The sequence below is a fragment of the Adiantum capillus-veneris genome, chromosome 15 (genome assembly GCF_014529385.1).
Source record: "Adiantum capillus-veneris isolate H3 chromosome 15, ASM1452938v2, whole genome shotgun sequence".
Classification (NCBI taxonomy): domain Eukaryota; kingdom Viridiplantae; phylum Streptophyta; class Polypodiopsida; order Polypodiales; family Pteridaceae; genus Adiantum; species Adiantum capillus-veneris.
Window position 1 is genome coordinate 91,401,429 of NC_140945.1, and position 72,089 is coordinate 91,473,517.

Consider the following 72,089-nt stretch of genomic DNA (forward strand, 5'->3'; position numbering starts at 1 on the left):
CTTTAAGAATGACCCCCATCACTTTGATGCTATTGTCACTTCCGTCTGTGGTGGTTGTCTCTTCTCCTGAGGTAGATGAATAGTCGCTGGTGGACTCATCTTCTGAAGCCTCCAAGATCATGTTGTGCTGCTTCCCAGTCTTCATGTCGTAGAATATGGACTTCCCCTTAGCGTCCTTCATCTGAATCATTCCGGTGCTCCAATCTTGTTTAGCCTCCATAGCCATAAGCGAAGGCCTCCCAAGAATGATGGGGTAGCCCTCCCCTTTGTGTGGAATGACGAAGATGGCTACCTCCACTTCTGTATTGAATGCTTTTACTTTGACCGCATTCACAATGCCTACGCATTTTACTCTTACATTGTTTGCCATTTTGGCTCGGCAGGGTGCCGGCCTACTTACCTCTAGACCTAGATGGTGCATTATCTTTTCACTCATGACGCATATTTGCGTGCCACCATCTATGTAGACGTTTAAGATTCGTTGCCCCTTGATGTGAGCATCCATGGTCGGTAGGATGTCGTCGAGATCCCTCCCAAAGATAGCCCCAACTATCCTGGGCCTTGATTTCCTGGTACTTACCATTTTTGTCCAATGCCTCCTTATTCTTGGTGCAAGGTGGAGTAGTTGGGGCCAAGTTATCTTCGGGCCCTGCATTAACACATCCTGAACTAAGTCATAGGTTTTTGCATACTCACCTAGTGAGAAGTCCACGATGTCCATTTTCCATTGTGGTTTAGTTGCTTGCTTTTGCTAGACTCAGCCTTCCCTTTCATCTTCTCTTCTCTTTGAGAGGCTTCCCATAGCATCCACTTCTTCTACCTTTGCTTTCCCTTTGTGCTTCTCTCGAACTGATTCTTCTACCTTTACCTTCCCTTTAGCCTCCAAGCTAATAACACTCACTGCTTGGTTCACAGCAGGTGGTGGGGGTAGTGGTGGAATGAGAGGTTGGGGTGGTGGTTGCTTTTGTACAGGTGATCGAAGGATTTGGACCAGTGGGATTCGGCCCGGGTTGCCTAGGTGGTGGTGGTCTTGCTCTTGGCGAAGAGATCTAATTCTGTCTCCCCCCTATATTGAAACTCTGCCTCCTTGGATGTGGGTGGTAGTACATACCATGGCCATCTTCCCCGCAGTTATGACAGTGATACTCCTGGTTCTGCCTTTGTTGTCCTCTTCCTTGTTCTGGATTCCTGACAGGTGCATGCCCTTGCTACACCAGATGCACAAATAAACTCTCTAGTTGGGTGATGATGCGACTCAGCAAGTCTTGCTGCTCTTCTGATGCCTCTTGCGGTTGGGTTCTATCACTGGTTGTTGCAGTCACTGGGGTTGGTCGGGCCAAGCTTGTTTCCTCTGACTCGTTTACTCTTGCTTGCATGCGCATCTTCTTGTCTTTAAGGTGGGCTACTTTGACTGCCAACTCATATGTTGCAGGAAACCTTCCCTTCACCTTCTCTCTAACCGGCGACCATAGACCAGCAATGAAACAGTCCTTCTTTAGGAAATTAGGTGCTCCTTCGCCTTCCTCCAGTGAAGCAACCCATCTCTCCCATAAGTCCACAAATTTGGACTTGTAGGTGGCATACTCTAGCAGACCTCCCGGCTTCAATTCCATCAATAGCTCCCATAGCTTCTCCGAGGTTGTGCCTCCACCAAACCTCTTTACAAAAGCAGCCCTTAACACTTCCCATGCATTCTTGGTAGCGTGGGGCAATGCATTATACCAGGACTTGGCCTCTACTTTCATCAAGTAGAGGAAAAATTCGAAGTCGTGAAGCGTCGTCATCTTTGTTGGAGACGACAGAAGCAATGTCGAAATCATCCAAAAAGTCGATGGTGGTGAGATCTTCTCCCTTCTTTCCATTGAACGTGGGGAAAGAAACACTTGCCATGGTAGTGACTCAGGAAATTACAAACCTTTCTTTTTCCTTTTTTTTTAAGATTAATACATTAACAACAGTAGCGGATTGTAGCGGCTTTTTACAGGGTTGGGTGGGTAGATTAAAACAGGATAAAGATAGAAACATTAAAGGAATGATGGTAATCCAATATGGGGAGAATGATAGGGTTTGGGGAATTAAGGATTTCTCCTAGAACCGCCGCACCGTATAGGTACACAATCTTCTGTTGGTAGAAGACTTTCCTATCTACATAGATGTTCACATGCATATGCTGCAGGAATCTGAATAGGAATGTTGTCGGCCCATTTTTCATCATGCACAGAGAGTGGAATACTTACTTATACTCTTACCGTGCTAGTGTTGATGAGTCGGCACATCCACAGGAGGTTGTCGCCTTTCATGGGCTCTACCTTTCCTTCGTCGCTCAGCACGTACGGGGTGATGGCAACGCGTCTGACCACTCCCAGCCTCTTGGCTAGTAGCAATTACAGGTAATTTCCGTAGTCGAAGTGTTGCATGAATTCTACTCCATTCAGTTGCAACTCGTCCCCAACCCACTCGGTTTCATCCGTGGTAGGGAGCTTCTTCAAGATAAGTTGTACAGGGAGACGAAGAAGATTCTATACCCGTCTTCCAAAACAGTGAGACCAGTAGTCGAACCACTCTTCCCTAGGACATGGGAATCTTCTTACCACTTCTTCTTCAGGATTGTCGAAGTGGATTGGTAGCACTCACATGCGTCGTGCAAATCGGTAGGCGACCTTCCGCCGCTTAGCTTCGGATGACTTCCTCTTTGGCAAGCTGGATACAACCCGGCTTTCTGAGCTTGAAGCACTTGCTTGGCTAGATGCTTCTCCCTTCAGGGTCATGTGTTTCCAGACTGGCTTAGCTTCTCCTTACCTTTGGCTCGAGCAACCCCCTTGTCCATTTTGGAGTAAAGGTTATAACTTTGACTGCCGTTTATTTTAGGGAAGAGAGGCCTCACGGTTGTCTTTCCTTCTTTGATGTGAATGACCTCCTCGCGATGAATGTCGATGTAGACGATTTCAGTCCTTTCGTTGCCTTCGTTGTTGGCACTCATTGACAGTGTGTCTTGGTTGACAACAGTGATGGCACTTCAATGACCTCCTACCTGGTGCTCTCAATTTGTGGTTAGAACGAGCAACATGAGATGGAGAATTTACCTCTTGAATACTGACGGCACTGCAGCCTGGCAGTAGAACTTCAATGAAGGCGGCTACTGCCTCCTTCGTCTCCTCTTCTTTCGTCCTTCAGTTAGAAAATTCCTTCAGCCATTCATCCATGATTGATGGCACGCGTCACTTCCAGCATTGTAAACTGAAGGGTCTTAGAAGCCTTCCTCTGTGGGGGCACCAAATGACGGGAGCAAAGCAAACCCCGAACCCCGACGGCCTCTAAAACGTCGGGGGCCGAATGGCGCGCCTCGAGCCTGTCACTCACGATAAAGCGAACAGGGGGCACCACCTAGCTTTGAGCGGCTAGGACGCAGACCACAATGATATGAACACCGCAAACTTTCACACACACACACACACAGAGATATATATATATAGAGAGAGAGAGAGAGATAAACAAATGAAGAAAACCCTTGGGGGTGTGAGGGAGAATTATTTTTGCAGTATTTACAATGACCTTCCTTCCAACGAGGCGGCACACCGTGGTGATAGAGAGGTAGGGAGAAAAGATGGTGCAACAACTTGGTGCGTTCTTAAGACGACTCAATGATTGTGAAGCTTGCTACCAAGAGCATGTATACGTGTGTGCATCGACCATTGGAGTCGAAAGGTGGACATGGCTCCCTTCACATGGTGTAATTCCCAAGGCAAGCCAACACACAAGCCCCCTTCCCCGTGATGCCAATAGTGTCAACTCTTCCCACTACACTCTACCAAGTATTGACCTCTCATGAATCGCCCCCCCCCTCCCCCCCCGATAGTGACCTCTCAGTGCCAATTTATAGGTGTTGGCTGCTTGGATTATGGTAATTCCGGTGTGATTAGAGTAAGCTAATCGGGGAGACAAAGCAAGTGGTGGGCCCAGTGTGGTTGACCCTTGCTTTGTTTTGGGAGGTTATTAAAAGATGAGAATCTCTAGGTGGGCCTTTGTGACCAACACCTAGAGAGAGGGAATTTACAAATTGGGGAATTTTACAATGGCTTGGGTGAAAACTGAAGAAATGATGAACATAACCTACAAATTACTAAAAAATGGCGTCGTGGTTGTGTGATGTCGGCGAATGGTGTGTTGTCGGTGCGTCGGTGTAGTGCGTACTTCTTTTCAAGGTCGACCGGGGCATGCCTTTGGTGCATTTCTCCTTTTTGTTGTTGGCGGCGCGTGCTTTCGATGTTCTCCTTCTTTTGTTGATGACGATGGCATGGAATCCTCTTTTTTTGTATTTTTTTTTAGTGCGTGCGTATACACGTGTCGTGTGTATATATTGGATGCATGAGTATGTATATGGAAGCGACTGTGTGTGCGAGCGTGCGTGGGAATGGGGGTGTGGTGTGTATATAATGTGTATATATATATACATATATATTTTTTAGCTTTTTGTTTTGTGGTTTTCGGCAACGCAGTGGGTGACGCAGAGATGGGGTGAGGATGGTGGGTGGGTGTGTGTGTGTGTGTGTGTGTGTGTGTGTGTGTGTGTGTGTGTGTGTGTGTGTGTGTGTGTGTGTGTGTGTGTGTGTGTGTGTTAAGAGAGCAGTACGGGCTGTGTGCGCAGAGAGCGTGTGCGGTGGGTAGTGGATCCGGGCCGCCTGCTGGCAAGACAGAGCGAGGGAGAGAGAGTGAGAGTGTGGGGGGGGGGGGGGGGGGGGGGGGGAAGATGGTGAGGGAGGGTAGAGGAGATAGGGGGGTGTGGATGGCAATGGGCGCGCGGGCGTACTGGATGAGCGCGAGGCCTAGGAGGGCGAGGGGTAGCGATAGCGAGCGCGACAAGAGACGGGGGGGAGCTTGGTCAACGAGGGAGAGAGAGGGGTTAATGCCAAGGGTGGTTCCCACCAAGGGAGGAGAGGGAGAGGGGGAATAGGGGGGGTGTGGAGATAGGGTAGAGAGGGAAGAGAGGGTGAGAGAGATAGAGGAAGGGTGAGGTGATACTTGCCCTAAGGCCCGCCGTGGCTATTTCCAAGAGAGGGGGGGGAGCTAGGTGTAGATAAGGGGGGGGGAGGTGTTTAGGCTAATGGTCCACCAAAAAGGGGGGGAGGGGGTGCTTAAGGCCGAAGGGAGTGTAGACAAGAGGAGGTGGGGGTGCGGCCCGCTATGGCTCAAGTGTGGACAAGCAGACAGGAGAGAGAGAGAATATTTGGAAGAGAGAGAGAGAGGTTATTATCTATGGCGGCCCACCGTGGCTAAAGTGTGACAGAGATACCAAAGGCACCTACCCGGCCAAATGATACAGCAACAAAGTAGGAGAGAGAGAATATGGGAGGGGCCGTGCAGTAAGAGAGAGAGAGAGAGATCGTCTTGTGGTGATAATGGAGGGGTGTGGCCAAACTGGCGGCGCCCCACTGGTGGTTAACCTTGGGGGGGGTATGGTGAATGGTAAAGGCACTTTTTTGTTTTTTTTTTTCCTTTTTGGTAGCAAACCCTCCCTTCCTTAGGGTATGGTTCTCATGGGCATGGTTTTTGAAAGGCGACCATCACTGGGTTGTCCATGAACCTACTCACAACTCCCATTGCATGTGCAATATCTGGCCTTATCCATACCATAGCATACATTAGAGAACCTACCGCTACATCATATGGAACTTTAGACATATAGGCTATCTCCTCTTGTGTCTTTGGACACATATCCTTCGTTAGTTTAAAGTGACCAGCCAAAGGTGTAGAAACTGGTTTTGCATTTTGCATTGCAAACCTTTCTAGTAACTTCTTGATGTAATCCTCTTGAGATGAGCTTTATTGTCTTGTTCGTCCTATCCCTTGATATTTTCATACCAAGTATCCTCGTTGCAGCACCTAAATCTTTCATTGAAAAAGATTTAGACAGCTCCTCTTTTAGGTCTTTGATGTCCTGCATGTTAGGTCTTTCAACATACAACATTAGGATGATGAACTTCCCATCTCCCAAATTCTTCATGTAGATGCAATGATCTGAGTTGCATCTTCTGAATCCATGATCCAACATCCATCGATCAAACTTCAAGTACCATTGTCTTGATGCTTTCTTTAAACCATACAAGCTCTTCTTTAATCTGCAAACCATTTTCTCCTTACCTTTTACTTCATACCCCTTTGGTTGAAGCATGTAGATTTCCTCCTCTAAGTCACCGTGAGGGAATGCCGTATTTACATCCATTTGCTCGAGGGTTAAATCATGAACAGCCACAAGGAAAAGCTTAATTGAGTTTATTTTTACAACAGGAGAAAATATTTCATTGAAGTCAATACCTTTCTTTTGAGAAAACCCTTTTACCACAAGCCTAGACTTGTACCTTTTCTTCCCACCTTCTTCTTCCTTCAGCTTGTACACCCATTTGTTTTGAAGTGCCTGCTTACCTTTAGGCAAATCAACCAACTCACATGTTTGGTTGCGATGTAGTGAGTTTATCTCCACTTGCATGCTCTCCGTCCATTATTCTTAGGATTCGTGTTGCATAGCTTCTTCGTATGATTCCGGCTCTCCAGATCGGAGATCAAGAGATGGTTGAAGGAAGGAAAAAACCTTTCTGGAGGTCTACTTGCTCTTGTAGATCTTTGTGGAATAGGTTGAGGCTCCTCATTTGGTTGACGTTGTTGCACATTGTCACCATTTGCAATCCTTGAGTCTTCACCGTCCTCAAGCTACATGTACTCATCACCTGTTTCTTTTGTTTGTTTTCTTTCCAAGTAATCTTTGCACATATTTTGTACGTTAAAAATTACGTCCCTACTCCTTAAGATTTTACCATCTTCAAGATTCCACAGGCGATACCCAAATTCACCTTCTCCATAGCAAATGAAGAAACACTTTTTGGACTTTTCATCTAGCTTTGATCTTAGGCTTCTACCTATGTGCATGAAAGCCTCACACCCAAACACTTTGAGAAATGCATAATTCACCGGTTTACCTGTCCATGCCTCTTCTGGAACTCCCCCATCCAATGCCATTGAGGGTGACCGGTTGATTAAGTACACAAACGTACTTACAGCTTCTACCCAAATCTCAAGCGGTAGGCCTGTGTGTAGCCGCATACTTCGTGCTCGCTCCATGATTGTCATGTTCATTCTTTCTGAAATCCCATTTTGTTGAGGTGTATGTGCGTGTTTTTTATGACCCCTCTTAAAATCACAATTTTGGCATTGCCAGCAACCTAAAGACCAATAAGGCTCTAGTGCATGTATAACAATGTTGGGTGTTGCCACAAAGTCATCTTGGTAATGATCATAATTAGCAAGGTAAAAGTGTTTCCCAGATGCGACCACCTAAGCTTGCACCCTAAGGATTACAACAGTGAGTAGAATGATCACAGCAAGAAGTGTGAAGCAATGGAGCAACAAGAGTGAACCTTGCTCACTATAAGGGTTTTTTGGCACTCAAGGTTTGGCTAAACCTTGTACAAACTCAAGAAATAAAAATAAAATAAGTTTTGGCAGTGGATCTATGACTAGGAAAATGTGCATTTTTGGCAAGGGATTTCGGCATGGTTTTGGCACACGGATGAGCTTCATATGGGAAGGAGCCCTAAACAAAGTTGAAACCCATGAAAAAGGAAACTTGGAGTTGGTTTCAGCTATGGTATAAGTGAAACTTGAAGGGCCAAGTGGTGGGATACACTACCTAGGTATTTCCTATTATGTAATTGTCATGTGTAGATAATATCTACTAGTCTTACAAATAAGATGCCTTAGTGACATCATGGGCCCATGGGGCCTCTTGAGGTGTCATCACACATGTGATGCATAATGAAGAAGTCCAAAAGGAGCATCATGCATGGTGGGTCACCTCACTTTTGGATCATAAGGAAAAGAGGAAAACGCCAAGCGAATTTTCTTCATTTTTCTCCATTTTCTTAAAGGAAGTGATTCCCCCACCCCCCAGAGGTCACCCTAGACCCCCCTCCATGCCCTCCCCTTGTCCTCTATCAACAAAATTTGGGCAAAGCAAGTGGGGCCCCATATTGGAGCCATTTGTGGTGGAAAAAGTCTTTTTTTTTGTCATATTTATCACCTAATCCTTCCCCCTTTCACCCTAGCACCTTCTTGCTCACACACACACTTAACATTATTCAAAATCCTATCATTTTCCACTCCTAATTAGCACTCTCAAGCTTCCATGGCTACACTTCATCTTCCTCCTCTTACTAGTGTGTGTATACACTAGTTAATTACACACACTATCACTAAAATCCTACACATATTGAGGATCCATAATGGATTTCTATTCTCTATTATAACCTCTATCTAATTCCATCAAAATCAGCCACAAAAGATCGTAAAACAACTCCATAGCTTCACCCCTCTCTACCAAATTCTCATGCATCCTAGTCCTTCCCCCTTTCACCCTAGCACCTTCTTGCTCACACACACACTTAACATTATTCAACATCCTATCATTTTTCACTCCTAATCAGCACTCTCAAGCTTCCATGGCTGCACTTCATCTTCCTCTTCTTACTACTGTGTGTATGCACTAGTTAATTACACACACTATCACTAAAATCCTACACATATTGAGGATCCATAATGGATTTCTATTCTCTATTATAACCTCTATCTAATTCCATCAAAATCAGCCACAAAAAACCGTAAAACAACTCCATAGCTTCACCCCTCTCTACCAAATTCTCATTCATCCTCACACACATGTATCTATCCCTCTTAGGATGGCCCATTCCTCTCTCCTTTTCACCACCATTTGTGAGATAGGTGCTAGTCATTCCACAACCTCCAAAGAAGAAGGTAAATTTTTGCAAATAATGACCAAAAATCACCCTCTCAAGTGGCAAGGTGAAGGCATCAAGAAGGTCAAGGTGGCGGCTCCCAGGGCATCCCAATTTGTGCCCCAATTCAAGCCCTTAATTGTAATTGTCACTAATTGTAATGGGGTGGGAGAGGCTATATAAAGATCTCTCCATCTCAACCCCAAGGGACTTGAGCTGCTACAGCCGGAAGTCTGGCTGCCCTGCAAAATACTCGAAAATAGCACATAGCAAGACATACTGACTAATCAACATACCTGGCAACCACATAGACGCATAATCGCGAGATACACGAACAGAGGGAGACAGAGTGCGAGAGAGAGCAATAGGGTGCGTGCAGACGCACCTCCTAGAATGGAGTGCTACACCGGCATGACAAGAGAAAAGAGGGAAGAGGAGAGAAGAACAACGCAAGCACTGGGTGCAATCTCCCCCCGTGCAAGAGTGACCATTTCCCTCTTGCACGTATTTAATTTATAGATTCTTGAATGGTCAAAGTGAGTACAAACTGGCCGGCCGGCCATAAATGGCCAATGCTCATAAAGAGCACTTGAATAATAAAATGTACATAAAATATGATATCCTTTTGCAATAGCTTAGCTCGGTCAAGCCTTTTCCACCTGTCACAGCTGCAATAAATAGTAAGATATCAATTCCATAGCATACCTCTCCATTGGAAAGCAATTGTCCTCAGTTGCGAAGATAAAAAATCTGCAAACAATACTTGTCAAAAACAATGATTAGAAATTTGTATCAAATATTAAAAGAAAAAATCCATAAAATTAAACAACATTGCTTATGCCTGCCGTCATCCACATACTACATATTCTAGTGTCCCATACCACTAGAATAAGCAGTATATGTCATACCCTGATGAATCAGGATATCATTGGTCACACTCATCATCAATCTCATAATGTCAAGTCTCATCACATAAACACTGCCATATTAATCACCAGATACCAAATCCCAATCCAATTCCAATTCCACAGTATAAGTCCAAATCCAAATCACTTTTATTATGTACCCGGGTAACAAAATCATACCAGTTACAGTGGTGGCCAGCCACTGCAGCGTGATTTCGTGATTGGTGTTGCCTAAATCGGCGAATCTACACCAATAAAACGTGCTGCCTAAATCGGCGAATCTGCACTAATTCTGCCTAAATCGACAAATCTGCATTTTGTATAAGTTTTTTAAAAAATCATGAATCTGCAATTTATCAATGTGCTGCCTAAATCGGCAGATCTGCACCAAGATGAGTATCTACACACTGCCTAAATCAGCGAATCTGTGTGTCCGTGAACTATGGACTAGGCTAGGCATAAAAGACGAAACATCTACTTCTGTTTGACACAAAATTGGAGTATGCTTATGTTACGAAGTACTTACAAACAATTTTTCTAGTATCCCAAAGCACCATAGCTCACATGAGTAGCTGCATAGCTTATGGACAAGTTAGTTCAGTAAAAATTCCCTTTCAATACCATTAGGAGTCATGACCTTAGTAGTGTTTGAGTATTCAGCTAAGAACACAATGCAGAGAAATGCAATAAGAAAAGAGGAATGACATATTTGATGTATATACCATTGTGTGTGGGGGGGGGATAGGCACAGGTAAGAAAAAGCTACAACTGTCAAACTTAACCAAAGTATAGTTGACAAATTCAAAATGTGTTTATTTTGTGCTAAGAATTGGCCATGAAATAAAAGAAGGTGCCATCCTGATTAATGTTGGGTAATGAACAGTGACTTAACATCTAAACTGGTACGAACATATATACAAAAACTCAAAACTATTACACATGGGGGGGAAGTATCTATATCAAAATTAGAGAGGATCGTAGGCACATGCAAACATACCCTTTGAAGGTAGGGGTGAGTTTAAAATCACTAGAATGAAAATATGAATCGTGTTAATACAAAAAAACACATGATAATGAGGGTTGTGAAAGTTAGTCATCACACAAAGTAATATTTCTCAACAGTAAGTGCTTGCAAGGTCGTGCTTATTAGTGCGTCAACGAATGAACTCCTTGGATACCCATGTCCTTTAAATGTAGACACAATACAGTGGAAGGGAAAATTTCAAACAACTGGTTTGGTTTTAACAGCCCCAAAATGATACGAAAGTTGAAGTATTGCAAGATAATTGATACCAAAGAGATAGTTCAACCTCACTTAAAACAAAAATAGTTGTTTTGTTTATGTATTTTCCACCACACTACTACAAAAGCTTTGCACTCAACTACTCAATGAAAAGAATCAATGACAATATGTTATCATTCAATGTGCATTGGTTATGTCAAGATTAAAAAACAATTAAGAGAAAGAAAAGTAAATAATTCCTACGAATAGAAACTTAAATTTCTTAGAGCCTAGATGTAATGGGGTAGAATTTGACACTAAGTTGGGATTGGTAGTGTGTGTTTCGGTTATCCGGTTGTGGACAATGTAGTTTGGGCACATTTGCCATGCGTCTTTAGTATGAAAGTTCAACGGGAATAAACTGACAAGTGTTATGCACCCATTAGTTGTGCGAGGGATGCACTAATGTGCATGAGGTATTTGATATGATTCTAACTCGCAGTATTATGGATGAAATAGTGAATCGCAAGGCGTATGCAGGGTAATATGGATAGCCATTACCAGAGTTTAGCTTGCAATCCTACTTATGTAGAAAATGGATCGTGATACATTTGCATGACACCTGGAGAGTTTGTGGTGTGTGGAGGATTACCAAAATAGCGGAGCCTAGAATATGTCGTGTTATCCCACCTTGATATTACGTGTTACTTGTAACTCATGGGATATCTTAACGTTAATCCTTCATTAATTTGTAATTAGTGAAAGTGATAAAAATAAGATATAGAAATCATGATGTTTTTATATTGAGCAAAGTCTAAATACCGCTAATTTTTTTTCAATTAGCACGCGATAAATATTGATAGCTTGTCCAATATGTTGTCGGAGAAGGTATTGTACTAATCGCTGAATAACTTTGTCAATGTTTGCCACAGGAAGTAGCGATACTGAGAGCGACACGAAATAAAATGTTATATTACGCGTCTTCAAAGTGCTATGGGACCAAACTCAGACAATCTTTATGGATCTAATACAATGTCTAGACACAAAATAAAATGAAGTAAAAAAATTGAAAATCTTCAGGCTGAAATCATCATCGTCGTCGTCGTCACTGCCCGAGGATGTCCTGAGAAAGTATCGCGTCCGTCGCACAAGAGCTTTGTCAATGTCCGTGTGTGTAGGTAGTCATATTGGGAGAGAGACAGGGAGATTTAATCAAGATTCTATGACTACAAACCTGTACAATCTCCATCGTCTTCAGCTGACAATGGAAAGGACCGGCCCAACAAAGAGAGTGTTGGACACAAAGAATATCGTGGCATACACAACATAGGTTACTATAAGCTCAAGCTGGTCAATCGTACGCAGAAACACAGTAGCATCATTCCCACGGTCTTTGTGTTGTATGCCAGCAACTTCTTCACGGAATGTAAGCTGCAGTGCTTGAGGCGGAAGTGAACTTGAGGCGGAAGTGAACTCTTGTCTAGAAAAAAAACGCATTGCTTTGAAGACGTGAGAGCGATGCCTGATACTGAGATACCCCGAGACCAAAAAGATTAGCAACAATGGACTTTTCTTCACCCATAAGAGGGATGGATATCCCTGCTATGGAATCAATTCTGTGAGCTATGTGAGCTACTGGCACAAAGTCTGAAAATGCAAAGCAGATCCCTCGCCTTGCATCAAACCTTGCCAAGAAGGTAACGAGGCCACCTTCAAAGCATGTGCACACACCTCCCAAGATATGCAGAATGGCAAGGTGATTCCTGCATGAGAGAGAAGAGGAGATGCGCGGATCTAAAGAGAGGGAGAAGGAAGGAGAGCATAGGGGCCGTGGGAGGCTGAAGCTACGCATGAGGGAAATTTTTTTTGGTTGTTGTTGTATGTGAATCCAAGAGTTGAGGGTAGGGTAGGTAGAAAGAAAGAGAGAGAAAATCGAACAGCTGAAGCTCACTAAAGTGGATGGGTGAGAGGCAGCGGCATGACAGGTGTGTGTGTGGGGATGCCTGTAAGCCATAGAGAAAGACAACTGATTTAGCTGCAGTGACGGTTGTGGCTGCATGCGAGCGCATGTGTGTGTGGCTGCTAATAGGCCAAGAGAGAAGAAATAAAAAACGCCTAATTTTTTTTGCAGTCATGGTGGGTGGCGCACAGATAAAACTGCAGGTGGGCCACCCCCTTTTTTTGTTATGAAAGTCTGCATGGCGGCTACTGAGGGCTGCGGAGAAAAGGTGGAGAGAGAGGGAACTGGGAGTAGGAGCCTGCCAACGTGGGGCAATCAGGTAGTGCGCAATGGTGTGGGTCACTGGGGTGTGTGTGTGGACGCCCTGTAACCACTACCACGATCTGCATGTAGCGCACAAAAGTGTGGACTGGTGGCTCTCAAATTGCATGGAAATTTGCAGATGAGAGAGAGATTGGGTGGTAGGGGCGGGAGAGAGTTCGAACGCCATGCAACACCCGATTGGTGGGTGATGAGGGTTGGGGTTTGTTGGCCACACCAGATACTCGCTAGCTATGTAATTCTATAGCTCTCTTAGATGTGCATGCGTCAGTGGATTGCATGGCCATCATTGAATTTAACTACGTCACTGACGCCTCCGATGGGGTGGCAAAGGAAACTGCCATTTTCCAAACTGGAGGTAGCGGCACCATGGCGCGGGGACCTGCTGCGGCAGAGGAGGAAACTAATGCGCTATTTTGAGCTCTATCATAGCTCCAGCAGATTCATTATTAATTAAAAATTTTTTAAAAAAATCTCTTCTATATATATATTTTAGAGAGCTTTCCCACTACAAGCTTGAGATCTCTTTGAAACTAAGGATATCTCTTCGAAACTGAGCCATAATTTTTTCGCCCTCAACAATTTTATGACACGTTTTGTTTTTGTCCTTGCGGTTCTTTGGTTCTTTTCTTCATCGCAAGAAGAGATGAAAAATAGATATTTATGTATGTTTATACATCATCGTTCTATTTAGATTTGCACACAATCTCCTTTACCCTATGACCTATGATTGTAAAACATCAAATTCTTCTTCTTCTCGTTCTGCTGCTACTTCTTCTTCTTCGTCGTCGTCTACTACATACGGGCCTCGATCAAATTAAGATTTTTTCTTAATCAACTATGTACACTAGCTACGTCGATATTATTAGTATTATTATTAAGAGCGTTAAACACTATGTTAACAATGTTTAGGCTTTTATTAGGAGATTTGTACTAATCACATACATACAATTTTAAGCGAGAAAAATTAAGTTCAAGAAGCATGACTTATCTTTGTTCATAACAATCTCCAAAGCCATCACCGTTGCAAGCCCAAGAGCATAGCCACAGCTTTGATACCACTGCTACAGCCGGAAGCCTGGCTGCCCTCCAAAATACCCGAAAATACCACATAGCAAGACATACTGACTAATCGACATACCTCGCAACCACATAGACGCATAATCGCGAGATACACGAACAGAGGGAGACAGAGTGCGAGAGAGAGCAATAGGGTGCGTGCAGACGCACCTCCTAGAATGGAGTGCTACACCGGCACGGCAAGAGAGAAGAGGGAAGAGGAGAGAAGAACAACACAAGCACTGGGTGCAATCTCCCCCCGTGCAAGAGTGACCATTTCCCTTTAGCACGTATTTAATTTATAGATTCTTGAATGGTCAAAGTGAGTACAAACTGGCCGGCCGGCCATAAATGGCCAAAGCTCATAAAGAGCACTTGAATAATAAAATGTACATAAAATATGATATCCTTTTGCAATAGCTTAGCTCGGTCGATCCTTTTCCACCTGTCACAACTGCAATAAATAATAGATATCAATTCCATAACATGAGCCCCTCTCCATTGTAGCATGCCCTAATTAGGCTCTTTGTGCACCTCTAGGCTACCATCCTTTTGGCAGGGTGATAGTGTTTACATTTTCATTATTGTAGCTAGCATGCTTGATTTGTGTGGATGCTTTGTGTGTGTAATCACTCCCTTGGTGGAGGTGTAAAGGTTTTCCATTTGATTTCCCCCTAATGAATGATTAATGCTCAACTTTTTATTTTGTTGTGATGAATGCATTTATATTGGCGTGGTTGCGTGTAGCAAGTTTTGTTAAGGCTTGATCAAGGCAATTCTAATTATATGTGTTTCATCCTTCTCCCACATCCATTGTCAAGCACATTTATTCCCCACTTTCTCTTCTCTTTCCTTTCTCCCTTCTCCTTCCTCTCTCCATCACCCTCACACGTATATTTGCTTCGTATACATAATTGCAACCATTCGTACGGTTAGCCAAGAAAGGTTTTGGAAATAGGCACCCCTTCAAACCTCTCACTCCAATAATTCATTCCTTGGATCCTTGTTGGTGGCTCCCTTCCTCTCTCTCTCTTTCTCTCTCTCTCTGTCCATTAAGGTTGGTTGAAGGTGTGTGTGAGCACAACTCCTTCCATATGCTCAAGGTGATTCTCTCCCATAAATATGACATCCTCAACAATAGAGTGTCAACTCTACTAGCTCTTGGTCGTGTCCTAGCTGCATAAAACGCTAGGTGGTGCCCCTTCAATACCCCTCACCGTGAGGCATCCAAGTAGTACCTTGGTGTAGAGGCCACCGGGTGCACTTTGTGTGCTTCATTTGGTGCCCCCACGGAGGAGGGATACATAGACCTTCAATTCACAAACAATGAAGGTGTGGAATTTTCAACATGGACAAGTGGCGTGAGGAGTTTGCAAATTGGAGGACAGAGCTCTAGAGGCCTTGAAATCTTTCATCAAGATCTTGTTGCTTGGCTGTAGTGTCATCGACATTCAAGAAGTAAGTCCCTCTCCTTGCCTTGTTCGTGATCGTCGCCAACGAAGAAGAATGAGGAGAAGAGCTTCATTTACCTCTCCTCTTAACCTATGAATGCTCCAATAACCCCCGATGCACACACAATTGAAATTCTCTACGTCAATACACACGAAAGTACCGTAACGCACATTAAAGCAAGAGAGAGTACTACTAGACCTCTCTTTCCTAAAAAGGTAATTAAGAAAAAGAAGATCAAATCCACACCTAAGTGGCCTAAAGCTGCAGCACGTGCTCAAGCGTCAAGGTGACATTTGGTCCCATCTTATTTAGTGGGGGTTACATGACCACTTTTGGCAAGAAAAAGGCTAGTGAGCAACCAGCTTTAACATCAAACCTACAACCACAAATTTCACCCCTAAACCCTCATGAAGCAAAGCGACAGAGGCTTGCCTATAAGATTTCCGCTCGTATGCGTGTGCTCCCAGTGCACTTTGTGAATCCAAATGCCACCAGTCCTAAGCCAACCTCCTGTCCGCGTGAATATTTCTTTTGATATTGTCCAAAGTGCTTTGGTGATCGGGTGAAGAGCCTTCCCGCTTGTCCTTTGTTGCTAATTTTCAAGAAGTTATCTCAATCTAAAGAGACTGTCCTTGTTGATGATGTTTTGCACATTAATGGTGTAACTTTTGTTCGTCATGCTGATTATGACAATAGCATCCAACTACTACTTGCAAAAAGGCTCGGCATAGTAAGAAGTGTTTCCATCACCTCCTACATCTTCACAGACGCGTCAGGAAGAGTAGAAGTGATCCGAGGTGCCAACCTTCTGTGGATGATCAGGCTCATTGGTCCAAAGATGGTGCAACTAAGCTAGTCTATTTGTGTGGATAGGTATGGATGCCAATAATGAAAATAATGATCCACGGATGTTTCCTTTCCATTTTGTACATCATATGCATGTTAATATTTGTATTGATAGGAAATTATTCTATCAGCAAAGAATAGCCTTGTTGTTTGGAGCTGAAAGACTTGTGGAAATCTTGCGCTCTCCTCACCCTATCATTCTACCCTTAGTAGATTATTACCACTCCTTTGATGTGTCAATATTCATCCTATTTTGAGCTAGCTATCTTAAAGATCCAAAGTGTACTTATCATACTCTACTTTCAATAAATTGGAGCTGTTTGTGTAATTGTGTACTCTCTCAGTTACATTATGGCCTTCCCTAATTTTTATGGTAAGCCTGGGAAGGTTGCTTCAGACTTTTTGGATAATTTGGAAATGGTATTTTTAGTGTCAGGAAGGGATGATGAGGCCACAACGCTAAGGGCCTTTCCACTAGTCTTAAGAGAAGGTGCTAAAGTATGGTATAAATCTTTGGCACCCGAAGAAAGAAGAGACTGGGAAGCCTTAAAAATGGCCTTCATCGAAGAATTTTGCCATCATGAGCCTCCAGAGGAGATATGGAGACAACTCTTAGAGCTATGCCAAACATCACCCAATGACTATAGAACCTATGAAGGGAAGTTTTCCAACCTGTGGGAGAAGTGGTGTGCATCACTAGGCGAAGGGGAAAGGGCGCCAGAGTGCCTAAAGAAGGATTGTTTCCTAGCATGGCTTTACCCCATCCTTTGATAAAAGGTTAAAGGTAAATTCCCAGACACCTTTGAGAAAGCTATGAATTATGCAAGGGAGAAGGATATGAAATTAAAGTTCCAAGCTCAGCTACAAGGAGGAATGGAGCCTCCACCGCTAGCTCAACCTATGGCAAGGGTAGTAGTAGAGACAGGAGCAACAGACCAAGAGTCCTCTCAACAAGAGCTGCTTCAGCAAATCACCCATTAGCTAGAGAGCCTATCCATCAATTTGGTTCAAGGTGTAAGGGCTCCCTAGCCAGGAAATGAACAAAATAGACAAGAAGGAAAAAGGCAAACCCGTGAGTACGTTTGCTACAATTGTGGAGAGGTAGGTCACGGCAAGTATTATTGCCCTCACCCATGACAAAGTCACCCCGCCAACAAGTCAAAGATGGTAATCAAAGATGACCTCCCCAAGGAAATGGTAATCAAAGATGACCTCCCCGCCAACAAGTCACCCCTCCTCGAGCAAGGCCGCCAAATGGACAAAATGCACATGTGGCTCCACCAATTCAAATATTGAGACCCCCTCCTCCACCACCACAAGCACCAGTAGTGATCCTCCACTACCATCAGGTGGGGAGGATAGGGTTGTCTCTGTCATAAGTCTTGACAATGGTAAGGATAAATGGAAAGCAAAAATGGAGGAAGCTGTTGTCATGCCACTAAAGAGAGTTAGGAGACAAAGAACTAATGAAATGGAAGCTTCAGAGCCGGATAAAGGGAATGAGGGTTTCTCCCAAGTGATAGGAGACAAGAAAAGAAAGAGTAGGTCAAGGAGGCACATAGGAGTAGAAAACTTTCCACTTGGGGTGGGATCCATACCCTATGACCTCATAGCAGATGTGAGTAAGCAAGGACCAAAGATCTCATGGCAGCAACCCCTCCACCTTTCCCCAAAGATCCATAGAACCTGGTCTAAGATGGTTAGCACTAGGAGGGCTAAGGCAAAGTCACTTGGCTCCATTAGTGCAAGAGGCATGAAGGATATTGTGCCAGTCATTGATGCAAATATTAAGAGTCAGCGAGTCTCCAATGTGTATGTGGATGGTGGAGCCAACATGTAACATTTAATGGCCTAAAATCTTATGTGTAGCGGAAATTAGCATGAACATAGTGAGCATTTCATTAGAGTTGATTCCTAATGAGAATTACAAGAGTGCTTGGGTGGAGAGAGCAACAAAAAGCATAACACCTAGTTAGATAGCATCGACAATACTTTCAAAAGAGAGAGCAATTAAGCTATTGACAACAGTTGAGGACCGGATTTGCATGGAGCCGGTCCCCCCTCCAAAAGGCTTTGTATTATGGTTTCTCCCATCAAGAGAGACATTGTACAATACAATTCTTTGTGTTCCTTCAAGATGAGCTAGTGCAATGAAGATGGAAGCTTCATACACCAAGCAAAACACTTAATCAAACACAACTTGAATTATCCCCGTTCTCAGACCCAAGACCTCACACACCTTCGAAGATGGTGAGAGCTAGCAGGGTATGAGAGTAGATTGAGAGGAAAAAGAAGTATCTTACGAGAAAGAAGTACATCTCCTCACATAATCACTCATATTAGCATAGCTTAGCTTAGTAATTAGCTTGGTAGAGAAGATGAGCATGCATTGAAGCTTGGCTCTTGGTTGGATTTGCATCCACATGCCAAGAGAGTGTTGATGTAGGCTTCTATCTCACAAGCTTGGAGTAGGTGATGAGCTCTCCATTAAAGCTTGGGAGGAGATAGAGTATTTTCCCCTTCACACATGGTCAAGTGTGAGAGTGTGTCTGTCAATGCCAAGCAAAAATCAGCCCCCTCTCTCTCTTGGGCGAGCCCTAGCTGCTAAGTTAGGCTGGCTTTTGCCTCATTGGACCTCCCCAGGTCAAGCCAATAGGGATTAAGCAGCATAAGTGATAGCCTTTTGACATGTGTCCCCCTTTCCCCTTTTGTGAGAGCTTTAGGTAATTAAATAATTAAACTAAACTCTCATTGGACCCCTTTGCCTCCTGGCCAATAGGAATCAGGCAAGCCATGGGGCTCCTGAATGCTCATTGGACCCCTTGGGAGACTGCCCAATAGTCTTCTAGGACACTTAATTCTTATTGGTTTCTTTTATTAAATGTTTTTTAATTAATTAAACTAGATTTACTCTAGCTTAATTCTCATTGGTCCACTTCAAGGGTCTTCCAATAGGAATTGGGCACACCTTGTGGGCATCTGGCCTAGGGAGCTGACATGTGTCCCTCATTCCCTTTGTGTAAAGGGAGCCTGTGTGTGTGTGTATCTTTCTCTCTCATCCCCTAGCTTTGGGGCTCGCCCCCTCCCATGTAGGGATATGCAAAGACTTTTTGAGCTCACACTAAGCATCCAATTTTCCCTAGGGTCAACCTTTGGACACAACCTTTGAATTTTGGAACCTTAGCATTTTGGAAGTCTTAATGGGCTGAACCTTAGGGTCTTTTTGGCCCATTGTTTCACATGGCTCTTTTGCAGATGGCCCCCCCTTTGGATCCCTATTTTCCCTCCTTTGGATCCCTACTGTGGCCGGTCTGCTAACTTAACCAATATTCTAGCTTTTTCTCCCTTGGCACTTCCCCACATTAAATGATCAGTTTAATATGAGAAAATCATTTAGGAGAATTAGATATTGATTATTATGACATTACCTCTCTCTTGAAATCATAGTCGTCCTCGACTATGGTGTAGAGAAGATAAAGCATATACATGAGTCCTTTTCTTAGCGGGTAGAGGATCCCTATGTTACCCTACGACATCATTCCATAATGGATGACTAGTCCATTTGGCGCTTGAGAGCCTGAGGCTGCCGCAAGCATGTCTGCACATTAGTCCTATCAGTCTTCCATAGTAGAGTGACAAGCTCTACTTGGTTTTCGGGAGACGTCGTCTCCGCAAACTTGATCTAAGCATGCATACTACTTCATTTTTGTGCACAAATTAAGAAAAAGAGAGTCTTATAAGACAAAAATTTTTGTTCATTTTTAACATTCTGTACATTTGCTTACTCTTGGGAAGCATTGTAAGCATTGACAAGGTTTAGGTTATCCTTTAATTGTATGCCTTGCATCCATCTAGCATCTTCAAAAGGATAATTCTTAAACTTAATAAGATATCGTCTGATAGTCTTACCGCCTCTTAATACCTTGTCTTCATGTCGGAGAATGGACTCGGGCTGCAGCACCTCCTCGTGGTCTTCGATCTCCGGTGGGTCTTCAATAGTTGGTTCTTGAGGTGGCTCTCCTTTGTAAGGCTTTAAAAGGCTCACATGAAAAGCATTGTGTATGAGCCAATGATTGGGCAACTTAAGTTGATAGGCCATCTCATTGATTGGCCTAAGAATTGGAAGGGACCATAGTACCTTTTTGCTAGTTTAGCATAGTACTTTTGGTGACCCGTAGGATTCTTGCCCGTAGTGTGCCTTAATCGAGCCTTGGGAAACTTTAACAAGACCCAATCGTTTTCTTTAAAGGTTTGGGCTCTTCTGTGCTTGTCAGCAGCAGCCTTTTGCCTTTGCTGTGAGATAGAGATAGCATCCTTAATCTTTTGGAAAGATTCTTGTAGGTCTCGGCTATACTCATCTGCAGCGAAGATCTTCCCATGTACCTTAAGTAGCAAGGGACTTTTTGATCTTCCCTCAATTACCTCGAAAGGTGCTTTTCCTGTAGAAGTATGTACAGTGTTATTGTAAGCATACTCTACTAAGGGTAAGTACTTCTCCCATTGGGATCTTTGATCTACTTCCGTTACATAGGCTTTTAGTAGATCGAGAATAGTTAGGTTAGCTATTTCACTTTGGCCATCAGTTTGTGGATGATAGGCCGAAGAGAAGTTTAGCCTTGTTCCTAAATTCTCAAAGAGACCCTTCCAGAAATTACTGGTCATTCTAGGATCTCTATCCGACACTATGGACATTGGCAAGCCATGGTACTTGAAAATTTGTGAAATGAAGAGGGTTGCCATTTGATGGGCTTTGATAGTCTTTTTGACAGGTATAAAATGAGCTTGTTTACTGAACCTGTCTACTATCGTCCATATTCCCGTATTCCCATGGATAGACTTAGGCAATCCAAAGATAAAATCCATGGATATGCTCTCCCACGGTGAATTAGGGATTGGCAAGGGTTGAAGCAATCCAAGTTGCTTCCCTCTATCAAATTTTGTCTTTTGACATACCACACATTTGGAAACATACTCATGTATGTTCACTTTCATGGTAGGCCAATAGAAATATGTTTCAATTCCCTTTAGGGTAGACTGAATCCCTCTATGCCCCGCATATGGGGGAGCATGAGATTCATACATTACTTTCTCACGTAGTGAGTTAGTAACGCATAGTCTATTGCCATAGAGAAGATAACCATCTTGTAAAGTAAATGGTTCTTCTTTCTTCCCTAATGCAAGGGCTGAAATCACATCTCTAAAATCGGGATCAATAGCATACTCATCTATCATTAAAGATAGATCATTGTGGTTGCTATGGAAACCGCATTCACTCTCGGTCGTCTTGAGAGTGCATCGGCTACTTGATTATGCTTGCCAGCAATGTGAGCAATATGAAAATGAAATTGCGAAAGGAAATTTGCCCACCTCATTTGTTTGTCGGAGAGCTTGGTCTGCGTCATGAAGTACTTAAGACTTTGGTGATCCGTTCGCAGAATGAAAGGAGTCCCCAATAAATAGTGCTTCCATGAGTCTAAGGCATGTAGAACTGCAAGGAGTTCTTTTTCGTATATGCCTAGAGCTTGCTCAACAGGGTCGAGCCTTCGACTCTCATAGCCTATGGCGTGCCCTTCTTGGAGCAAAACAGCCCCAAGGCAATCACCACAAGCATCACATTGGACCTCAAATGGTTTTGAGAGATCCGGTAGTGTAAGCACAGGTTGAGAGATAAGCTTTTCTTTAAGCTTTTCGAAAGCATTGTTCTCTTAGCAGACCACGTATACCTAACATTTTTCTTTGTTAGGTCATGTAATGGTCCCGCAATTTGTGAGAACTTTTCTATGAAGCGTCTATAGTATGCACACATACCTATAAAGCTTCTTAGTTCATGAAGATTCCTTGGTTTAGGCCATCCTTTTATTACCTCTAACTTGGATGGATCCATTTGGATTCCATCTTGAGAGATAATGTGACCTAAATATTGAATCTCTTGCAAGAAAAATTCACTTTTCTTTCGATTAACATAAAGTTTATTCTCTCTTAAAACTTGAAATATTACCTGGAGGTGTTGCTTGTGTTCCTCTAATGAATTAGAGTAGATGATAATATCATCAAAGAACACTCCAGTGAAGGTTCGATGAGGTCTGAACAGCTTCTCCATCAAGCGGTTAAATGTGGCTGGTGCATTAGTCAAGCCAAAAGGCATGACAATGTATTCGTAAAGACCAAATGTAGTACGAAATGCGGTCTTTACAATGTCTTGATCAACTATCCTTATTTGATGATAGCCACTTTTTAGGTCAATCCTACTGAAGTAGGTCGATCCTTGTAGCTTATCAAATAGGTCTTCTACCCGTGGAACGGGAAACCTATTCTTGATAGTGATCCTATTTAGTGCTCTATAGTCGACACACATACGATATGTGCCGTCTTTCTTTTGCACTAATAGCACAGGTGAGCAAAATGGAGATGAGCTAGGCCTAACCATGCCCTTCTCAATTAACTCATGCACTTGCCGCATAATCTCCTCTTGTTGAGCTTGAGAAACTCTATAAGGAGGTTTGTTAGGCGGTGAACTTCCTGGAAGAAGTTCAATTGCATGGTCGTCATTACCTCGTTTAGGAGGTAGCTCACAAGGGATGTCGTCAATAAAGACATCTTGAAACCCCTTGAGAAAATTGGATAACTCTAATTCCTTTTGGTTGCTTTTATTTTCTTTTGCTAAAGCATTAGGTTCATTTTGAGAATCTTTAACAAAAATCATGTACACGGAAATAGAGCTCTTTATTGACTTGTTGAAAGCTGGTGTATGTACAATGGGGATGGTGTTACCCATCTCCCTAGCATCTATATACATGTCCTTTTCCCTGAACTTAAAGGAGATTCTCCTTTCAGGAAATTTAACATGGGCAGCCAGACGGTCAAACCATGGTGCCCCTAGGATTACATCCTCATGCTTGAGAGGAGAGATAAAGAAGTCCTCTTTGTCCACATAGCCTTGGACATGAAGCCTCAATTTCCCGATTAAGGGAGTGACTGAAGCTTCTTGCCCCTTGAAGGCACTGTCTGCGGGTAGGATATCTCCCATCTCGTAGGATTGTATGCCTAGCTTGGTGGCTAACTCCATAGATATAAAATTGTGAGTAGAACCAGGGTCAAAGAGAATAAAAGCATCATGTTCTCTTACCTTTCCCCAAGCATGGCATAGAGGAGATCCTTTGTGGTGAGTTTGGTGAATCTCCTCCTCTTGGATTTCAACCAAAGAAGCTCTAGGAGGATCTTGGCGGTTGTTCTTTTGGGGACAAGCGCGGTACGCATGCCCTTGTTCGCCGCACTTGAAACACCGGTTATCTTTACGATAACGCTCAAGCTCTTCAGGAGAGAGTTTATTCTTTCCTTTGTAAACTCCCTTCTCTTTAGCTTTGTTGGAATTGCCCTTAGGAGACTTTTGGACATTGTCCTTCCCCTTAGGCTCATTGGAACCTTTGTTTTCCGGGGGCTTATTATTTCTTTTACCCCCCGTTTGGAAATTGATTCGCGAGGCCACCATAGTATGGTGTATTACCGCCGATATGGTACGTGGCCTTTGGGAGTTGACATACTCCGCCATTTCTTCGGTTAAGCCCGCACAAAATTGTTGCTTTTGCTCTCCAAAATCCAACTTTTTGAAGACAGTGGCTTTGAGTTGTAGGTCCCAAAACTTGTCTACATATTTGTGGATGGATTCATTGGGAGAGAGCTTTAAGCTTCGCCATTCGGTGAGTACTTTGTCTTTGGCATCGGTGGCCAAAAACTGCTTCATAATGGAAGCTCTTAAAGCCTTCCATGTTCGTGGAGCTTCACCGTTGGCTCGTAGGCTAGACCACCATTGTCTGGCGGACTTTTGAAAGTGCATAGCTACATGGCGTAGCTTAGAGGACTCCGTGAAGCCCTCATCTCCAAACGCCGCATCGAATTGCTGGATAAAGGCCAAAACTTTGTCTGTAGCACCGAAGGTGCCATCATAGGTAAGGAAAGAGATGCTCTTCCCTCCCTCTTTGAATTTCTTCAGCTTGGACGACCTCTTCCATGCGGCATAGGATTTCCTATGGCCTCTTCTTTTTGATGGTTCAAAAGTTGCACCATCACTTTCTTCAGAAGATGAAGAATTTGAAGAAGGTGGAGAAGAGGGTGACCTCTTTCTCGCCTTTTTCTTGTCTTGATCTTTGTCGTCTTCACCATAGCTTTCATAAGAGGAAGAGGATAAAGAAGATGGAGAAGAGGGTGTCCTCTTTCTCGCCTTTTTCTTCTCTTGCTTTTTATCATCCCTCTTTGAATTATGGCGTGGAGAAGAGTGTGATGGTCTTCTCCGCTTTGGTGGTGATGGAGAGCGTTTAGCCCGCCGTCTTCGTGGAGCCATCTCCGCCGAGGTGGCGGGAGACTCGCTTCTTTCTCGTTCCTTCGGTGGGGGCTCTTGAGTTCTCCTTTGGGAAGGAGATGCATCATCAAGAAGTAAGTTCTTGAGCCCTTCATATGGATTCTCTTCTTCTTCCCGAATCAGAGAGAGACCTCTTTTGGTAGTCTCACAAGGAGGCTTCCTAGGTGTTCTCTCGTCATGGTGATGAGCTTGGAGAATCCCGTGAGCACGGAGCTGCCGTTGCACTTCACTTTGGAGAGATGGATTGCCCATGGCTTGTTGAAGCCTAGAAACAAGATAATTAACAAGCATTGAAGCATCATTAGTAGCTTGCTCATGAGCAAAATCAAAGTTATCAACATTAATTTCACTCTCTTTAATATTGTCAGCCATTCTAACAACTTTTAGGTGTAAACTTTTTAGGTGTACTTTGGCACTTCAAGCCCTAGTTGCTACTCCTCTTTACCCCTTTAGAAAAAGCACTCAAGCTACTGTACCCGCGGCTCGAATACCATTAATTGCAAGGAATAGAAGAGAGGGTCTTTCGACACCAAAACAGCACCGGCTCCTGTCAAGCTTCTAATAGCTCAATAGTGGTTAAGCCGTAGGCAAGCCCCGTAGGACTCCACTATTAAGACCATAGCTCTCGACGGTGATGCCCCGTTAACTGCACAAAGGCAGGCGCACTGCAAGGCTGAAAAATCCCTATTCTACTTACTCACAGGCAATTAATAATACCAACCATTTGTAGCTAGCTTGAGGACCTCCCTTCTTGAGCAAGAAAAGAGAAACCTTGAGCTCTGATACCAATGTAACATTTAATGGCCTAAAATCTTATGTGTAGCGGAAATTAGCATGAACATAGTGAGCATTTCATTAGAGTTGATTCCTAATGAGAATTACAAGAGTGCTTGGGTGGAGAGAGCAACAAAAAGCATAACACCTAGTTAGATAGCATCGACAATACTTTCAAAAGAGAGAGCAATTAAGCTATTGACAACAGTTGAGGACCGGATTTGCATGGAGCCGGTCCCCCCTCCAAAAGGCTTTGTATTATGGTTTCTCCCATCAAGAGAGACATTGTACAATACAATTCTTTGTGTTCCTTCAAGATGAGCTAGTGCAATGAAGATGGAAGCTTCATACACCAAGCAAAACACTTAATCAAACACAACTTGAATTATCCCCGTTCTCAGACCCAAGACCTCACACACCTTCGAAGATGGTGAGAGCTAGCAGGGTATGAGAGTAGATTGAGAGGAAAAAGAAGTATCTTACGAGAAAGAAGTACATCTCCTCACATAATCACTCATATTAGCATAGCTTAGCTTAGTAATTAGCTTGGTAGAGAAGATGAGCATGCATTGAAGCTTGGCTCTTGGTTGGATTTGCATCCACATGCCAAGAGAGTGTTGATGTAGGCTTCTATCTCACAAGCTTGGAGTAGGTGATGAGCTCTCCATTAAAGCTTGGGAGGAGATAGAGTATTTTCCCCTTCACCATGGTCAAGTGTGAGAGTGTGTCTTTCAATGCCAAGCAAAAATCAGCCCCCTCTCTCTCTTGGGCGAGCCCTAGCTGCTAAGTTAGGCTGGCTTTTGCCTCATTGGACCTCCCCAGGTCAAGCCAATAGGGATTAAGCAGCATAAGTGATAGCCTTCTGACATGTGTCCCCCTTTCCCCTTTTGTGAGAGCTTTAGGTAATTAAATAATTAAACTAAACTCTCATTGGACCCCTTTGCCTCCTGGCCAATAGGAATCAGGCAAGCCATGGGGCTCCTGAATGCTCATTGGACCCCTTGGGAGACTGCCCAATAGTCTTCTAGGACACTTAATTCTTATTGGTTTCTTTTATTAAATGTTTTTTAATTAATTAAACTAGATTTACTCTAGCTTAATTCTCATTGGTCCACTTCAAGGGTCTTCCAATAGGAATTGGGCACACCTTGTGGGCATCTGGCCTAGGGAGCTGACATGTGTCCCTCATTCCCTTTGTGTAAAGGGAGCCTGTGTGTGTGTGTGTAGCTTTCTCTCTCATCCCCTAGCTTTGGGGCTCGCCCCCTCCCATGTAGGGATATGCAAAGACTTTTTGAGCTCACACTAAGCATCCAATTTTCCCTAGGGTCAACCTTTGGACACAACCTTTGAATTTTGGAACCTTAGCATTTTGGAAGTCTTAATGGGCTGAACCTTAGGGTCTTTTTGGCCCATTGTTTCACATGGCTCTTTTGCAGATGGCCCCCCCTTTGGATCCCTATTTTCCCTCCTTTGGATCCCTACTGTGGCCGGTCTGCTAACTTAACCAATATTCTAGCTTTTTCTCCCTTGGCACTTCCCCACATTAAATGATCAGTTTAATATGAGAAAATCATTTAGGAGAATTAGATATTGATTATTATGACACAACATTTGTGTTATGACAGAGAAATTGATGCACAGATCGGGTTTGGAAGTAAACAAGCAGACTTCCTTACAAGCTAAGATGGCAAATAATGTAAGGGTGGCTGGTGTGGGAAAGGTTAATGGAGTGAAGGTTTCAGATTTTGGTGTGTCAGTCTCAATTGATGCTTATGTGATCCCAACTAAGGGGGAGGGCTACCCATTAATTCTTGGAAGACCTTGGCTTATGGCTATGAAGGCCAGGCAGGATTGAGAGACAGGTTCCCTTGAGTTATGCCCAAGTCATAAGGCCGGTGGCAAGCAACAAAAAATTATGTATGACATGAAGCAGGGTAGACAACAAGACCTAGATATGGAGACTTCGGCGGACGAATGGAGCACAAGCAACTACTCTTCGTCTGAGGGTGAGTCATCTGAGGACGATGCTAGTTCTTTGGAGGTAATGGGTATAGTACTACGAGATCCTGAAGGAGAGGGTAGTCAAGACTCTCTAAACAAGGAGGAAGTCACAAGCCTAGAAGAGATGTTAGCTAAAGACCTACCAGAAGAAGAAAAAGGACCCTATTTGCAGGTACTTAAGAAGCATGCTGGTCTCTTCATAACTGATTATGAACACATTAAGGGAGTAACAGTGACTCAACACCTATCCAATTGAAAGAAGGTGCCAAGCCAGTGGTGCAAAGACTTAGGAGATTAGGGCTAGTGCAACAGGATACGCTCTTAAAGGAACTGAAAAGATTACTCAATGCAGGATTTATCTACCCAATGAAAGATTCCGAGTGGGTGTCCCCGGTTGTGGTAACACCAAAGAAAAATGGGAAGTGGAGGGTGTGTGTTGATTACAAGCCTCTAAATGCAACCACAAAAAGGGACCATTTTCCTTTGCCTTTCCAAGATGAGATACTAAATGAAGTGGCTGGTCATGAAAGGTACACAGTGTGTCACGGGTACTCAAGCTACTTCCAGATCAAAATTGCAGATGAAGATCAAAGGAAGACTACCTTCATAATGCCCTGGGAGTGTTTTGCTTACACAGTTATGCCTTTTGGCTTAACTAATGCCCCAACTACTTTCCAAAGGTTTATGAACTTGGTGTTTCAGCCCTACTTTGGTAAATCCATACGAGTCTTCATTGATGATTTTTGCATTTACAGCTCTACAGAAGTGCATCTTTCCAAGGTTGATGAAGGCTTCACCCGTCTGGCCCAATGGGCAATTAAATAAAGACAAGTGCCATATAGGTGAGAGTAAGGTCACTCTACTAGGCCATGTTGTGTCTCAATATGGTAATGAGGCTGACCCTCAAAAGGTAAAGACATTGTTAGCCTTACCTACTCCTTCAAACGTGAAGCAGCTAGTCTCCTTCATTCAAAAGGTTCGCTACATGGGACGATTCATACATCTCCTTTCTTGGGCAATCTATCCTTTGCAGCAGCTCACTAAACATACTACATTGGCATGGAGTGAGGAGGGTGAAAGGTGCTTTCAAGAAGTTAAAACCATTTTGAGCTCATTGCATGTCGTCCTGCAGCCCACATGGGGTGAATTATTCTATGTGAATCCTAGTGTAGGCCCAAAATCTCTAGGAGCTGTCTTGATGCAAAAAGACCGAAAGACGTCTCTCATGAGACCAGTTTACTTCTCTAGTAGAGTGATGACAGCTGTTGAAAAGGGTTTCAGCGCAACTGAGCAATTGGTGCTAGCTCTTAAGTTTGCAGTGGAAAAGTTTCGGGCTTACCTGCTTCCGAGACAATTTGTGGTGATCACAACTGAGGAAGTCTTTCCATATGCCCTACGACACATGGAACTGTCTCAAAGAATAGCAAAGTGGGTGGTGCAGCTTCAAGAGTTTGACTACACACTACAGGTAGAGGATTCCACCCGTGCTTGTTTGGCAAACGTCCTCACACAAAGGTGTTATGAGAAGATCAAGAAAGAGGCACCTAGTAAGGTACCACCTATCCCGGAGCCTGAAATTCTATTAGGGGCACACAGTCTATATTTTGATGGGGCTTACAAGAGAAAAAAAGACAAGGCATCAGCAGGTATAGTGATACTAGGTCCAGAAAAGGAGAGGATTTTTGCAAAAGGGCTTTCACCTAGAACAGGTTCATTCTAACAATGAGGCAGAGTACCATGCCCTTGTTTTAGGGTTACAATGTTGTCTTTCTCAAGGCATCACAAAGCTAAACGTTTTTGGTGACTCCATGTTGATTGTTAAGAAAATGGTTGGCGTATGGGCCTGTAAAAATGACAAATTGTCTATTGAAATGAGGGAAGCAAAGGCCTTGTTGAAGGGTTCTAAAGAAGTTCGAGTTCACTTTGTACCTCGAGATCAAAATCGAGAAGCAGATGCCTTAGCAGTTGAAGATTACAAACTCTCATGGTAGGTGTTGTCCTTGTGAAAAGTCCTTTATACCAGGGAAAGGAGGAGCTGCATGATCTACTTTACTTTCTTGAGCATTGTGAAGCGCCCTCTGGTATGAGTAAAAGTGAACGCACGTGGCTGGCAAAAAAGGCTACCAGATATAGTTTGGTAAGTGAGGACTTGTATTGTAAGCAGAAAGATGATGTCATGAGGAGAGTTCCCTCATCCCAAGAGATCAAGGATATTTTGTTTAGCTGTCATGCAGGTGTGTGTGGTGGCCACTTTGCACAAGAGATCACTAGCAGGAAGATCTTACAAGCAGGGTTTATATGGCCTAGCCTCCATTGAGATGTACAACATTGGTGCCGCACATGCGAGGTTTGCCAAAAAAGCCGGACCAAGGCGTCTTGCTCATGAAAATCAGCACCCAATTAAAACCTATGGGCCTTTTGAAAAATGGGGAATAAATGCAATAGGGCCACTACCTTGCACTCAATCAGAAAAGGAGTACATCATTATGGGGGTGGAGTATATGAACAAATGGGCAGAATCTCGACCCACAAAGCACATCACAGCCAAGGACGTGAGTGATTTCATCTTTGAGTGCATTTGTTGCCGTTTTGGCACACCTTTGGAGATTCTCTCCAATAAGAGACCGGGATTTCGAGCTGATTTAGTAGGGCAATTGATGAGCAAGTTGAAAATCAAGCGCAGGCACTCAACGCCATACTATCCTCAATGCAATGGTCTTGTGGAGAAGGTAAATGGTCTTATATGTAAAATCATCACTAAGCAAGTGCATTTACATCCTAAGGCATGGGACAAACACTTAGATGCAACACTTTGGGCTTATAGAACATTCTTTAAAACATCCTTGGGGTATACACCCTTTCGTTTCGTTTAAGGGAAAGAGACACTACTACCTATAGAAGTGGAGCTAGCAAGCCTCCGAGTTCTAAAGGCACGGGAATAAGATAGTCAAGAGAAGCAGGTGGAGAGAAGAACCATTGATTTGGAGAGGGTAGGGCTAGATCAAGAGTCAGTGGAGTGAAATATTATGCAGCTCAGGCAGAGAAGAAGCGAAGGAAGTTCAATCGCAACCTTGTCAAGAAAGACATCAAGGAAGGATCTTTAGTGCTCAGATACCACAATCGCTTTGATCGCAAAAAGGATGGTAAGTTCTTGCTTAAGTGGGAGGGCCCTTTTGTAGTGATACAGAGGTTCTCAAATGGCAGTTACCAGCTAGGTGACTTAGATGGTAAAGTACATCAGACCCCAGCAAATGGTTGGGGATTGAAGGCCTATCACTGTCATCTTTCACGGCCATATGTTGGTGGGATCAATGATAAGGTTGGTTCAGAGGAGAGCTCATCATATTTGAGCTCCGACTAAGATAACAACCATGTAAATAGTTTATTTCAACAAAAAAAAAATGTTACCAGTGAGAGCGGATATTGATAATGGATGGTGTCATAAAATCTAATATCTAACCAACCCAAATGATTTTCTCATATTAAATTGATCACTTAATGTGGGAGAATAAACAGGAACAAGTGTTAAGATATAGATATGTGCTTATAGATCTCTCTCAACACGGGGCCAATAGTAAAGGGGCCCAAAAGGGAGATGGTCTATCAAAGAGCAAGGTTAACCAATGGAGCATAAGACCTTAGGGTTAGCTTCATTGAAGACCTCCAATAAATGTGTGAAAAAGTCCTTTGACCTTAGGTAAGCTAGGGCTGAGCTTGAGGTGGGAACCCGGCCCAAGCTCGAGGTGCTTGTCCTGCTTGAGGTGCTTGTCGTGCTTGAGGTGCTTGATTAAGATGCTTGAGGTGCTTGACTGGCTCCATGCTTGAGGTGCTTGACTGGCTGCATGATTAAGGTACTTGAGGTGCCTTGAGAAGCTTGCCTGAGATGCTTGTGGGAACACCCCCTAGTTCAAGTGCTTTGTCATGCTTGGTGAGTAAGGTGCTTGATCACCTAAAGTCAAAAGCATTCCTACAAGAGGGGGGGGAGAGCCCTTTTCCTAGGGGCTAGAGAGATAACACCCACTCACACACACAAGGGAAGCCCCAACTTGAAGAGGCAGCAAGGACACATGTCAAGCCCCTACCCATGTTACCTTCATGTGTTGCTTGAAGCCTATTGGCTAAGCTTCAAAGGGGTCCAATGATAAATTACATGAATTATCTAATTGTTTTAGCATTTATCTAGCCCTCTCTCTCAAAAAGGAAAGGGGGACACTTGTCTCAAGGCTACCCCTACTGCTTGTAATGCCTCCTGCTCATGATTGGCTAGGCCTGGGAGGGACCAATGAGCTTCAAGCATGAGCTACAAGGGGGGGTCGACCCAAGCTAGCTAGTGGCTTGCTTGAGGGGTATACTCACTCACACACACTCACAATCACTCTCATTGTGTACTATGCAAAGTGCAAGATCTCCCTCTCCTTCTCCAAGCAAGTAGAGGTTGAGAGCCTACACCAACACTCTTGGCTATGGAGTGCAAATCCAACCAAGAGCCATGCTTCAATGCTTAAGCTTGACATCTCCTTCTTCTCCATTACTATGCTATTATGTATGCTAGCAACAAGAGTATGATAAGTGAGGAACTAGTTCTTTCTCCTATGAAATGTTTCTTCTTCCTCTTCCCTACCCTCATTCCCTGCTAGCTCTCTCCACCTTCGAAGGTGTTTGAGGTCTTGGGATTGAGGCTTGGGACAATTAAAGCTTTCTTCAAGTTCATGTTATGCTATGATTGTGATGCATGAAGCTTTCCATCTTCATTGCATCACCTAGGTCACAAGGAACACAAAGAATGTATTGTAACAAGTCTCTCTTAATGGGAGAAATCATAATACAAATGCCTATTGGAGGGGGGACCGGCTCCACATAAATCCGGTCCTCAACTGTTGTCATGTTCTCTAAATTCTCTCTCTTGCAAAAGTATTGTTCATGTCAAGTTAACTAATTGCTATGATTATGTTGCTATCTTCAATTATGTCTACCCGCTATGCTCACAAAGTTATTTCTCGAAAGTATTCTCATTAATTTCCGCTATTCTCAAGTTGAATAGACTAATTCCATTACATTGGTATCAGAGCATTTGGTTTCTCTTTTCTTGCTTAAGAAGAGAGGTCCTTAAGTAGACTATAAATGGTTGATGTTGTTAATTATAATAGAGTAAGTGGAACTGGGATCTAATATCGGTTTTGTTATATAAGCCCACTATGTGGGGGATGGTGCACACCTCGGGAGCTTTGGACTTAATAATGGAGTCTTTTTAGACTTGCCTACGGCTTTACCATTATTGAGCCATAAGAAGTCCGAAAGGAGCTAGCCCTTGGTAACTCTGCTATGTTAGACCTACTCCTCTACTCTCTATAATTAACCACTTTGAGCCGTGGGTGTAGATACTTAAGAGCCAATTTTCAAAGGCTAAGAGGAGTGGCAACTAAGGTTTTGAATTGCCAAAGCATACACTAAGTACATACATAAAATTTTGTTAACATGGCTGACAATAATCAAGAGAGTAGAATGAACATTGATAGCTTTGATTTTGCACATGAAGGTGCTAATGATGATGCTCCCATGTTTGTGAATTATCTTGTGACTAGGTTGCAACAAGCTATGCGCAACCCTACTTTGCAAGCCGAAGTTACTCAACAACTTCGTGCCTATGGAATTTTCCTTCCTCTCCAAGAGGAGAGAGAGCTTAGGAGGCCTCTTGAAGAGACCCCCAAAAGAAGACTCTCTCCCATTCGAGAGGAGGAATCCAAAGAGAAAGAAAGCAATGAAAGTCTAAGTTCTTCTGAAGATGTGGCTCCACGAAGAAGGCGGTCTAGACGATCGCCTACTCCTCCCAAGAGGAAAAGAGCAACCCATAGTCCTTCTCCTCATCACTTTGAAAGGCAAGAGAGGAAACAAAGGAAGAAAAGGGCTAGGAAGAGGTCACCCTCTTCTCCCTTTTCTTCACCTTCCTCCTCTTCCGATGAAAGTTATGGCTATTCTCCTAGAGAATACAAGAGGGGAGGACATCGAAAATCATTTCCTGCATGGCGAAGGTCACAACAATGTAATGGGAATGGCCTATGAACTTAGAGAATAGCGGAATTAAGAGAATTAGAGTGAGCAATTTTGAGAGCATAGAGGGTGAACTTAATTGGTAGTAGCAACTCTATCATAACACTTAATTAACTAGGCATGAACAATATTTTTACAAGAGAGAGAGTGTAGAGAATATGACAACAGTTGAGGACCGGATTTATGTGGAGCCGGTCCCCCCTCCAAAAGGCATTTTTATTATAGTTTCTCTCATTAAGAGAGACTTGGTACAATACAATCTTTGTGTTCCTTGAGACCTCCTTGGCAATATGGAGATGGAAGGTTCACACACCAAGCTTTTGCATAATTTCAACAATCAATCTTAGCTTGAAAACAATCAAGAACTTGTGAACATCATTAATCTTTGTGTTCCCTAAATCATTTGAGTGCATGAAGATGTATACTTTTATGCATCAACTTGTGCTTAAAGCAATAATTAATCTACCTTGCAATACAATTAATCTACTTGCATTAAGTAATTAATCTACTTGCAATAAACCATTAGCCTTCTTGCAATAAGCATAACATGCACTTGTAGAAAGCATTAACTGTCCCAAGCCTCAGTCCCAAGACCTCAAACACCTTCAAAGGTGGAGAGAGCTAGCAGGGAATGAGGGTAGGGAAGAGGAAGAAGAAACATTTCGTAGGAGAAAGAATTAGTTCCTCACTTATCATACTCTTGTTGCTAGCATACATAATAGCATAGTAATGAAGAAGAAGGAGATGACAAGCTCAAGCATTGAAGCATGGCTCTTGGTTGGATTTTCACTCCATAGCCAAGAGTGCTGGTGTAGGCTCTCAACCTCTACTTGCTTGGAGAGGGAGCTCTTGCACTTTGCATAGCACACAATGAGAGTGTTTGTGAGTGTGTGTGGGTGAGTATACCCCCTAAGCACCCCCCTAGCTTGCTTGGGTCGACACCCCCTTGTAGCTCATGCTTGAAGCTCATTGGACCCCTCCAGGCCTAGCCAATCACAAGCAGGAGCCATTACAAGCAACATGGGTAGCCTTGGGACAAGTGTCCCCCTTTCCCCTTTGAGAGAGAGGACTTGATAAATTCAAAATCAATTAATTAAATATCCTAAATTATCATTGGACCCCTGGGGTGGCCAACCAATAGGCTTCAGGCACACCATGAGGGAAACATGGGGAGGAACTTGACAAGTGTCCTTGCTGCCTCTTCAAGCTGGGGCTTCCCTTGTGTGTGTGTGTGTGTGTGTGTGTGTGTGTGTGTGTGTGTGTGTGTGTGTTCTCTCTCATCCCCCCCTTTGTAGGCTCGCCCCCTTCCTTGTAGGGATCTTTTTGACTTTGGATGAGCAAGCCCCTTAGTCATCAAGCATGACAAAGCACTTGAACTAGAGGGTGTTCCCACAAGCATCTCAGGCAAGCATCTCAAGGCACCTCAAGCACCTTAATCATGTAGCAAGTCAAGCACCTCAAGCATGGAGCCAGTCAAGCACCTCAAGCATCTTAATCAAGCACCTCAAGCATGTCAAGCACCTCAAGCACGACAAGCACCTCAAGCAGGCCTAAGCACCTCGAGCTTAGGCCGGGTTCCCACCTCAAGCTCAGCCCTAGCTTGCCTAAGGTCAAAGGACTTTTACACACATTATTGGAGGTCTTCAATGAATCTAACCCTAAGGTCTTATGCTCCATTGGTTAGCCTTGCTCTTTGATAGACCATCTCTCATTTGGGCCCCTTAACCATTGGCCCCGTGTTGAGATAGATCTATAAGCACATGTCTATATCTTAACCCTTGTTCCCGTGTATTCTCCCACATTAAGTGATCAGTTTAATATGAGAAAATCATTTGGGTTGGATAGATATTAATTTTTATGACATTACCTCTCTCTTGAAATCATAGTCGTCATCGACTATGAGGTAGAGATGGTAAAGTCTCACCCATTAGTCCATTGGTCTTAGCGGGTAGAGGATCCATTTTTACCCTACGACATCATTCCAGAGTGGATGACTAATCCACTTGGTGCTTGAGAGACATTGTGTGCCGCAAGCATGTCTGCTCTTTTTAGTCCATATCATACTTCCAAAGTAGAGTGACAAGGTCTACTTGGTGTTTGGGAGACGTAGTCACCACAAACATGATCCTAAGTATGCATACTTTAAAATTTGTGCACAAAACATAAAAAAAGAGTCCTATAAGACAAAAACATTGATCATTTAAAATGCATTTCTTTTACATTTACTTACTCTTTTGTGTCATTGTAAGCATCATTGACAAGGTTCATATTATCCTTAAGCCATGTTCTTTGCATGCATTTAGCATCTTTGAAAGGATAATTAAATAAGATAGTGTCAGTAATCTTACCATTTCTTAATACCTTGTCTTCTTGTGGAAGGATGAACTTGGGTTGGATCTCCTCTGCTTCATCCTCGATCTGTGGCGGGTCTTCATTTGTGTGTAATTTGCCTTAGATGAGCCTTGGAAAAGTTTAGTAAGACCCAACTTTTTTTTTTAAAATTATAATAAGGATAAGGCTCTTTTGTGCCTAACGGCAGGAGCCTCTTTTTCCTAGCTAATAAATGGATATAGCCTGTTTAATCTTGTAAAAAGATTCTTTTTTTTATCCCAGCTATACTCTTTTGCAATGAAGATCTTCCCAGGTATCTTAAGCTACAAGGGACTTTTGGATCTTCCGTCTTTAGCCTCGAAAGGTAGTTTCTCCTTAGAAGTATGTTCACGTTATTAGAGACATATTGTTGTTAAGATAAGTACTTCTCTCATTTTGAGCATTGATCTACTTCGAATCACAGGCTTTTAGTAGATCAAGGATCATTAGTTTTGTAACTTTGCTTTTGGCCATCCGTTGGAATAGTAGGCCGACATAAGAGGATTACTCTAATTCTGATAGAGATTAAAATTAGTGGTCATATTAGGATTTCTATTCGACACAATTGGATGTTGGCAAGCCATGGTCCTTTTTTCATACTTCATCTTTTGGTATACCATACATTTTGAAACATTCTCTTGTATGTTATTGTTTCTTGGTAAGCCAATACAAGTATGCTTTTACTCCTAGCAGAGTAAATTCGAATTTCTCTTTGCCCCGCATATGGAAGGAGCATGGGAAGTAAGGAAGATATAGCCTATTGAGGTATGGAAGATAACCATCCTTTTACGTAAGTGGTTCTTTTTCTTCCATTTGTAAGGCTATTATCATATCCCTAAAGCCTGGGTTAGGAGCATATTTAACTATCATAAAACATAGCTCATTGTAAGTTGCTATTGATATCCTATCTACCCTTGGCCATCGGGAAAGTGCATCGGCTACATGATTGTGCTTGCCAGCAATGTGAGCAAAGTAGAATTTATATTGCAAAAAGAAATTTTCCTACCTCATTTGATTGTCCGAGAGCTTGGTTTGCATCATGAATGGAGTCCGCAAGAAGTACTTCCATGTGTCTAGAGCATTTAAAACAGCTCATAGGTCCTTTTGTATAAGACCAACATTCGCTCATTGGAGTTGAGTCTTTGAATCTCGTATGCTATGGTATTCCCTTCTTGAAGCAAAGTTTTGCTCAAAGGCAATCATCCAGGCATTACATTGGACCTCAAATAGCTTTGAGAGATCCCATAAGTTGAGAAATAAGTTTCTCTTTAAACATTTTAGAAATATTTTTCTCTCTTTGCGGTCCATGTATACTTAACGTTCTTTTTTGTTAAGTCATGTATTGGACCTGCTATAAGCATGGATTTTTCTTATGAAGCATCTCTAGTATGCACTCATACCTTTAGAGATTTGCAACTCATGTAGATTCCTTGGATTAGGCCATCTTTTTTTACCTCTACTTTTTGTGGATCCATAGAAATACCACCTTTAGAGATAATGTGACCTAATTATTGAATCTCTCTCGAAACTTATCAGTCCATGTTATTGCCTTTTGGAACTCCTCTTGTGGATTTTGTAAAGCTCAATAAGGAGGCTTATTAGGCAGTGAGCTTCATGGTAAAAGCTCCATTGTATGGCCATTGTCCCCTCATTGTGGAGATAGCTCACGGGGATATCATCAATAAAAACATTTTGGAATCCATTTAGGAATTTAGACAATTCTAATTTCTCTTGATTCCCGTTTTTTTTTATTATTTAATAATATTGTTATTGGTTGAAACATTCAATTCATTTACAGAGTTTCTAACAGAAATCATGTATATGAAAATATAAATTTTCATTAACTTGTGAAAGCATGCATATTTACAAGGAATAGGATACTACCCGACTCATAAACATGTATGTACATATCTCCTAGCATAGGAAAAACAAAAGCCTTTTTCTATAAGCATCCTCTTTTGGAGTTTCCAACATAGAAACTCAAGATGGCTTGTTGCGTGCATTTCTTTGGGGACAAGCACGATAGACATTCCCTTGTTGTCCACACTTGTAGCATTTGTTATCCTTACGATAACACTCTAGCTCTATTGCAAAGAGTTTATTCTTACCTTTATAGACTCCTTTCTCCTTAACTTTGTTATCGGTGTTGCTAGAGTTGCCTTTGGAGGAAGTTTGAGCATTAGTCCTCCCTCTAGGCTCATTTTGATCCTTCACTTCCATGGGTTTAGAGTTTTTCTTAACCCCTTGTTGGGAATCGATTTGAGAGGCGACCATAGTATGGTGTATGACCGCCGATATGGTACTAGGCCTTTGTGAGTTAATATACTCGGCCTTCTCTTCAGAAATACCCGCACATAATTGTTGCTCTTGCTCCCCAAAGTCTATCTTTTTGTAGATAGTGGCTTTGAGAAATAAATCCCAAAACTTATCTACATACTTTTGGATAGACTCGTAGGGAGAGAGTTTCATGTTTTGCCATTCTGTGAGGACATTTTCTTCAGCGTTGCTTGCCAGAAACTGTTTTATGATGGAGGCTCTTAAAGCCTTCCATGTCTTTGGAGCTTTTCTTTGGGCTTGTAGGCTATCCCACCATTGTCGAGCGGAACTTTGGTAATGCATAGATACTTGACGCAGTTTAGAGGACTCTATGAAGCCCTCATCACCAAAGGCCACATCAAGCTGTTGGATGAAGGCCAAGACCTTGTCTATAGCACCAAAGGTGCCAGCATAGGCAAGGAAAGTGGTGTTCTTCCCTCCCTCTTTGAACTTCTTTAGCTTCTTGGACCTTCTCCATACCGGAGAGAACTTGCGATGGCCTTTCCTCTTGGGCTCTTTGAGAGAAGAGCCGCTACCTTCATTGGAATATGAGGAAGTTGATGAAGATGGAGAAGAGGGTGACCTCTTTCTCTCCTTTTCCTTTATTTGGTACCTCTCTTCCCTTTTGTGATAACGAGGAGGAGGACTTTGCAGTGATCTTTCCCTCTTGGGGGAAGTTGGAGATCGTTGGGGCTGCCATCTTCTTGGAGCCATATCTTTGGAAGTATTGGAAGACTCACTTCCTTCTCCTCCTCTTGGTGAAGGCTCTAAAGTAGAGACTTTATCTTTCTTCTTGGATGGAGGTAAGCCCGCTAGTAAACATTTAAGTGCTTCGTATGGGTTCTCCTCTTCTCTCACCGTAGAGAGCCCTCTCTTGGAAATCTCATGAGGAGACTTCTCAGGCGCTCTCTCTTTTTGGGGGAGTTTGGAGAATCCCATAACTTTTCTCACCTACGATGGCACCTTTGGTGCTACCGACAAAGTGTTGGCCTTCATCCAGCAATTTGATGCGGCCTTTGGGGACGAGGGCTTCACAGAGTCCTCCAAGCTACGCCATGTAGCTATGCACTTCCAAAAATCAGCTCGTCAATGGTGGGCTAGCCTTCGTGGCAATGGAGAAGCCCCAAAGACATGGAAAACTCTACGAGTTTCCATCATGAAGCAATTTCTTCCAAGCGATACTAAAGATAAAGTTCTTACCGAATGGCGCGGCTTGAAGCTTCTCTCTCATGAGTCTATCAACAAGTATGTAGACAAGTTTTGGGATTTACATCTCAAAGCTACTGTCTTTCAAAAGATAGACTTTGCCGAGCAAAGACAGCAATTCTGTGCGGGATTTACCTGAAGAGATGGCCGAATACATCAACTCTCAACGGCCCGGTACTATTACCGAAGTAATCCACCACACCATGGTTGCTTCACGCATCAATTTCCATCAAGGGGCTAGACGTAATGTCAAGCCCATGGAAAACAAAGATAAAAATGATGCAAAGGGGAAATCCAATGCTCAAAATAATTCCCAAGGCACTTCCAACAACAACAACAACAATCGGTCCAAGGAGAAGGGAGTTTACAAAGCTAAAAACAAACTCTCTCCTGAAGAGCTTGAAGCTTTTCGCAAGGACCATAAATGTTTCAAGTGTGGGGAGCAAGGACATGGCTATCGTTCTTGCCCCAAGAAGAATACTCGCAATGAGACTCCTAGGGCTTCCACCATCGAAGCTCCAAAAGAGGATGCTCATTGCAAAGGATCATCACTCTCCTATGCTTGGGGAAAGGTAAGAGAGCATGATGCCTTCATCTTGTTTGACCCTGGCTCTACTCTCAACTTCATATCAATAGAGTTGGCCACCAAGTTGGGCATTCAAGCTTTTGAGATGGGAGATATATTAACAGCTGATGCAGCTTTCAAGGGACAACAAGCCTCCGTTACTCCCTTGATTGGGAAGTTGAGGCTTCATGTCCAAAGCTATGTCGACAAAGAAGACTTCTTCATCTCTCCTCTCCAACAGCAAGATGTTATCCTAGGGGCACCATGGTTTGATCGCATAGCTGCCAACATGAAGTTCCCTGAAAGGAGAATTTACTTCACTTACAGGGGAAAGAACATGTATATAGATGCTAGTGAGCGTGGTCGCACTATTCCACTTGTAAATCCTCTTTCTTTTGATAAGTCAATGAAGAGCTCAGTTTCTGCGTACATGATTTTTGTCAAAGAGTCTCCAAAAGATACTAATGTTTCATCAAATGTAAATGATAGGAATCAAGAAGAGTTAGACTTGTCTAATTTTCTAAAAGGATTCCAAGATGTGTTCATCGATGATATCCCTATGGATTTACCTCCAAAATGAGGGGATGATGACCATCGTATTGAGCTCCTTCCTGGAAGCTCACCACCTAACAAGCCTCCTTATCGAGTCTCACAAGCTCAACAAGAGGAGATCATGAGGCAAGTACAAGAGCTGGAAGACAAAGGGATGGTGAGGCCTAGTTCCTCTCCCTTTTGTTCTCCAGTCCTTTTAGTGCAAAAGAAAGATGGTACATACCGTATGTGTGTGGACTATCGAGCACTAAACCATATCACTATCAAAAACAGATTTCCCGTACCTCGGATAGAAGATCTGTTTGATAAGCTACAAGGCTCTACCTACTTCAATAGGATTGACCTTAAGAGTGGCTATCATCAAATAAGGATAGTGGATGAAGATATCTTAAAGACCACGTTTCGCACAACGTTTGGTCTTTATGAATATCTAGTCATGCCTTTTGGCTTGACTAATGCACCAGCTACGTTCAATCGTTTGATGGAGAAAATTTTTAGACCATATCGAAAATTCACTGGAGTGTTCTTTGATGATATCATCATCTACTCCAAGTCTTTGGAGGAACATAAGCAGCATCTCCAAGTGATTTTTCAAGCATTGAGGGAGAACAAGCTTTATCTCAACCAAAAGAAAAGTGAATTCTTCCTTCAAGAGATTCAATACTTAGGTCATATTATCTCTAAAGATGGTATCCAAATGGATCCATCAAAGTTAGAGGTAATAAAAGCATGGCCTTACTAACCCAAGAAATCTACATGAGCTAAGAAGCTTTATTGGTATGTGTGCATACTATAGACGCTTCATAGCAAAATTCTCTCAAGTAGCAGGACCACTACACGACTTAACTAAGAAGAACATTAAGTTTGTATGGACTACTAAGAAGCAAAATGCTTTTAAAAAACTCAAACAGAAGCTTACTTCCCAACCAGTCCTCGTGCTTCCGGATCTCTCAAAGCCATTTGAGGTCCAATGTGATGCTTGTGGTGATTGCCTTGGAGCGGTTTTGCTTCAAGAAGGGCATGCCATAGCATATGAGAGCCGAAGGCTCAATGGTGATGAACGAGTCTTGGGCATTTATGAGAAAGAGCTTTTAGCTGTTATAGCCGTTTTTTGGCTCTCTGTAATTTCCATAGGGAGTTATCTCACCCTATCAAATCACTCAAACACTGTGGTTACCCTCACCCTTTCACTGTATATAGGTGCGTGTGAGTTAGGGGACTTTTCCCATATCTCCTTACTGAAATAAAAAACCCTCAATTAGCTAGTCATTGGGCTAGTTGAGCCAAAAAAATAAAAAATATAAAAAATATAAGTATATTATGGCCCATGCGTATGTAAATATTTCTTTGTATATAGGGCCTAAATAAAAGATTTTTTCATAATTATTTTGGTATTTATTTAAATATTTCTACCTAGGTGTGTGTTATTTATGCTCTGTACATTGCCTCACCATTACCACAATTTTTCTTACCATTTTTCATACTCTTTATTCCATATAAAAATTTTTGCATGTAAGCTTCTCTTATATTTGGTGTAACTCCACCCCAACAAAAATCCAAAAAAAACTAGTTTTATTTATGTGTATATTTTTTCACTATTGTGATTTTTCCCTTCCTACATCTATTTTGTTTTTTTTCTAAAACATTAGAACACCAAAAATATTTATCTTTTTATGGTAGCCTCATAATGAGAGAGATTTATTTTGACCCCTTTATATTTTTTCCACTTATATTATTTATATTTGACATGTACATATTTTTTAGACCCCTCAATATTTGATTTTCTTAGTTGTACTATTCACTTATATCATGATCTCAACAATATCTTCAATTATAGACCTATCAAATAAGGTCAAGGGTAGGTGGCATGCATACATGCACTATGGAGGGCTCACTCTTGGAGGTATTCAAAAGAATCATCCAAAGAAGGACCCCACAAGGACTTTGTGCAGTGGAAAAAAACAGTCGGTTTTGTTGAATTTTTAAAGTTCACTTGCTCTCCGAATTTGAAAAGGTGATACAAACAAAAGTTGTAGCTCGTGGGCTGAACTTTTGCCTCAAATTTTTTCTTTTTTTTGAGCTACGAGCTGTGAGCTATGATTTTATTAGTGGACCCCAGTTTTCCCATGCTATGCAGCCACACTCTCTCTTCCACTTTATCATTTTCCTCTTTCACACACACTTCTCCACTCATCATCCCCACCTCTCTCACCACTCCTCTCTGCACCCTACTCACCTTCTCCTCAACCTTGAAGAATAAGAGAAACCATGGTGAACTCATACCTCCCACACACAATTCCATTCCAAAATTGACCACCTAGTCTCATTTTTCCTCCTCCAAATTACCCATATCTATCAAAAAAACCACAAAATTCAGCCTCTTCTCTTAAAAGACAGCATCATGGTGGTTGATTACTCAGCTTCAATTACCTTGTCTCTCAAGGAAGGTCAAGAGTGGAGAAAAAATGTACCGTCAAAGCTAGTGGACCGTCAACAAGCGTCAAAATTGGCCCTACTCAAGACACTTGGAGCATCAACCTTGTAAGAAATCCACCTTTTCTTACCTCTTAAGAGTTTTTCTTCCTTATTTGTATCCTACATGGATACTCCCATTGTAAATATCCAATTCCATTTGTAAATTAATACTAACTCTACTAACACTAACCCACTATGAAAAGTCCTATCACCTCCATTTCTCTCCTCTCTCTTTCCCCACCAACTTCTTGATAATTCCAAGCAAAAGAAATTAGATAAATTTCTGAAAATCTAACCCAACCATGGTTAGAGGAGTAACCCTAGCCTTCAAAATTGCTATAAAAGGAGGGTGTAGCTAGCACAAAAAGGGGAGACAAGAAAGAGCACTATGCTATAGCTTGAGAAGCCAAGCTCAACCTCTTGAGAAGGAGCTCTTGAGTGGAATCTCATTGGCATTAGGCATATGTATGTGTTGTATTAGGGGTGATTAGCAAGGGAACTCTATGCCATTGTAAGAGAGAGTGATCATTCAATTGAGAGTAGGAAATCTATCATTTCTCCTATTAGTGTAAGCCCAACATTTGCTGAATCAAGGAGGGTGAATTTGGACTAAGCATGGATACCTTGTCTCCCTTCCAACGTGAAGTCATGGACAATAATGATGTGTAAGTGTCTTGGTGTTTTATTTAAGTTCTTGATAGCTTGTCTCCGGGTATTGTTATCAATTTAGCCACAAATCCCACATGTTGTAAGAGGGCGACACGGTGGAGAGGACTCCCCTGGCTTTAAGACAGTGATTGGGGTGGCTTTTTTCTTGTGATGTGTTGTGGTGTAATTTACTCAGGCTATGTTGAAAAAATACTAATCTCACTTTGATTGGTCATGACAGATTTGTAAGAAGGCATTAGTGCAACAAGCACCCCCTTCCCCCTTCTCTCTCTTTCTTACATATATATATTTATGTTTGCTTGATCATTAACGATACACTTCAAAGCAGCCCGAGCACCATCTCTCTCTCTCTCTCTCTCTCTCTCTCTCTCTCTCTCTCTCTCTCTCTCTCTCTCTCTCTCTCTCTCTCGTGTTTTAGTGTGTGAGAGTGTTCCATTGGTGTTAGGGTTAGTGTAAATTCCTTGCTTGTTTGTGGGTTGCTCTAACGATTCTCCTCTTTTGCGTCCTAGTTCGCTCTTAAACTAGGTGGTGCCCCTTGTGTAGTTGGGATTTGGCTGTGGGTTTGTTGTTTTGGTTTGTGTTGTGTTGTGCCCCAGCCCCATTGAGCAGCATGGGAGCCTTGAAGGGTGTCTAGAGGTTGCTCTTCTTGTTGCCCGCCCCGGACCGCTTCAAATCGGTGCCCCCACAGAGGAAAACAACTCGTGTATGTTTTTGTGTAGGATCAACTTTTAGCATAGTCAAGTAGTTTGCATGAATCACGAGAGTTTGTATGATCCTTTCATTCCCATTGCAAGGCAAAAGATACACATAATTGTTAGTACTAAGTTGCAATTTCAACGGGTAATTCGTAGGATTTTAGGTCCTCTTAGGTTAGCCGAGATAAACACTTCGGTAAATCCTTTTATTTGCCTCTCATTAGGTACGATATTAGCTTGGACGTCTATATTTTTGTGTTATTTTAAGCATTAGGACATGCATAGGCCATGGATAATGGCCCAGGAATAGAGGTTTTTCCCTTTCATTTTACTCCACACATTAGAATAAACGTTGCAATTAGTAGAAAGATCCATTTTCAACAACGAATGGTGTTCATGTTTGGTGCCCAAAGAGTAGGAGAAATTCTTGCATCACCAAACCCTGTCATTCTACCTCTCATCAACTACCACACTTCTTTTGATATACATGTGTTCATTTTATTTTAAAATGAAGTGCAGCCCGGCAAAATAGTGTGTATGTTTGTTTTTTATTTGTCCAAGTTGTTACAAGAAACAAAAAACGATCATTTGTTCTAACTGGGAATGTGTGTGCAGTGAAAGTTCAATCCTTAGAGATCTAGCTCTATTACCAATTGAGTTGCAAGAGCAAGTAGTAAGGCGTCTCCCTCATAACAAGAGGGTGGTGAAGTTAAGACGAAAGGTCCTACGCGTGGATTCCATTTTCCTCTTGTTGTTGGGCACTAAGGAAGACCGCGCATTCATCCAACTAGTGTGTGCCCTAAGATTGGTAAATAGAGTGAAATTTGGCATTTGGCGAGTGCATTTCACCATTGAGGAAGACTATTCAGGAAACTTGCGGCCAGAGTTCATGCTTCATAGACTCACATTTGGTGAATTTTTCCCTCATTTGCGTCTTATTAATAGTCTTCCTTTCGCTTTCAACAAAGGAGATAGGGAGCTATTCAGAGCTTGTCTTAATAAAGAGAGCATAGAGAAGATTGCAAATTTGTATAAATTCTCATCCTTCTCTACTTTCTATGACACTTTGTTCATAGAGACATTGTAAATCTCTTTATGCTTTTGAATGATTTAACCATAATCCTAAGGAGTTTTTGTCCAGGAATTTTGTAGCACAAGTGGAGTCTTTAAATCTTGCAAACTTGATTGGACTTGATGAGGATGTTCTTTACGAAATTGTGAGAAGGTTGCCTCACTCCGACTGTGTGGAACTCGAAGGAAAGGAGCTCCTAGTCAATTGCTACTTTCTCACGGCCTTCGACGAGCATGAAGATCTAGTTTTTATACAAACCGCTTGTGCGTTGGGAATTGTAGAGCAAGTGCAATTTATCACTTGGGACGTGGTTGCTCTTTTGGATCCAGAAAATGAAGTTCTAGAGATTTCTGTTTATCGCCTTAGCTTTGAAGAATTTCAACCCTTCTTAGAGCTCATCAATAGTCTACCTTTTTGTTTTGATCAAACAAATCGAGACCTCATTGAAGCTTGGATAGCTGAAGAATAAAACCTAGAGTGGTATTTTCTTACTTTTTCATTTGCAGGCGAGTGGTTCTAAATCTCTATTGTATCCCTTATTGTAACTCGTGTTGTAATCTTTCATAATAATGGAGAGCCAACGCCAAATGTCTGGATATCCTCTTTTCTTTGGAGAGCCTGGAGAGGATGCAGAATTATTTTTAGCAAATTTCAAGATGTCTTGCCGTATCAAGAGGATAGTAACCGATCAAGAACGTGTAGAAATGTTTGAGGTGGTCCTTAGGAAAGATGCTAGTACTTGGTTTGACTCTTTGCCTGAGGAAGTTAAGGGGAATTACACAGAAGTTTTGAATCGTTTTAAGAGATACTTCTTTGATCCCCAAAACACTCAAAAACTATGGCAAGACATTGTTTCTCATAAGCAAAAATACTTAGATGACTACTACTTGTACAAGCAAGAGTTTCTACGTCTTTGGGCTCTATGGATACGAAATGTTGCTAACCCTGGTGATGGTGCAGAATTTTTAAAGAAGGAGAGGTTCATAGCCAGAATCTTTCATGACCTTAAGGTAAAAGTTGAGGCGGGTGCACCTGCTACTTTTGATGCAGCGGAAACTAGGGCTGCTGAGAAGTATAGGAAACTCAAGTGCTCACTGCCTAACAAACCTCCTTAACGAGTCTCACAAGCTCAACAAGAGGAGATTATGAGGCAAGTAAAGGAATTGGTAGACAAAGGGATGGTGTGGCCTAGTTCCTCTCCCTTTTGTTCTCCAGTCCTTTTAGTGCAAAAGAAAGATGGTACATACCGTATGTGTGTGGACTATCAAACAATAAACCATATCACTATCAAAAACAGATTTCCCGTGCCTCAGGTAGAAGATCTGTTTGATAAGCTACAAGGCTCTACCTACTTCAGTAGGATTGACCTTAAGAGTGGCTATCATCAAATAAGGATAGTGGATGAAGATATCCTAAAGACCGCGTTTCGCACAACATTTGGTCTTTATGAATATGTAGTCATGCCTTTTGGCTTGACTAATGCACCAGCTACGTTCAATCGTCTCATGGAGAAAATTTTTAGACCATATCGTAAATTCACTGAGAGTGTTCTTTGATGATATCATCATCTACTCCAAATCTTTGGAGGAACATAAGCAACATCTCCAAGTGATTTTTCAAGCCTTGAGGGAAAACAAACTTTTTCTCAACCAAAAGAAAAGTGAATTCTTCCTTCAAGAGATTCAATATCTAGGTCATATTATCTCTCACGATGATATTCGTATGGATCCATCAAAGTTAGAGGTAATAAAATCATGGCCTAACCCAAGGAATCTACATGAGCTAAGAAGCTTTATTGGTATGTGTGCATACTATAGACGCTTCATAGCAAAATTCTCTCAAGTAGCAGGACCACTACACGACTTAACAAAGAAGAACGTTAAGTTTGTATGGACTGCTAAGGAGTAAAATACTTTTGAAAAACTCAAAGAGAAGCTTACTTCCCAACCAGTCCTCGTGCTTCCGGATCTCTCAAAACCATTTGAGGTCCAATGTGATGCTTGTGGTGATTGCCTTGAAGCGGTTTTGCTTCAAGAAGGGCATGCCATAGCATAACAGAGTCGAAGGCTCAATAGTGATGAACGAGTCTTGGGCATTTATGAGAAAGAGCTTTTAGCTGTTCTACATGCCCTAGATACATGGAAGCACTACCTATTGGGGACTCCATTTATCCTACGAACTGACCACCAAAGTCTCAAGTATTTCATGACGCAAACCAAACTTTCCGACAAACAAATGAGGTGTGCAAATCTTCTTTCGCAATTTAATTTCCATATTGCTCACATAGCTGGTAAGCACAATCAAGTTGCCGATGCACTTTCACGACGACCAAAAGTTAATGCGGTGTCTATAGCTACTCACAATGATCTATCCTCTATGATAGATGAGTATGATACTGACCCTGACTTTAGAGACATAATGTCAGCCCTTGCTTTGGGGAAGAAAGAGGAACCATTCACCTTGCAGGATGGTTATCTTCTCCACGGCAATAGGCTATGTGTTACCCATTCCCTTCGTGAGAAGGTTATGTATGAATCCCATGCTCCTCCATATGCAGGGCATAGAGGCATTCAACCTACTCTCCAAGGAGTAGAGACGTATTTCTATGTGCCTACCATGAAAGTGGACATACAAGAGTATGTTTCAAAATGTGTAGTATGCCAAAAGACCAAGTATGATAGAGGGAAGCAACCTGGATTACTCCAACCATTGCCTATTCCAAATTCACCAGGGGAGAGTATATCCATGGATTTCATCTTTGGATTACCCAAGTCTATCCATGGGAATACAGGAATATGGACAATAGTCGACAGGTTTAGCAAGCAAGCACATTTTATTCCTGTCAAAAAGACTATTAAGGCACATCAAATGGCAACTCTCTTCATATCTCAGATTTTCAAGCACCATGGATTACCCACATCCATCGTGTCAGATAGAGATCCTAGAATGACCAGTAATTTCTGGAAAGGTCTCTTTGAAAATCTAGGAACAAGATTGAATTTCTCTTCGGCCTATCACCCACAAACGGATGGCCAAAGTGAGATAGCCAATCTTACGATACTCGATCTACTCAAGACTTATGTTACCGAAGTAGATCAACGCTCACAATGGGAAAAGTATTTACCTCTAGTAGAGTATGCCTACAATAATACTATACATACTTCTACGGGGAAAGCACCTTTCGAGATCATAGAGGGAAGACCTAAAAGTCCCTTGCTACTCAAAGTACATGGAAAGATCTTCGCCGCCGATGAGTATAGCCGTGACCTACAAGAATCTTTTCAAAAGATTAGGGAGGCTATAGTCATCTCTCAACAAAGGCAAAAAGCTGCTGCTGATAAGCACAGAAGAGCCTTAATGTTCAAAGAAAATGATTGGGTCTTACTCAAGTTTCCTAAGGCTCGATTAAGGCAAACGACGGGAAAAAATCCTACGGGCCATCAAAAGTATTATGCTAAACTAGCAAAAAGATACTATGATCCTTTCCAAATCTTGAAGCCCATCAATGAAACGGTTTATCAACTCAAGTTGCCCAACCATTGGCTTATACACAATGCCTTTCATGTAAGCCTACTTAAGCCCTATAAACGAGAGCCACCAACTGAACCAATTATTGAAGACCCTCCCAAAGTTGAAGACCAAGAAGAGGTGCTACAACCCGAAGTTGTCCTTCGGCATGAAGACAAGGTACTACGACATGGTAAGATAATCTGACGGTATCTTATTAAGTTCAAAAATTATCCTTTTGAAGATGCTAAATGGATGCAAGGAGTACAACTTAAGGATAGTATGAACCTTGTCAATGCTTACAACGCTACATTAGAGTAAGCAAATGTACAAATCTCTTTTAAATGACTCATGTTTTTGTCTTATAAGACTAATCCTCTTTTTAATTGTGCACATGGGAGAATGAAATGGACTAAAGAGCAGACATGCTTGCGGCAGCTATGTCTCCCAAGCACCAAATGGATTAGTCATCCATCTTGGAAAGATGTCGTAGGGTAAAAAAGGGATCCTCTACCCGCTAAGTACGATTGACTAATGACTAAGGCTTTATCTCTTCTACCTCATAGTCGAGGACGACTATGATTTCAAGAGAGAGGTAATGTCAAAAAATCTAATATCTAACCAACCCAAATGATTTTCTTATATTAAATTGATCACTTAATGTGGGAGAATAAATGGGAACAAGTGTTAAGATATAGATATGTGCTTATAGATCTATCTCAACACGGGGCCAATAGTAAAGGCGCCCAAATGGGAGATGGTCTATCAAGAGCAAGGATAACCAATGAAGCATAAGACCTTAGGGTTAGCTTCATTGAAGACCTCCAATAATGTGTGTAAAAGTCCTTTGACCTTAGGTAAGCTAGGGCTGAGCTTGTGGGAACCCGGCCCAAGCTCAAGGTGCTTGTCGTGCTTGAGGTGCTTGTCCTCCTTGAGGTGCTTGTCATGCTGGAAGTGCTTGACTAAGATGATTTAGGTGCTTGACTGGCTCCATTCTTGAGGTGCTTGACTTGGTGCATGATTAAGGTGCTTGAAGTGCCATGAGAAGCTTGCCTGAGATGCTTGTGGGAACACCCCCTACTTCAAGTGCTTAGTCATGCTTGATGACTAAGGGGCTTGCTCATCCAAAGTCAAAAAGATCCCTACAAGGAGGGGGGAGAGCCTACAAGGGGGGGGGGGGTGAGAGAGAACACACACACACACACACATACACACACACACACACAAGGGAAGCCCCAGCTTGAAGAGGCAGCAAGGACACTTGTCAAGTTCCTCCTCATGTTGCCCTCATGGTGTGCCTGAAACCTATTGGTTGGCCACCCAAGGGGTCCAATGATAATTTAGGATATTTAATTAATTGATTTTTCATTTATCAAATCCTCTCTCTCAAAGGGGAAAGGGGGACACTTGTCCCAAGGCTACCCATGTTGCTTGTAATGACTCCTGCTTGTGATTGGCTAGCCTGGAGGGGTCCAATGAGCTTCAAGCATGAGCTACAAGGTAGGGTCGACCCAAGCAAGGTAGGGGGGTGCTTAGGGGGTATACTCACCCACACACACTCACAAACACTCTCGGTATACTCACCCACACACACTCACAAACACTCTCATTGTGTACTATGCAAAGTGCAAGAGCTCCGTCTCTTTCTCCAAGCAAGTAGAGGTTGAGAGCCTACACCAACACTCTTGGCTATGGAGTGCAAATCCATCCAAGAGCCATGATTCAATGCTTGAGCTTGCCATCTATTTCTTCTTCACTGACTATGCTATTATGTATGCTAGCACAAGAGTTATGATAAGTGAGGAACTGGCTCTTTCTCGTATGAAATGTTTCTTCTTCCTCTTCCCTACCCTCATTCCCTGCTAGCTCTCTCCACCTTCAAAGGTGTTTGAGGTCTTGGGACTGAGGCTTGGTATAGTTAAAGCTTTCTTCAAGTTTAGGTTATGCTATGATGGTGATGCATGAAGCTTTCCATCTTCATTGCTTCACCTAGGTCACAAGGAACACAAAGAATGTATTGTAACAAGTCTCTCTTTATGGGAGAAATCATAATACAAATGCCTATTGGAGGAAGGACCGGCTCCACATAAATCCGGTCCTCAACTGTTGTCATGTTCTCTAAATTCTCTCTCTTGCAAAAGTATTGTCCAAGCCAAGTTAACTAATTGCTATAATTATGTTGCTATCTTCAATTATGTCTACCCGCTACGCTCACAAAATCATTTCTTGAAAGTACTCTCATTAAATTCCGCTACTCTCAAATTGAATAGGCAAATTCCATTACATGTCATCCTCAACAATAGAGCGTCAACTCTACTAGCTCTTGGTCGCGTCCTAGCCGCATAAAACGCTAGGTGGTGCCCCTTCAATACCCCTCACCGTGGGGCATCCAAGTAGTACCTTGGTGTAGAGGCCACTGGGTGCGCTTTGTGTGCTTCAGTGTCCTTGGGGTTGTCCTTTTCCTCCGAATGCCATTGCTAGCACAAAAGCTTTCAAAAGCTTGGCTGCAATATTCGCCTCCATTGTCAGATATGAGGCATTTAACCTTGGCACCTGCTTCATTCTCCACAAAGGCTTTCCACGTTTGAAATATGGAAAACACATTGGACTTATTCTTCATGACATAAACCCATGTTTTTCTAGTCGCATTGTCTATGAATGTTACATAGTACAATGAGCCACCAAGTGATGGTGTACTTGCAGGACCCCAAACATCAGAATGAACCAACTCAAGTTTTTAATTTTTTATTTCATTTCCTGATTTTTGAAATTTTACCCTCTTTTGTTTACCATAAACACAATCTTCACGGAACTCTAAGTCCACTTCTTTCAAACCTGGTAGAAGCTTCTTTATTTGAAGGATTTGCATTCCTTTGGCACTCATATGCCCAAGCCGGTAGTGCCACACCGCACTGTCAACTTCTATAGTTGTTGCCCAAGCTGAAGGTTTCGTGCTGATAGTACACAAGTAAAGTGTATCGACCCTTTCTCTCTTGGCAATCACCAAACATCCCTTTGAGATCTTCCACCGTTTGTTTGTTAATGCAATGTTGTGACCTTCATCATCCAATTGTCCTATAGAGATCAAATGTTTCCGAAGAGAAGGAACATGCCTAACATCTTTAAGCTTCCATTCATTTCCGTTAGCAGTTTTGACAGAATCGATACCTTTACCGACAGTCTCACAAGCTTCATCGTCTCCCAAGTATACATACCCAAAATTACCTTTGGTGTAATCTTGGAAATGTTGCTTGTGTGATGTCGCATGGAATGAAGCCCCAGGATCTACTATCCAGGAATTAGACACATTGTCTAATGAGAGACTTAGAGCATGTTGCTCTACTTTACCTGCCACATTGGCCTCTGATGTTGGCTTGTTGTCTTGAGACTCAGTCTCCTTCTTCTTCTTGGACCAGCAATCCTTCTTGATGTGGCCCTTCTTGCCGCAGTTCAAACATTCAAGAACGAAATTTCTGCGTGACTTGCTCCGTCTTGAGTGATCACGACCCTTTTGGTTTTTGAACCTCTCCTTAGGCCTTCCTCTTGTTTCCACTGACAGTACAACACTTGATGATTCTCATGTGCTTCTCCTTCGTATTTCCTCACTTAGGAGAGCACCCACAACATCATCAAACTTAAGAGTATTTGTGCCAGAAATAGAATTACTTACAGCCATCACAAGGCTGTCCCAACTATCCGGTAGAGATGATAGTATAACGAGAGCTCGTACTTCGTCATCAACATTGATTTTTATCGATCGAAGTTGACTTATGTTTGTGTTAAAGTCATTTAGGTGTTCTGCAACTGAACCTTTCTCTGCCATCTTTAGATTGAACAAGCGCTTCATAAGAAATACCTTATTGGATGCTGATGGTTTCTCGTAGAAGTCGTCAAGTGACTTCATCAAATCCTCCGTGGTCTTCATCTCCGAAACATTGAAGGCCACCGTTGACGCCAAGCTTAACCGGATTGGTCCTAGTGCCTTTCGATCAAGGACAATCCATGCTTCATCTGCCATTGTTGCGGGCTTCTTCGCAAGACCTCCTAGTGGCAAATAGAGGTACTTCTGGTAGAGATAGTCTTCAATCTGCATCTTCCAATGTTGGTAGTTTTTGCCATTGAACTTCTCAATCTTGAGCTTCCCTTCCTCCGTCATAACTCCCACTCAATTCAAGGAATCCTTTCCTTGAGATAACTTAGCTACGAGCAAACCTTGATCTGATACCAGTTGTTGGGAAATATGACGTAGCTAAATAGATATTTGAGTAGATTACTTAATGGAGAGAGATAGATTTCACACACAAGAGATTATAGATTAGAGAGAGAGAGTACACACGATATACGTGGTTCACTAATGTGGGCTACGTCCATGCGAAAGCAGCCACTCAATGGCTTTAATACTTCAAAACAAGAAGTAGTTTACAAAGGGATTATACCCTTAATAGAGCTCCAGCCTTGCTTCACTCTCACCACCTCACACCCACCTTGTTGCATCAACTTCACACTATGAAATGTGTGTAGAAATGGCCTCCTTTTATAGGCCAAAAGGGATGCCCTCTCTCATAAGAGGCAACCATGTGTAGCCGCCCTTGTGTAGATAAGTCCAAATCGGACCCTCCAATCCACCATGTGTGGCCGCCCTTGAGAAGATAAGTCCACTTTTGAATTCGGCCACCGGCCACCGGCCACCGGCCATTGACTTCCGACCACCAGCCAACCGGGCAACCGATCGGTCGTTTTTCGACCACTTTTCGGCGCCATCCAGCCATAATATTCCGACGAAAAGGAATATTCCGGTGAAGGAAAAAGAAAGTTGCCCCTGAATTTTGGCCATGAAAATTTTGGTTTCGGACGAGTGATTTTCCTTTACGCACGATGGCTTCACCTCATAATGGGGGCCTTACAAATTTGCGTTTTTACCACAGAAAATTCCAAGGGGTAAATCAGGCTCCATACTTAACAATGCTCAGGAGTACCATAAGCAAGTAGAATCTATTCAAGCAGATATTGAGGCTCTTCAGTGTGTAAAGATGGTTTGTAGCAGCAAATTCCCTGCCTTGTCGCAGCAGGTGTTGGCACGACCAAGAACAAGAAGAAGACCCCGCTTGTAGAGCATATAATCTCTTGAGTTGAAGATGGCTTAAATATTGGAGGAGCAAACTGTGAATCCATTATATATGGGGACTGGGTGGGCAACTTGTACAACTAACAAAAGCACTTGAAACCGTGGACTTTGTGATAGTTAATGCAGGCAAGGCAAGGATTGGGGAAGTTCTAACACGTAAGGATCTGTAGAAGCTAACTATAGAAATTGCTCCTCGTTTTGGGCTCATATTCGAATGACTCAAGAAAAGCAGATCAGTGGGGACGCCGCGCTTGATGATCACAAGAGGTCACTGTGAGCCTACGCTCTTTGTGGGAATTGAGCACCTTTCTTGGTTTATTGGCCATGCCATCTTAACAAGCCAACAAACCAAGAAAAGTGAACATAACATAACATCATGTCTTTGATTAAAGTCCTACACAAGGTGTTGCATAGGAGGGACATCCCTTGGTTTGTTCGCCACGGTTTGTTCATGCAGCCATGCTGGCCAACATACCAAGAGAGATTTAGTTATAGCCATATTTTCAAGTGAGTGTGTTTAGTGGTTTTTAATAGCTATTAGGGTTTTTGTCTTGGTTTGTTTGCCCCTACAAAATTGTGGACATACTAACCTACCAAGAGGAGGCTTGCCTTCAAAAATTGTTACCCATTCTACGAACATGTTGATGTTTTGGATCTTCTTGCTATTTTCATCGTGTTTGGGCCGTATTCTGCCAGTGTTCTTTTTTGTAAAATGATACCAATGTACTTGTCTTGTTAGAGTTGCAAGATGTTGCTTGCTGCACCAAAAAAGGGGAGCGAAGACACACACACACACACCCCACTAACCTCATTTTCAGGAGAACTCTCGTAACTACCCGAGCAATGACATGGACTTTTGCCACTCGAGGCCGTCTAAATTAAAAAATATCCATGTCTCCTCAAACACGATGACGAAGGAAATTTGGAATGGCGGCCTCTACACCAAAACAAACTCCATTGCGCCACAAGGGAAATGAGATGAGGGCACCACCTAGTCTTGGAAGCGTGGACTAGGACCGCTACACAAAGCGAGAGAGAGAGAGAGAGAGAGAGAGAGAGAGAGAGAGAGAGAGAGAGATCACTATGAATGAAGCATTAACCGTAGTGTGTGTACAAGAAATGGATGACTTCAAACACTCCCAACACAAATAGCATATAGATTACCAAACGATCACTCAAGGATTAGCCAAGATCACATCAAGCACTCTCACACGCATATAAAACATTTCTCTTAATTAACATAAGTAAGAGGAGGAGAGGTTACTAGCATGAAACAATTTGCACTCTAGGATGTGCAAGAATAGAGTGAATGAATGAGCTTATGGGCTCATGGTGAGTGATACAAAGGCTCAATGGGGCTGAGGGAGGCTTGAAATTACAAAGGGGAAGGCCTCTTTATATAGGAAAGAGAGTGATTAGGAGTGAGGTTAAGATCCAAGTGTAATTTGTACAAATGAAGCTTGATTAGGGACATTCAACCAATGAAGAAGCTCCTTCCAAGTGATTTGTTGACCAATTAGCTCCATCATCACTTGTGTTGTCTTCACTCCTTCCTCCATAGCTTGAGTCCAAGAGCTTCCTTATTTTAAAATGTAAAGAATCTACATAAAATCAATACATATCTAGTAATAATAGAAAGGGGTTGAATGAGAACTTATGAATTACAACAAGATTAAGCATGACTTGAGAGGTGATTAGAAGAGGAACTTTGATGGGTTTTTGAGCTTGAGAGAGAGGAGGAAGGAGAGGAGGGTGAGAAGACTAATGGCTGATTTTAGAGAAGGTCTCAATGTGGAAAAGGAAGGGTGTGTGTGTGTAAAGGTAGAGGGGGTGGTCTCCACCACAGTTGAAAAACTGGCGTCCACCATTTTGGCCATATCTCCTAGACCGTAGATGCAAAAATTATAAAAAAAAATATGGCCAGAATCTCCAGCTCATCAGCTACAACTTTGATGAAGACAACTTTTCTTGGATCGGAGTGGAAGTATTTTTTAAAAATTCAGCAAAATCATGTGTCTGGTTTCTTCCTTTACCAAGTCTTCCACTTGGGTCCCATTTGTTTGAATCATCATATGGCTCCAAAGCCATGATGATATGAGCCACTCATGACCCTTGAATCATGGGTGCATGGCTGTACAACCACATCATATCTTTTCTTTTCACATTTACATATTTTCCCTTCCCTTTACCACTAGGTTCTCCCTCTACCTTTCACCTCCGGTGAACTAGTCAAGAAAAAATCTTTTTTTTTTAATTTTTCCAAGAGGTTGTTCTCACTCTTTCTTTTATTGTAAACCTCTAGAAGCAAGGAAAACCAACAAAATATGATAAACGAAAATTTGTGATAGGCTCGGATCATAGCCCCCCCAAACCTGGCTAGGGGTATATATGCCTCTAGCCTACTTTCTTTGATCTTGAGCTGACCTTATCCTGATGTGATAAGGCTTTAGACACCATCCATTTGTCCTGGTCTTGTGCACTTTACCATCAATGTCTTGAAGTCTGTAAGAGCCATTTTTGAACTTTTTGGTGACCAAGAACGGGCCTTCCCATCGGAAAAGAAACTTTCCATCCTTACGAGTGTCGAAGCGATTGTCATATCGAAGCACCAGAGATCCCTTTTTGACGTCTTTGGATGCTAGCTTTTTGTTGAACTTTTCTCTGCGCTTCTCTGCTTCTTGAGAATAGTGGTAGATGGCTTCTTCACGATCCAATTGCAGCCTCTCTAGATCCATGATCCTTTGATGTACTTTCTCCTTTTGAGAGCCTACCTGGCTACCCAATATTCGAAGACTTGTTAACTTCACTTCAATGGGCAAAAGCGCCTCCTTTCCATAAACCAAATGAAAGGGTGTGTACCCTAATGTGGTTTTGAAGGAGGTTCTATAGGCCCATAGAGCTCCATTCAGGTGTTTGTCCCAATCTTGGCGCCTGGCATGTACCTGTTTGGTGAGAATTTTGCAAATGATTCCATTTACCTTTTCCACCAAACCATTGCACTGAGGGTAGTAAGGAGTAGAGTGTTGATGCTGAATATTTAGCTTCTTCATGAGTTCTCCTACCAAGTCTGCTCTAAACCCTGGTCCTCTATCAGATAGTATTTCAAGAGGGGTGCCAAACCGGCAAACAGATGTGGTCAAAGATGAACTGACTCACATCCTTAGCAGTAATTCTATTGGTCGGCATAGCCTCAGCCCATCTAGTCATGTAGTCTACTCCCATGATGATGTACTCTTTACCTGACTGAGTGCGTGGTAGAGACCCTATGGCATCAATTCCCCACTTCTCAAAGGGCCCATATACCTTTATTGGGTTCTGAGGTTCAGCTATGAGCCGTCGTGGTCCTGCTTTCTGACATTCATCACATGTTTGACACCAGTATTTGACATCACGATGAAGACTTGGCCAAGTAAACCCAGCTTATAGAACCTTTCTACTAGTGACGTCGTGTGCAAAGTGTCCTCCGCACATATCATCATGACAAGCTTTTAAAATCTCTTCAATTTCACTCTTCAAAGGAACTCTCCTAAGCACACCATCCTTACCAAGACAATACAAGTCATCATTTACTATGCGATACCTGGTAGCCTTCCTAGCTAACCATCGCCTTTCCCCTGCATTCAAGTGTTTAGGAGCCTCTCCTTGCTCCAGAATGTGCATAATATCTTCCAAGTCCTCCTTGCCTTGCTGAAGTGGAAGTTTGATGGCCACTGCTCCCACTATTGACTCATTTAACTTTGATGATGCTAGGTGGTCTGCATCCTTGTTCTGGTCTCTTGGCACATGATGTACTTGTGCCTCCCTAAATCTCCTCATAAGAGCTTTTGCTTCTCTCATTTTAGTAGAGAGACGGGCATTTTTGCAAGCCCATGTACCTTGCATTTGCCTTACCAAAAGCATGGAGTCACCAAAAGCGTTTAATCTCTTAATTGAATTATCGAGGCACCAACAAAGGCCATGAATTAGAGCATGATATTCTGCTTCATTGTTGGAGTGGACATCTTCTAGAGTGATCCCTTCACCATGGATCCTCTCTCCCAATGGGGATAAGACCACGATGCCTGCAGCTGCCTTATCCTTGCTTCTCTTGTATGCTCCATCAAAGTAGAGGCTATAAGCATTGACCAAAGCCTCTAGAGCTGGAGGTGGTGGAAGTTCCTTTCTCTTCAAATGGAAAACTTTTTCATAGCACTTGTTTGTTAAAATGTCGGCTAAGCATGCTCGAGTTGTTCTTTCAGCCTGTATTGTATAATCAAACTCTTGAAATCGCACCACCCACTTTGCTATTTTGTCAGAGATTTCCATATGTTGTAGTGCATAGGGAAACATATCCTCCACAGTGATAATTACAAACCTCTTCGGAAGCAAGTATGGCCGAAATTTGGTTACCGCAAACATGAGAGCTAACACTAGCTGTTCCATCAGGGTGTAGGCCTTCTCTGTGTTTTCCATGAGGCGGCTAGCAAAATACACAGGCCTCATAAAGGAGGTTTTTGGATCTTTTTGTAGGAGGGCAGCACCAATGGCTTCTTCTCCCACACTAGGGTTTACAAAGAATGTTTCTTCCCAACAAGGTTGGAGGATTACAGGGAGTGACCCTAACATTTTTTTAATCTCTCTAAAATGCCCTTCACTTTCTTCACTCCAAACAAGCGTCTCTTGACGAGTCAGCTGTTGTAGAGGAAATATCACTTGGGAGAGTAAGTGTATGAATCTACTCAAATATCTTAGCTTTTGCAAGAAGGAGATTAATTGTTTGATGGAAGTTGGGGAAGGTAGATTTAGCAATGTTTCTATCTTTTCAGGATCTACCTCGATTCCATCAATGGACACTACATGCCCTAATAGTGTAACCTTGCTTTCCCCAATGTGACATTTGTCCTTGTTTAGTTGTCCACCCAGCTTAGCTAAACGAGTAATCCTTCATCAATCTTGCCGAGATGCATACTTTTGGAGCTGTAAATACAAAAGTCATCTATGAAAACCCTTATGGACTTACCAAAGTAAGGTTGGAAGACCATGTTCATGAATCGTTGAAAGGTGGCTGGAGCATTGGTGAGACCAAAAGGCATGACTCGAAATGCAAAACATCCCCATGGTGTGATGAAAGTAGTCTTTTTATGGTCCTCCTCTGCAATGCGTATTTGAAAGTAGCCAGAGTAGCCATCACACACTGTGTATCTCTCATGGCCTGCTACTTCATTTAGAATCTCATCTTGAAATGGGAGAGGGAAGTGGTCCCTCTTTGTTGCAGCATTTAGTGGCTTGTAATCCACGCACACTCGCCATTTACCATTCTTCTTTGGCCTCACCACTACTGGGGAGACCCATTCTGAATCTTCTACTGGGTATATGAATCCTGCTTCTAAGAGTCTCTTCACCTTAGACAACAGTGTATTTTGTTGCACAACCCCTAATCTTCTTAGTTTTTGTACTACTGGCTTGCTCCCTTCTTTTAGATGGATATGATGCTTCACTGCAGTGACACCTGTAATGTGAGTGTAATCAGAAATAAACAATGATGCATGCTTCTTGAGAACATTTACATAACCCTCCTTTTCTTCTTCCTTTATATCCTTGGATAACATCTCCTCTAGGCTGGCATCCCACACATTCTCCATTTGGATCCTTGGGTTGTCTTCTGATGAGGTAGTTTCCTTTATGGTGACGCCCATGACTTCGAGAGTGCTATCACTCTCTTCACTTGAACTCTCTTCCTCGTCCATGGATGAGGAGCATCCACTTGAGCTCCACTCATCAGCTGACGTCTCTAGTTCAAGGTTCTCTTGTCGCCCATTCTTTAGGTTATAAACCACCTTCCGACTATGGCCACCCATGCAAGGCCTCAACTCCAAGTCTCCTGTTGCCCAATCTTGCCTAGCTCCTATACGGATGAGCCAAGGTCGTCCTAAAATAAGGGGGTATCCTTCTCCCTTTACTGGCATCACATAAGCATCAACCTCTGTAGTGATTCCAAAAACAGAAACTCTCAAAGCTTTCACTACACCCACACAAGTGACAGAGACATTATTGGCCATTTTTGCCCTAAAGTTTGATGATTCCATTACCTCTAAACCCAATTGATGCATTAGCTTTTCTGTCATGACACAAACCTCTGCTCCACTGTCAATGTAAGTTTTTGGAATCCGTTGTCCCTTGATTTGAGCCTCCACCAAAGGCACTATATCCTTGAGACCATATGCTTTGATTACACTTACTAGCTTACTTCGCTTTGCCCTCGTGCTCACCATTTTTGACCATTGTCGTCGAAGCTTTGGGGAGATATGAAGTAGTTGTGGCCAAGTAATCTTTGGTCCTTGAGAACTCACATCAGCTGTCAAGTCATAAGGTTGTGTCCGAGATCCCATAGGGAAATCAGAGATGTCAATTTGAGACCTAGTACGGGTCTTTCTCTTCTTGGCTTCATCTTTAGTTGCCCGAGATGTACTTGCTTCATTGCTTTCATCCTTGCTTGTTTCTTTACCTACTTCATCTTGGACACGCACACGTTTGATAGGCATTGTAGCCACTTCCTCTATCTTCATCTTCCCTTTAGCTATTTCTTCCTGGTTGCTTCTGCCCTTGAGGACCTCCTCCATCCTTATGATGCTCACATTTGGTTGAGTAGCAGGGGCTTGAGCTTGAGCACAAGGTGGCTGCAAAATTTGAGGTTGCGGTTGCTCTTGTGCTTGAGCTCTAGCACGGGGTGGACTTACTTGTTGTCGAGGACCTCTGACAGGGTAGTCATATCTTCTGGGATGAGGGCAATTATACATGCCGTGGCCAATTTCCCCACAATTGTAACACAACATTTCCCTTGCTTGACGTCGCATTGGTGGCCGATTCCCACCATTTCCCTCAATAGGCCTTCTTGCACCCTGCACAAGATTTACTCTCAACCCCTCTAGCTGGTTTGTGAGATTGTTTATTTGTTGGAGCATATCTTCTTGTTGACCTCTATTGAGGTCTGGTGCATTAGGCACATTTGGAGGTATGTGAGAAGCTTCCATAGTTGTGATATTGCCTCCCAAAGCTAGCTGGCTAGCTTGGGCTTGATAGAGAATATTTCTATTCTTTTCCCTAGCAATTCTTAAGGCATCTTCAAAAGCATTTGGAAATTTGCTATTTACCTTCTCCCTTAGCAAGGGGTACAAACCTGAGATAGATCCTTTTGGAGGCAATTGGGAGCTCGCTCACCAGGGTTTAGTGATTCTGACCATTGCCCCCAAAGTTTCAGAAAACCTTCCTCATAGGTTGCATAACCATGAGGGTCAACTTGATGAAGGGACAGAAGCCGTTGCCAAGCTCTCAATTTCAATGCTTCGTCATCCCTCCCGGAGACAAGGAAATCCATCTCCAAGTTATCCAAAAAATCCCCAGCATTTTCCCCACTACGCTAAAAAAAATTTGGGAAAGCCATCATAAAAGTGGGTTGCCTTCCTCTCAATACAGCACAAAGATGAAAACGTCTAGGCCCAAATCATATCTTATTAAGGGTAGAATAAATGGATTGATAGATGCATTAATCTCAGCTAGACAATGAGGGCCTAGTAAGTCCCTTATGATGTTTTGGAACCTAAGCTTTGTGCTAGCTATTATATGCACAGTTTGTCTAGCAAGAGGTTGGAAAGGTCCATATAAATCCCTATGATTCATGGAGTATGCTTAAAGCAAGATGAAGATGTGAACATCAAAAGATACATTATACTCCAAAATAGGAAATATTATAGGGTCAGGGGACAGCAATATCTCTCTCAACCTCTCAGCTCCAAAATAGAAGACCAATCTTTGTTGGAAAAAAATCTTTCTATCAATGCGCACATTCACCCTAATATTCTGAACTGATTGAAAGTTGTAGAAAATGGGATTATTCATTGGTGCATTAATTACAAACTTCCATGAAGCACTTCATTGAAGTTGAGCTCTCTTGGATCCCACCATTTGAGAGATGCGAAGAATTTGCTCACCAGTGATTAGCCTAGCTTTGGTGTGACCATCTTCAGCTTTGTAGAGTTCATAGGGTTCGATGGCTACCCTCTCAACCACCTTGAGCCTTCTTGCTAGTAGTAGTTGGAGTGCATCACCATATGTAGCCTCTTGCCAATACCGCACCCCATTGATGTGTAGCTCCCCCTCCAAAAACTTGTTAATACCCGAGTTTGAGAGTGCTTTCACCACCTGAAGTCGAGGCTTCAAAGGAAGTGTCTTCACACTAGCCACAAAGCACTCAACACAATTTTTTGACCTAGGGACTTGATGACTACAATATTTTCCTTGAAGCAAAGAAGGGTGTGTGTAGTTAACTCTCTTTACCCGCATACGTGTCGTTTGTCGATAAAGACGCTTCTTTTCTCGAGCTTCTTGGGGAGACCATAGTGGAAGTCTCGGAGAATTTGATGGATCTTCCTTCATAGGATTGATAGAGCGCTGCTTGAGAACTCCTCAGTGGGGGCACCAATTTATGACGAAGGAAATTTGGAATGGCGGCCTCTACACCAAAACAAACTCCATTGCGCCACAAGGGAAATGAGATGAGGGCACCACCTAGTCTTGGAAGCGTGGACTAGGACCGCTACACAAAGCGAGAGCGAGAGAGAGAGAGAGAGAGAGAGAGAGAGAGAGAGAGAGAGAGAGAGAGATCACTATGAATGAAGCATTAACCGTAGTGTGTGTACAAGGAATGGATGACTTCAAACACTCCCAACACAAATAGCATATAGATTACCAAACAATCACTCAAGGATTAGCCAAGATCACATCAAGCACTCTCACACGCATATAAAACATTTCTCTTAATTAACATAAGTAAGAGGAGGAGAGGTTACTAGCATGAAACAATTTGCACTCTAGGATGTGCAAGAATAGAGTGAATGAATGAGCTTATGGGCTCATGGTGAGTGATACAAAGGCTCAATGGGGCTGAGGGAGGCTTGAAATTACAAAGGGGAAGGCCTCTTTATATAGGAAAGAGAGTGATTAGGAGTGAGGTTAAGATCCAAGTGTAATTTGTACAAATGAAGCTTGATTAGGGACATTCAACCAATGAAGAAGCTCCTTCCAAGTGATTTGTTGACCAATTAGCTCCATCATCACTTGTGTTGTCTTCACTCCTTCCTCCATAGCTTGAGTCCAAGAGCTTCCTTATTTTAAAATGTAAAGAATCTACATAAAATCAATACATATCTAGTAATAATAGAAAGGGGTTGAATGAGAACTTATGAATTACAACAAGATTAAGCATGACTTGAGAGGTGATTAGAAGAGGAACTTTGATGGGTTTTTGAGCTTGAGAGAGAGGAGGAAGGAGAGGAGGGTGAGAAGACTAATGGCTGATTTTAGAGAAGGTCTCAATGTGGAAAAGGAAGGGTGTGTGTGTGTAAAGGTAGAGGGGGTGGTCTCCACCACAGTTGAAAAACTGGCGTCCACCATTTTGGCCATATCTCCTAGACCGTAGATGCAAAAATTATAAAAAAAAATATGGCCAGAATCTCCAGCTCATCAGCTACAACTTTGATGAAGACAACTTTTCTTGGATCGGAGTGGAAGTATTTTTTAAAAATTCAGCAAAATCATGTGTCTGGTTTCTTCCTTTACCAAGTCTTCCACTTGGGTCCCATTTGTTTGAATCATCATATGGCTCCAAAGCCATGATGATATGAGCCACTCATGACCCTTGAATCATGGGTGCATGGCTGTACAACCACATCATATCTTTTCTTTTCACATTTACATATTTTCCCTTCCCTTTACCACTAGGTTCTCCCTCTACCTTTCACCTCCGGTGAACTAGTCAAGAAAAAATCTTTTTTTTTATATTTTTCCAAGAGGTTGTTCTCACTCTTTCTTTTATTGTAAACCTCTAGAAGCAAGGAAAACCAACAAAATATGATAAACAAAAATTTGTGATAGGCTCGGATCAACGACAAGAAGCGCCCTCCCCCTTGTTGGGTCTCACGCTGCAGCGCTCAGTGGCCATGGCTCACCACCACTATTTATGCCGCCTTCTTGCTTTGAACCTACCACCAATACCTATCCTTGCCCCATCACATTGTTATGCAACGACCCTATTCCTTCATTTTGTATTTTCTATGAGCTGGTACCCCCTACTTTGTGCACCAAAAAAAGGGGGAGAGAGAGAGAGGGAGAGGGAGAGGGAGAGATAGAGAGAGAGAGAGAGAGAGAGAGAGAGAGAGAGAGAGAGAGAGAGAGAGAGTTGCATCTCGCTTGCTCTGATTCTTTTAGATCTTGATCAATATTCTGGCTCATGGTGTGTTGTCATCAACATAAGGTTTCGTTCTCTCGAAGTCGCAATGCAAGAAACATGCTTTTACATTGCATTTTTGAACAGGGGAAGATAGAATTTCACTGCATGCATGTTTTAAGACTTCAATTCAAAACGTTCATGTTTTGTTTGTATATTTGTTTTGAATGTGGGATCTTTTTTTGTTCCCCACCTATTTTCTTTCACAAAATGGGCATCACCTAACTGGCAAAAGTAGCCATGTGACAATAGTACCAGTATGCGAGTGAGGTGTGTCTTGCTAGCAAAGGCATGTCTGTGCTCAAATATCAATAAATCTCTAATGCCTTGCAACCAGGGCTAACCAGGGCTAGAAGTGTTGGAGGGGACCCGCAAAATTACTATGTAGCTGCTTTTTCCCAGCTAGCTACCCATTAGCCATCATGTCCGCAACGACGACTTTGTTTTTACGCTCTCTCAAACCAGCATGTAATGTGTTGGGGTCTTTCTATGTGGCCACTTGCTAGACCCCAACTTTTCCTAGTACACGTTGTTATCCCTATTATACGATTGTATAAATGCAACCCTAGTGTGGGCTTAGGCACAAATTCCTAACATGTGGAAGTGGCGCAACATTTACCGATGAATTTTCCAGTGAAGTCCCGCCTAATGTAATTGCACTCCTTTGGAGACAAAATCAAGATTCAAACACTTGCCCCATTTGGATCTCATATTTGCATTCATCACCATTTTCCTAGCCATATAGACCCCCAACTCTCGTCAGATTCGGCCAAAGTCCAAAACAATTTCGCACAAAGGGCCTCACTATGAATGGAAGGGTTTACAATTCCCAAACTTCCATGCTTCTTAGGCTTGGCCACGGCCTACCATTTACACCATTACCACGACCTACTTCTAGTTACTATGTTTATCTAGAGGAACTCCTTGATGGGATTGAGGAAAGCCTCCCAATTTCTCTGAGATAATTGGAGGGAAGGCAAGACAAAGGCAATGTATGGTAGCGAGAAGGTGTTGATGAGTCTTTCCCAACAATGAAACACAAGCATAATAAATTCCCATCTTTTCATCTTGTGTTTAAGCCTGCCCTGGAATCAATCAAAATCTTGTTTGAAGGGTGTCCCCTCCCCATAAGAACTCCCAAATGCCTGAGAATATTGCCCCTCTTAACAATCTCTCCAGCCCACCTAGCATAGGAAAAATTGTCCTCTTCAGAGAGAGAGAGATCAATCTCGACTTCTCAATACTACATTGGGAACCATATGCTATTGCAAAATTAAGAGAGGATCCCATCCCAGCCTGGCACTTTTTCCTTGCCCATCTTCTTTAACGTGGACCAACGTTCTTCTAGTGTAAATGCTCTCTTCAAGAATCCTACTCTACCTTTTTCCACCAACCTTAGTGTTACTTCAAATAATTAGATTTGGCCTCTATGATTGTGGGTGAGGAAAAATCCTCCTTCCCGATAATTTTGCTAAGATGACCAAGCATCAACAGAGCCTTCTAGTCTGGGTTGGTGATCTTATGTCTCATCTAAATGAAACAGGCAAGCCAAGAATTAACGCAATAACAAAATTTGGGTATATTATAACTTCAAAAGAATAAATGACTAAGTAGAAGCATTGGACTATGTGTGGGATCAATCATTCGACCCATCCACTTCCACCCCTACTATGGACAAAAAGAATTTCACTTCGTTATTAGGAGCGAGCGAAAACACCTCCAACTTACTTGAGCCAGACGAGGTCGATTTGCCTCCCTTCATGAACCCTAGCTCTCAAAGAATTCCCACTATTTTTCTTACCATAGTTGAACCATTATTAGATGTTTTATCCAGTTGCCAAACTGACTTGGATGTGCACAATCTATGAGAGGGTCTTTAGGTTAGTTTGAGTGCTTGATGCATTACCATTATTGTGAGGATAGAATTCTCCTCGATCAGTCCACCAAAGCATTTTCTTTTTAGATGTATAGTTTGTCCACTCTTGGGTGACCTATCTTTTTACCAAGTAGCTTGAATAGGTGCTGCTCTTGAGGGGGTTTGAATTGGTGTGATTTCTAGGTAAACTACCCGTATTGCTTGAAGAAACTGCTTTGCTTAAGGACTTACCTCTATTGTTGGTATAGATTCCTTCTTGTTCACTCCCTCTTCACTCCACTGTTGTCATAAAATCTAATATCTAACCAACCCAACTGATTTTCTCATATTACACTGATCACTTAAAGTGGGAGAATAATCGGGACCAAGGGTTAACATATAGACATGTGCTTATAGATCTATCTCAACACAAGAACAATGGTAAAGGGGCCCAAATGAGAGATGGTCTATCAAAAATCAAGGCTAACCAATGGAGCATAAGACCTTAGGGTTAGTTTCATTGAAGACCTCCAATAATGAGTGTAAAAGTCCTTTTACCTTAGGTAAGTTGGGGTTGAGCTTGAGGTGGGAAACCTGGCCCAGGCTTAAGGTGCTTGAGGTGCTTGCGTGCTTGATGACTAAGGTGCTTGAGGTGCCTGATGCTTGAGGTGCTTGTCATGCTTGTGGTGTTGGGGCTATACATGAGGTGAGAAACCAGCCCAAGCTTGAGGGGCTTAAGGGCCAAGCTTGTGGTGAGAACTAGGCCCAAGGTGGAGTGGCTTGAGGTGTGCAAAAGTCAATGCCAATCCCTACAAGGAGGGGGCGATCCCTACATGAGGGGGGATGAGAGAGAACACACACACACACACTCACACAAGGCGTGCCTAGTGCAAAGAAAGGAAAAGGGACACTTGTCAATTTCCTCCTCATGTTGCCCTCATAGTGTGCTTGAAGCCTATTGGTTGGCCACCCAAGGGGTCCAATGATAATTTAGAAGATTTAATTAATCATTTTAGCATTCATCATGTCCTCTCTCTCAAAGGGGAAAGGGGGACACTTGTCCGAATTGTCCGAAGGCTACCTTTGTTTCTTGGTATGGCTCCTGCTTATGATTGGCTAGGCCTGGAGGGGTCCAATGAGCTTCAAGCATGAGCTACAAGAGGGGGGGGGGGGGGGGGGGGGCGGGGGGGGGGGGGGGGGGGGGACCAAAGTAAGTAGGGGGCTTGCTTAGACAAGCCTCCTTATCGAGTCTCTCAAGATCAACAAGAGGAGATCATGAGGCAAGTACAAGAATTGGTAGAAAAAGGGATGGTGAGGCCTAGCTCCTCTCGCTTTTGTTCTCCATTCCTTTTAGTGCAAAAGAAAGATGGTACATACCGTATGTGTGTGGATTATCGAGCACTAAACCATATCACTATCAAAAATAAATTTCTCGTGCCTCGGGTAGAAGATTTGTTTGATAAGCTACAAGGCTCTACCTACTTCAGTAGGATTGACCTTAAAAGTGACTACAATCAAATGAGGATAGTGAATGAAGATATCCTAAAGACCGCATTTCGCACAACCTTTGGTCTTTATGAATATCTAGTCATGTCTTTTGGCTTGACTAATACGCAGCTACGTTCAATCGTCTAGTGGAGAAAATTTTTAGACCTTACCGCCAATTCATTGGAGTGTTCTTTGATGATATCATCATCTACTCCAAGTCTTTGGAGGAACATAAGCAACATCTCCAAGTGATTTTTCAAGCATTGAGGGAGAATAAGCTTTTTTTCAATCAAAAGAAAAGTGAATTTTTCCTTCAAGAGATTCAATACCTAGGTCATATTATCTCTCAAGATGGTATCCGTATGGATCCATCAAAGTTAGAGGTAATAAAAGCATGGTCTAATCCAAGGAATCTACATGAGCTACAAAGCTTTATTGGTATGTGCGCATACTATAGACGCTTCATAGAAAAATTTATGTCAAATAGCATGACCACTACATGACTCAACTAAGAAGAACATTAAGTATGTATGGACTGCTAGGAAGAAAAATGCTTTTGACAAGCTCAAGGAGAAGCTTACCTCTCAACCAGCCCTCATGCTTCCGGATGGGTTCTGGGTCTCTCAAAACCATTTGAGGTCCAATGTGATGCTTGTGGTGATTGCCTTGGAGCAGTTTTGCTTCAAGAAGGACATGTGATAGCATATGAGAGCCAAAGGCTCAATACGGATGAACGAGTCTTGGGCATTTATGAAAAAGAGCGTTTAGATGTTCTACATGCCCTAGACACATGGAAGCACTACTTATTAGGGACTCCATTCATTCTACAAAACCACCAAAGTTTCAAGTATTTCATGACGCAAACCAAGCTTTCCGACAAACAAATGAGGTGGGAAAATTTTCTTTCGCAATTTAATTTTCATATTTCTCACATTGCTGGTAAGCACAATCAAGTGGCTGATGCACTTTCACGACGACCAAAAGTTAATGTGTGTCTATAGCTACTCACAATGATGTATCCTCTATGATAGATGAGTATGCTAATGATCGTGACTTTAGAGACATAATGTCAGCCCTTGCTTTGGGGAAGAAAGAGGAACCACTCACCTTGCAAGATGGTTATCTTCTCCATGGAAATAGGCTATGTATTATCCATTCCCGTCGTGAGAAAGTTATGTATGAATCCCATGCTCCTCCCTATGCGGAGCATAGAGTTATTCAACTTACTCTTTGAGGAGTAGAGACGTATTTCTATTGGCCTACCATGAAAGTGGACATACAAGAGTATGTTTCAAAATGTGTAGTATGCCAAAAGACCGAGTATGATAGAGGGAAGCAACCTAGATTACTCCAGCCATTGCCTATCCCAAATTCACCATGGGAGAGTATATCCATGGATTTCATCTTTGGATTATCCAAGTCTATCCATGGGAATACGGGAATATGGACAATAGTCGACAGGTTTAGCAAGCAAGCACACTTTATTCCTCTCAAAAACACTAATAAGGCACACCAAATGGCAACTCTCTTCACATCTCAGATTTTCAAACACCAACATCCATCCTGTCAGATAGAGATCCTAGAATGACCAGTAATTTTTGAAAAGGTCTCTTTGAAAATCTAGGAACAAGATTGAATTTTTGTTCGGCCTATCACCCACAAACGGATGGCCAAAGTGAGATAGCCAATCTTATGATACTCGATCTACTCAAGACTTATGTTACTGAAGTAGATCAGTGCTCACAATGGGGAAAGTACTTACCTCTTGTAAAGTATGCCTACAATAATAATGTACACACTTCTACAGGAAAAGCACCTATTGATATCATCAGTGAGGGAAGATCTAAAAGTCCCTTGCTACTCAAAGTGCATGGGAAGATCTTCGCTCCCGGGATGAGTATAGCCGTGACCTACAAGAATCTTTTCAAAAGATTAAGGAGGCTATATCCATCTCTCAACAAAGGCAAAAAGCTGTTGGTGCTGACAAGCACAGAAGGGCCTTAACGTTCAAAGAAAATTATTGGGTCTTGCTTAAGTTTCCTAAGGCTCGATTGAGGCAAACCACGGGCAAAAATCCTATGGGCCATCAAAAGTATTATGCTAAACTAGCAAAAAGATACTATGGTCCTTTCCGGATCTTAAAGCCTATCAATGAGACGGCTTATCAACTCAAGTTTCCTAACCATTGGCTCATACACAATGCTTTTCATGTGAGCCTACTCAAGCCCTACAAAGAAGAGCCACCAAGTGAACCATTTATTGAAGACCCTCCCGAAGTTGAACACCAAGAAGAGGTGCTATAACCCGAAGCTATCCTTCGGAATGAAGACAAGGTACTACGACATGGTAAGATTATCCGATGGTATTTTATTAAGTTCAAAAATTATCCTTTTGAAGATGCTAGATGGATGTAAGGAATATAGCTTAAGGATAGTATGAACCTTGTCAATGCTTACAATGCTACATTAGAGTAAGAAAATGTACAAATTTCTTTTAAATGACCCATGTCTTTGTCTTATAAGACTAGTTCTTTTTCTAATTATGCATATATTTAAATATTATGCATGCTTAGAATCATGTTTGTGATGACGACGTCTCTCAAACACCAAGTAGAACTTGTCACTCTACTTTGGGAGAATCAAATGGACTAAAGAGCAGACATGCTTGCGGCAGCTATGTCTCCCAAGCACCAAATGGATTAGTTGTCCATCTTGGAAAGATGACATAGGGTAAAAAGGGATCCCCTACCCGCTAAGTAAGATTGACTAATGACTAAGGCTTTATCTCTTCTACCTCATAGTCGAGGACTACTATGATTTCAAGAGAGAGGTAATGTCATAAAATCTAATATCTAACCAACCCAAATGATTTTCTCATATTAAACTGATCACTTAATATGGGAGAATAAACGAGACCAAGGGTTAAGATATAGACATGTACTTATAGATCTATCTCAACACGGGGCCACTAGTAATGGGGCCCAAATGAGAGATAGTCTATCAAAGAGCAAGGCTAACCAATGGAGAATAAAACCTTAGGGTTAGCTTCATTGAAGACCTCCAATAATGAGTGTAAAATTCCTTTGACCTTAGGTAAGCTAGGGTTGAGCTTGAGGTGGGAACCTGGCCCAGGCTTAAGGTGCTTGAGGTGCTTGTCGTGCTTGATGACTAAGGTTCTTGAGGTGCCCAATGACTGAGATGCTTGAGGTGCTTGTCATGCTTGTGATTCTAGGGCTGTACTACTTGAGGTTAGAACCCATCCCAAGCTTGAGGGGCTTAAGAGCCAAGCTTGTGGTGAGAACTAGACCCAAGGTTGAGTGGCTTGAGGTGTGAAAAATTCAATGCCAATCCCTACAATGAGGGGGTGACCCCTACATGAGGGCGTTGAGAGAGAACACACACACACTCACACAAGGCATGCCTAGTACAAAGAAAGAAAAAGGGACACTTGTCAAGTTCCTCCTCATATTGCCCTCATGGTGTGCCTGAAGCCTATTGGTTGGCCACCCAAGGGGTCCAATGATAATTTAGAAGATTTTATTAATTGTTCAAGTCCTCTCTCTCAAAGGGGAAAGGGGGACACTTGTCCCAAGGCTACCTTTGTTTCTTGGTATGACTCTTGCTTATGATTGGCTAGGCCTAGAGGGGCCCAATGAGCTTCAAGCATGAGCTACAAGGGGGGGTCGACCAAAGCTAGTAGGGGGCTTGCTTAGGGGGTATACTCTCGCACACACACTCACACACACTCTCATTGTGCATTTGTGCAAAGTGCAAGAGCTCCCTCTCCTTCTCCAAGCAAGTAGAGGTTGAGAGCCTACACCAACACTCTTGGCTATGGAATGCAAATCCAACCAAGAGCCATGCTTCAATGCTTAAGCTTACCATCTTCATTACTATACTATTATGTATGCTAGCAAGAAGAGTGACGATAAGTGAGGAGCTAATTCTTTCTCCTATAAAATGTTTCTTCTTCCTCTTCCCTACCCTCATTCCCTACTAGCTCTCTCCACCTTTGAAGATGTTTGAGGTCTTGGGATTGAGGCTTGGAGATAGTTAATGCTTTCCTCAAAGTTTATGCTATGCTCGTGATGCATGAAGCTTTCCATCTTCATTGCATCACCTAGGTCACAAGGAACACAAAGATTGTATTGTAACAAGTCTCTCTTGATGGGAGAAATCATAATACAAATGTCTATTGGAGGGGGAC